At 41.7% G+C, this 69057-nt stretch overlaps 5 protein-coding genes across 6 annotated transcripts in view; 1 reads left to right on the forward strand and 4 right to left on the reverse strand.

The window, feature by feature from the left end:
- Positions 1-11348, reverse strand: part of stum (stum, mechanosensory transduction mediator homolog) — a 12785-nt gene extending 1437 nt beyond the window's left edge. The window contains exons 1-3 of the mRNA XM_084030041.1: positions 10415-11348; positions 2261-2443; positions 513-521 (exon numbers count right to left, since the gene is read on the reverse strand). Of these exons, the coding sequence (XP_083886167.1) occupies positions 513-521; positions 2261-2443; positions 10415-10625 (403 nt within the window). The 5' untranslated portion in view covers positions 10626-11348. The remainder of the gene's footprint in view (positions 1-512; positions 522-2260; positions 2444-10414) is intronic.
- Positions 11349-14855: 3507 nt separating this feature from the next.
- Positions 14856-16686, reverse strand: LOC311026960 (C-C motif chemokine 4-like). The gene is made up of 3 exons (XM_084030689.1): positions 16525-16686; positions 15513-15621; positions 14856-15150 (listed from the first exon to the last, which is right to left on the reverse strand). Exons 1-3 carry the CDS (start codon positions 16613-16615, stop codon positions 15054-15056), a joined length of 297 nt encoding a protein of 98 aa, XP_083886815.1. The 5' UTR covers positions 16616-16686; the 3' UTR covers positions 14856-15053.
- A 6975-nt stretch (positions 16687-23661) lies between these two features.
- Positions 23662-36769, reverse strand: ehd3 (EH-domain containing 3). Its single transcript, XM_084030392.1, has 9 exons — positions 36549-36769; positions 35798-36130; positions 32963-33139; positions 32226-32323; positions 27861-28002; positions 27676-27775; positions 27090-27260; positions 26046-26210; positions 23662-25948 (listed from the first exon to the last, which is right to left on the reverse strand). Exons 2-9 carry the CDS (start codon positions 36022-36024, stop codon positions 25421-25423), a joined length of 1608 nt encoding a protein of 535 aa, XP_083886518.1. The 5' UTR covers positions 36025-36130; positions 36549-36769; the 3' UTR covers positions 23662-25420.
- A 1173-nt stretch (positions 36770-37942) lies between these two features.
- On the reverse strand, positions 37943-43635 carry il20ra (interleukin 20 receptor, alpha). Its single transcript, XM_084031148.1, has 7 exons — positions 43268-43635; positions 42524-42647; positions 41980-42185; positions 41702-41877; positions 41413-41557; positions 40988-41124; positions 37943-40373 (listed from the first exon to the last, which is right to left on the reverse strand). The coding sequence occupies exons 1-7, from the start codon at positions 43314-43316 to the stop codon at positions 39378-39380; spliced, it is 1833 nt and encodes a 610-aa protein (XP_083887274.1). The 5' UTR covers positions 43317-43635; the 3' UTR covers positions 37943-39377.
- A 785-nt stretch (positions 43636-44420) lies between these two features.
- Positions 44421-60703, forward strand: med23 (mediator complex subunit 23). 2 transcript variants are annotated; one of them, XM_084030028.1, is made up of 31 exons: positions 44421-44571; positions 45189-45220; positions 45340-45427; positions 45535-45659; positions 45914-46025; positions 46162-46260; positions 46372-46473; positions 46578-46647; positions 47012-47124; positions 47206-47301; positions 48087-48104; positions 52847-53053; positions 53318-53461; positions 53584-53723; positions 53849-54094; positions 54214-54356; positions 54498-54672; positions 54798-54961; positions 55849-55973; positions 56071-56276; positions 56536-56716; positions 56808-56978; positions 57072-57288; positions 57403-57512; positions 57622-57748; positions 58099-58264; positions 58358-58430; positions 58502-58716; positions 58795-58915; positions 59505-59636; positions 60089-60703. In XM_084030028.1, the coding sequence occupies exons 1-31, from the start codon at positions 44521-44523 to the stop codon at positions 60326-60328; spliced, it is 4209 nt and encodes a 1402-aa protein (XP_083886154.1). In that variant the 5' UTR covers positions 44421-44520; the 3' UTR covers positions 60329-60703. The 2 variants fall into 2 exon arrangements, with proteins under 2 accessions (XP_083886154.1, XP_083886155.1); XM_084030029.1 differs by lacking the exon at positions 48087-48104 and having other exon boundaries at positions 60089-60702.
- The last annotated feature ends 8354 nt before the right edge of the window (positions 60704-69057 follow it).

The raw sequence follows: 69057 nt of genomic DNA on the forward strand, positions 1-69057 counted from the left end.
TTTTAGAGCTCCGGTTAAAAGGATTTTGTATTTATTTTGACCTTATGACAATAATTGCTTTTCTGTTTTTCTGTAATTGGGAGAAATGAAAACAACAACTAAAAGGAGCTTAGATGGATGGATGGATGGATGGATGGATGGATGTTCTTGGACAAGTCCTCCAAGCCAAATCCCTGCAATGAATCTAATGTTAAAGGTACCCTGTTGGGGATTTTGACTCCTATCACCGTGTAGAAATACTTGTCAAATGCTAGTGAGTGGACCTTGAGTTTGGATTTATTTATGGGATTTATATGCTTTTCTTCCACGGCCGTAACTGAACTGAAATGCTTGAGCTCATGAATCCTGTCCAGCCAGATGAAAGATCATGAGAAAGTTCTGAATTCCTGTTTTTAGAAGTATGTCAAAGGGAAAGGCCTGAGGAATGACGTATTCAGAATCTGTTAAATTTAGCAAAAGCTGACTCATCATAACGCCGCAATGTTAGCAAGAAAATAAGTAGAAGCACCTACCGTCGGAGACTTCAGTTCGTGCAGCCGGAGAGTACAACGGGAGAGAAAGAGACAGTTAGTGACGAAAACTGGTATTACATTTCAAGTGTCATCATGCAGAAGTTATTAAGGAAACACCAAACGTTGTAAAAGCCCTCAAGGGGGAAAAGAAAAACCCTTGATTTTTGACCTCACTTTAACTCAGGTACATCACATGATCAAACCAACACAACCCCGGTTTGTTGGATCGATGAGGAGAAACGGTGGAAAAAAAGAAGAAGCAACTGAGGCAGAGAGGGAGATTGGGAGGGAGTGGGAGGAATAATGTGAAAGAGAGAGAGAGAGAGTAAGATCAAATGGGAACAATCATTAGATGGGGAAAGAGGCAGAAGTAAGGCGATCAGTGGGAGGAAGATAATACCATGATCATTAAATAGATGGGAGGAAGGGAAGAAAGAGGGGAGCGGGGCGGAAGAAAAGAGGATAAAGGGAGTGTGTTTGGAAACAGTGCATTGATCACGTGCAACACAGAGATAACGAAACATACCACACTACAAAGACATGCATTGTGGTGATGAATCGTTGAATAATAATTAATGTTAAAAGCAAAACGCATGCAAGACTTCACCCCGACGCTCGGTGCAAACAGGCAAACGGTTTTCATGTTCAATATAAATATTCAATATCCTGTGAGTGTAGATTTTTTAGCAGCAACAGTCGAAAAAACACGTGTGCCCAGAGGCCTGAAAACAGTGGGGAGCAGTGAAGGAAAACACACAAGGCACACTCCCACACACACACACACACACACAGATTCTTGCAGGCATGTATGTACCAGCATGCATTGGGGCGCACAAGCAGGTAGCAATTATTTCACAAATGCTCACTCGTACACACAAAGCAGAGAGTGCCGCGGTATTTCAAAGGCTGCCTCTGTGAATAGTGACTCTGAGTGTGTGCGTGTGTGTGTGTGCACCTGTTCATGCATTGATGCCTGTGGGGAACACGCTACTTTCTGACAGAGAAGGCGGTAAAATTTCATCTCCCATCTCTGTTTTCTGCTTCAACCTCGCTTCTTGGTTTCTTATATTTCATTTTTCTACAAGAAATCTATAAAAATCCTTCAAATAAATGGAGATGCTACGATTATATTTTTCCTGATTTTCCCCACATGAACGCCAAATACAAGTTCATAACTACGAATGTCTTCCAGGAGAGACATAAATAAAATGTGCCCATATTTAAACGTTATTAAATGTGATCATAATACTAAAAACAACTTGGAATGTTACAAAATGAAAAATATTACATTACAAAATATGCAACTGTTTGCTACTTTCTTTATACTATTGCTTCAGAGGAAAACATCGTAATGCTATCAAAATCAAATCAAAATCGCTGGTTTACAATCTGCAATGTAGCAGATTTTGATTTAAATGAAATACATTATTATTCATGAAACTGTCCAGAGTCATATTGGAATTGAAAGCTCCAATAATACTCTCTTTCACACTTCACTTGAAGTGAAATTTGACCCTTAAAAGTTACTAGTTTCCTTAAAAAAACATCTTGGGTGACGTTCTTCTTCTACCAAAGCCAATACCGACGTTCTCAGTAAGAGAAAGTGTGAAAAGCAAGAAGTCATAGAGAGCGATAACCATTTAATTGACCAATTTTCCACATGTGGGCCCCCAAGTACACCCAGGAAGTATTGTTTGTGATAAGAAGGCTGTCAGGCGGAAAGATCAACACAGCTATCCAGTACTGACTTGCCAGGATGACCATGTCCATTCCCCAGAAGATGCTCATGATCCATCCGACCATGATGACGGCTGTCAGGATCTGGATGAGCGCCGCCGCCACGTTGAGCCAGAACACACAACAAACGCCTCGCTGCGAGATCAGCTCGCTGCGAGCTCCGCACAGCACCGTGAACGCCGAGATGAAGGTACCTGTGGGACGGAAGACGGCAAAGATAACTCGTTACAGGAAACCAAAAACTCCACAGGTCATTAAAAAGGTTTGGTTTCTAGCACAACATGATACAAAGACTTGGAGGGAGTTTTCCACTGAAGGTTCATTTTCCCATTGAAGTACACCAAAGAGCAAACTGACTATCTACCTACCTACCTGCCTATCCCTACCTACTTACCTACCTACCTACCTACCTACTTACCTACCTACCTACCTATCCCAACCTATCCCTACCTACCTACCTATCCCTACCTACCTACCTACCTACCTACCTACCTACCTACCTACCTACCTACCTACCTACCTGCCTATCCCTACCTACCTACCTACCTATCCCTACCTATCCCTACCTGCCTACCTACTTACCTGCCTATCCCTACCTATCCCTACCTACCTACCTGCCTATCCCTACCTATCCCTACCTACCTACCTACCTACCTACCTGCCTATCCCTACCTACCTACCTACCTGCCTATCCTTACCTACCTACCTACCTATCCCTACCTACCTACCTACCTGCCTATCCCTACCTATCCCTACCTACCTGCCTATCCCTACCTACCTACCTATCCCTACCTACCTACCTACCTACCTACCTACCTACCTACCTACCTACCTACCTACCTACCTACCTACCTACCTACCTACCTACCTACCTACCTACCTATCCCTATCTACCTACCTACCTGCCTATCCCTCCCTCCCTACCTACCTATCCCTACCTACCTACCTACCTACCTACCTACCTACCTACCTACCTACCTACCCCTACCTACCTACCTATCCCTACCTACCTACCTACCTACCTACCTACCTACCTACCTACCTATCCCTACCTACCTACCTATCCCTACCTACCTACCTACCTACCTATCCCTACCTACCTACCTACCTACCTACCTACCTACCTACCTACCTACCTACCTACCTACCCCTACCTACCTACCTATCCCTACCTACCTACCTACCTACCTACCCCTACCTACCTACCTATCCCTACCTACCTACCTACCTACCTACCTACCTATCCCTACCTACCTATCCCTACCTACCTACCTATCCCTACCTACCTACCTACCTCCGTCTATCTGAGCATGTTCGCCATCTTCCACAGGTTTGATAGTGTTTGCCAATTAGCTAATTAACACAAGGACTGGTCTTTGCTCATAAATCAAGATATTGGATAACAAAAGGATATCTGCACCAACCCATTTGATAGTTGTCAAGATTTTTCATTAAAATGAGAAAGAGAGTAAAACTCTCCTCTATCCAGAAGAAATAAAGCGTTCAGATAGTTGGGTGAAGCTTCTTGACAAAGAGATACCACACCATCCACTTAATTTGTGAGTGTTTCATTATTATTAATTGGTGAGTATCTAGCCTCGGGATAGGTGGATCTATTCTTTGGTAAAGGAACATGAAATAACCCAAGAAGCAGCGTTGCTCACATCCACTGAGCTGAAAACAGGATTACTCTGTGGATAATCCTGGTCTGCATGAATGAAATCCAATATCTCTCTTTATCTTGTTATCTGGAGACCTGGACCTTCCCAGGTCATTGTATTATGTGTGTGTGTGTGTGTGTGTGTCTTGGTGCGCGCAAATCAGATTATTTCATTAGATGTATCCATGACAACATTCCGTTGGGAATAGGACGGATTTTCAAAATATGAGTTTATGGTCTTAAGCTCTACTTTCAAGTCTTCTCCAATACAACATGATGTTCATTTAGTAAATGATGGTCCTGTTTAGACTCAAATAGACAATAAAGCAGGGGATTTTTAGGGGGCGGGGCTACCTTGTAATTGACAGGCCGTAACCACTACGTTGCTGATGTGTTTTGGTTTTAGGACTTTAAATCTTTCAATTAGAACATTTTGGTCGCCTACATGTTGCCATGATCCTGTTTTTTTTTGTTAGTTTGACTTCCTCTTTTATTTTGTAGTCTTTCTGTCTTGTGTGGCGTCGTGCTCTACTTCCTGTTCAGTTTCCCTCCTTTTCTCTGTGTCTCAGCTGCGTCTGATTGGCTCGTCAGCCTGCCCTCGTGTTCCCCCACCTGTCTCTCGTCTCCCTAATCAGCCCTGGTGTATTTAGTTGGTGGGTTTCCTTGTGTTTCTTTTGTTTCGTTGCATTGTTCCCGTCTGTCTCTGTCTGTGTGTTCCCAGTGAGATTTGGGGGATTTTTGCAAGCTTTCATTTAATGAAACCTTAGTTCCTGCAATCTTTTTTTCAAATCTGCTTTTGGGTCCTGAACTCCTTTCCTCCAAATGAGAATGGGGCCCTGAAGGCAGCACCAAATAGCAATTTGCCATCTAATCATTTTTCCATTATGGTTTAGTCTATCAAAGATTGCAGAAAAACAGACGGTACCTCCTTAAATATACATTTCTGGATGGAATAAAAACTGTTTACGTTCATAAATAACAGATGACATTTAAGGGCTGTAGAAGTTTCATTGCCCTCAAATTCCAACAAGGTTTTTTAATATTTATTCCATTTGACTTCATGTTCATGGGGCTCGTATAATTGAGCATGTTTTTAAATCAAACGCTAATTTGTGAGATATGTCAGTTCACAGAATTCAGACGGTGTAAACAGCCTTGATAGGATTCATCATTACAGCAGTAATTGCTGATAAAAATGTCAATAAACCGGCTGGTTCAGATTCGTTGAAAGGAAAAAATACTTTTATTCTGTCTTTTAGATAATTGGTATGGTTAGTATTAAACATAATTTGCAAAACTGTCTGAATGTGAAGGTATTTTCTTAATGAGGAGTCATTAAGTTCAAGAAATGTTTTCATTTATTCAAAATAAATCATGAATTATTCACAGAATGAGGTGATGTTTGGAACTTCTTGCAAATACTGAGCTGAATGCAACACAGGAAATGCCATGTGGGTGTTTTTGTACATCATGGCCCTTTCTGCTTGTCACATTGGAGGAATTCAAATAACAGCAAGCCAATGGGGGAGGAAGGTAGAACGGCCGGCTGCCAGCTGAGCCTCGTTTCTCGGGGAGGGAGGGAAAGGCCAACATCGTCTCGTGTCCAAGTTTCTTTGACCTTTGCCCCTCTCGGCCTGTTGGCATCTCTTTTTAGATATCTCTTCTGATTAACTATGACTTAACAGGCACCAATAAAACAAAGTATGTCATAATAACTCTTTCTAGACAAACACACAAACCAATTTGTCTCTCTGGAAAATCTAAATGTACACCATTTCACATGCTCTCCACTGCCTTATTTGGAATGGTTTCCAACAAGTCACTCTGGGACAAGAACAGTCCCAGAATAGACAGCATCCCAGCAAAAAAAAACAAGCAAAAAATACTTTTACACAAGGAAATAAGAGATGTATTGGATTGGTTTGCTCATTTCAAAAGCATCTCACAGAAAGAGCAACAACTAAATTGAGAAACGAAATGGTCTGATCAGACGGAAACATTTTCGGGGTCGCGGAGGCCACGCCCACCAGCAGATGCTCTGGCTCCATGGTGGAGCGGCCCACCTCCACACATGAGACGTGATCGACAGCAAGCTGGTGGCTGACTGGTTACACATCACCTCCGTCTTTGGCATGTAACACGGGATTTATGAGGGTCTGGTGTGTTGCTTTGAAAAACAAATCAACCAAAACCCCTTTCAGCTCCATCCAGGGAAACGTCACCTGCTTGTTCCACTTACTGGCATCCAAGCATCACATTTCCCGGCTCATTATCCGACAAATGTGTCACAGAAGTTAATGAAACAAAAATAATGAATCATAATAAAAATCATTTGAAGGAAACGTTCCCTTAATGAAAGATTAATTCCTCACCGCAGGCAATGAAATCAAAGCGGTGGAGAGAAAAAAAATTCTCACTGTTCAGTACAGCGCCTTTCAAACGATGCCAAAATTAATCTGAGCAAAGCAAACCATCAAGGAAATAGCTTGCTGTGTCCAGACTCTTTTTTTTAAAAATCTAACTGTGCTCCACAATCATCTACTGCAATAATAACGCTTCGTTAAATATTTAATATTCTCAGTTTGTGAAAATCTACTCTTATAATTCGCCGTGTCTGACATTTTCTTAGATCCCCTGTATGTTGTGTGTGTGTGTTTGTGTGTGTGTGTGTGTATGTGTGTGTGTGTGTGTGTGTGTGTTTGTGTGTGTGTGTGTGTGTGTGTGACACTAGATACTACCCAGACTAATGACTATAATTACACAGAGAACTCTACAAAGCACCCACTGGTAGTGTGGGAGGTTAATGATGGAGTGTAAGAAACATATAGATAGAGAGACATGGGGGGAGAGAGAGAGAGAGAGAGAGAAATCAAATGAAGTGTTGAGCAAGTTATTTGAAGAATCCGTTGGATGTTTGACCAGAAGAATCACATGATGATAAAATAGTAATTTCATCGTGTTGTTCCTTCAAAATTCATTCAAGCCGTTACTCGTGTACAGGGATAATGATTTGGTTCTTCCTCTACAACCACGCATCTATGTCTGTAAAGAGTAACTGCACACTTAAACGTATTATTTTATTAACACGATCGATGGAACACATCATCTGACCAAATTTATAAAAATCTGCAAATCAGCCGTGAGCCTTAAAAGCCAATTCTGAGTCGAACGCTTGGGACTAATCGATATTATGGAATAAAAGGTTTCTTTGTTAATAACTAAGCAGCTGACTGGTTAACTATATATTTTTTAATGTTTATTTATTTATTTTTATTATTCATTCATCAGTGACCAAACAAGAATTTACAAAACAAGATGTTTTCACAAAAAAAGCAAAAGTAAATAATTTATTATTTAATCCTTTTCATATTTGTTGTCATTCCACCATGTTTTCATGCTACGCTGGTTACATAAAATGAGAAGCATGTTACATTGTTACATTTGTCAACGTCGCTTTGAGGGTTTTTATCATACGGAAGTGGGCGTGGCTTAGCCTTTTAGCTGCTTTTATTTCGTTGGATTTTTCAAAACGATGCAGAGTGGACATCTAGGCTGAAGTTACACTTCACCAAAAGTTACCATGACTCCATGTATCCACTCTCCACCACCGAGGCGAGTGAAATATGAGCATCCCTAATCTACATTCCTGTTTATTTTCAACCTTCATCTACAAAAACAACATCAGTCGTGTGGGAGATGTTGCCGAACAGCTCATGAGAGACATCAAAACATCCTGGCATCGTGTGGGAATGGTGGTTTTTATCAGCAGCAATTAGATGGACGGTACGATGTCTTTTATAAGCTTTACAGCCGTAGTTACACCCGATGCTAAGTGTTGATCAGATGGAGAGAAATAATTTCCCCAAACTCCAAACCAGTAAAATGAACCCTATTAAGAATTTATAGTGAAGATCATAAAACACAGAGCTGTGAGCTGTTGCTTCCTCCACAATAAGTCATTATTTACATGCCGACAGCTCTTTAATCAGTTTTCCTCTGGTACTCAGGAGGTTTTCACTCAGCCTTCAGTGTTTGAGGTAAACTACTCGACGTCAGGCAGGATATCGTCAGGTTGAATCCTCCAACTCGCTGTAGAGCTCTCAATGTCGGATATAGATCCTTTAGATTCAGTTTATGATGTAGAAATACACAATAAGTACTTTTAGTGGTGTAATCTGACATATGGAACATTCGTGTCTGTGCCTCGATAAAAAGCCAATGACATTTTTTCATTGGATTTTGGATTATTGCCAATAATAAACTTGCGTTTATGATGCTGCTCAACCGCTTTTATGATTGTTTAAACGTGGTTGCATTATGGGGCGAGTTTAACAAGGACAACGAGGCTGTAAAGGTGGAAAATAATGCTGACTCATTCCTTCAGCAATCTATTAAAACAGTATGATTGTGGATGTTCACAATCATACGCAATCATAGAGTTTACTTTTGGTTTTTACTCCTTCTTGATGTACCTGAGTGACTTTGGGAGTATTTAGTCTCTTATATTAGTGAGTCTGAACTGTTATATTTTAAATACACGTATTGTATATGCCATCTAATTAAAAATACAAATGACCCTGGATTGACCGTATCGATGTGTTGTGGTGTAAAGAGTCCAACATTATGTCATTTTAGACGACAACACTGAACACACGAAGCTGCTGTTTTCAGTCAATTAGACCCAAACGGCATTGACACACACCATTCACCCAATACTCTCGCATTGTGTCCCTTTCTATCGCCGTTGCCACGGCAACTAACTGCCGCTATTCAACAAAATGTCAAGGCATTCAGGCCAAGCCTACACACAAACACACACACACACACACACACACACACACACACACACACACACACACACACACACACACACACACACACGTCGAGATGAAGTGTCACCTTGATGCTTCGGACAATTCTGCCAAAACAGAAAGAGAGAGAAAAAAAAAACATTTTCAACGTTTGCTGCTGAAAGGTTGGTTTGTCATCTATATTGCTGAATGTGTGTAAAGGTGAGAGGAAAAAGGATGAATGAATAGAAGAAAAGATTGTGATTTTGATGTTGAGAGCCTCTCCAGCAGGGAAAGATAGCAGAGAAGGAGGACTCGTATCTCTCTTCTCATAATAAACCAATAGATCAGAAGGGACACATCTCAGGTTATTTCATGATTGGTTTGGAGACGTCTCCGTTTGTTTGTCTCTCTCCGTTGAGTTGTGTTCCTCTGTCTTTTCTTCTTCACATCATGTGATTTTTTACTTCATGAATTGAAGCGTATTGAAATGAAATTCTTCCCAGAGTGCTGCTGCTGCTTTTGAACTCAATCACAGAATCTAGATCAGTGAATGGATGTGTGTGTGTGCGTCTGCATACAGAGATCTTTAATAGGGTATAGATCTTGGAGGATTATACTGCAAGCATCCTTACAGATGGATCTGTTGTAGAAGATCTGCATCAATATATAGTGAAGGAATGAAACAGACAAATCTTGAGATTATGTATCAAAAAACTGGTCACATTATTAAAATACACTTCCAATGTAATCCAAAACAACAGCTCAGTCATTCTAATTCAGAAGGTTGGGATTTTTTCATGTGACTTCTATATTGATTTACCATAAATGTATGTCTATTCTATGTTTAATATATTGTTGGTGATTAAATGAAGCAGTTTCCTCACTGCGGAGTGGATTATCTGCTATTATCCTCTAGGAGGCAACACAGTTCATCATCGCGGGCCGATAAAGAGCTTATTTTGCTTCGTTTGAAAACGATGACCTTGCTACCAGAGAAGATCTGTTCAACGCAGGTCGGGTTACAAGCAGAATCTTGGGCATCATTTTGCAGCCGAAATAAGTGGGAAAAAAATGATACGTCTACTTTTCCTGTATCTTGAACTCAGCTACTAAATTTAGAATTAGTGTCAATATTTCTGCCCTTGATAACGACGCTCTGAGCCACGCTGGTGTCTCTTACCTGCTGCGATGATGACACCCGTGTGGTTTTTATACCCACAGTCATGTGATCACACCTGCAGACTGAGCTTGTCATCTTGCACATCCTTTTTTTCCCCCAACATATGCAGAGGAAAATACACTCAGGCAGATAGAGATGTGGCTTCAGGCTTCGTATCTTGACCTATAAAAAGTAACGCTCTGGAATGTGTTTGTATTTGTGAAGTAGTCCCTGAACCCATCCAAGTATTTTCTCGTGAAGACGGGTATTTTATTTTGAAAAGGCTGACAAGCGTAAATTGACACGTGTTGCTGGACATTCGGAGGGAAAAAATGGGGACGAATTTTTCCTCAGACGTCACATAAACAATCATGTATCACGTTGAGACGCCTGACTAACAAACTACATGTTGGCATCGCCTGCAAACTTTCCACTCAACCTCTACGGCCACGTTGCATCAACCTCTGATTGCCTTCATGTTTGATTAATTACGAGTATTCTGTCATTTTCAATACTTACAATAGAAAAGAGGGATTTGTGATTCATGACTTACCGAGTCCGGGTATGAAGGTGTTCAGAAACAGACAGATGACAGCCAAAGGGAAGGGCATTGTGGGTATCGCAGCCCGCAGAGGTCCCTTCTTCTCCCTGACCTCCACCACCACTCCTCCACCTGCCGTAGGGGCCCCTGCGATGGCTTTGGCCCCGAGATGGTCCACGTTTTTAACACGCCCCTGCTCTTTTACTCCTTCTTTCTGTGCCATCGTTGTTTTTTTTTTTCCTGTTTCTGTGTCTGAAAACGAAAAATAGCTGGTGATAAGCAAACCAGCGAGATGATTTTTTTAAATATTTTTTCCCTCTGGACTAAAAAAATAGAAGCCAAAGATAATCAATGTTGATCGATCGTCTCTTTTGAGATTTGGGATCAAATATTCAGCAGTACGTCTCAACAGTTGGCTCCCAAATCACCAGCTATACATTTTCAATATTTATTCAAATAAATGACAACTTAAAGTACCGTAAATCTATAGTAGATTGGTTAGAAAATCATTATTTGTCCATAGAATAATCAGAAATGTTGAACTCTATCAAAACTATCATTAAAAAGTCCATTTAAAAACCTTCAGACTGATTCAGCTTTTGAAGTCGCTCCTAGAAACAGTCAGAAGTAAAGGGAGACTTTTTTTATTGGAGAAAATCTCTTCAAGACTGTTGACTCAGCCTCATTTAAATCCCCTTTAAGTCCTTAAAGGTGAGCGTCACAGATCAGTGATATCTGCCATTTGTTTCCACGTCCAGCACCAAGAAATGTTGAATCAGTTAAATCAGCTCCTCCTTCAAAAATGTTGAGGAAAAAGAAATCCAACGAAGACGTGCAGCTCTTTTTCAAAAAGGAAATTCGTCTGAGGTCACTTTCTTTTTCTTTCAGTCAAATCGGGCTAAACCCAAACAAGACAAAGAGAAAGTGCACACAGCCCCCTTTTTCTACTACATCTGTGTCTCCCTCTCTTCTTCTTCTACTCTCTCTCTCTCTCTCTCTCTCTCTCTCTCTGCTCCCCATCCTCTCCCTCCATTTAAAGGAACAGTGCACCCATCTAACGTTACCGTTCAATGAGATCACATTCAACAAGGCGTCATTCCCTGCATCCAAATTGAGTCATTAAAGGCATAAATTCAACTCCTAAAATACCCTAAAATAGCTTGATACAAGCTCGGATTGTTGAATTTATTAAATGCATTCATAAATTCACAACATTTAGCAAATGTTTAATAGGTAATGTTATAACAAACCTGATTGTTGCCCATCCCTGTGAACATATCACCAGATTTAAAGCTGTGAACTCAGATATCGAAGAAAGAAAGCCGCAGTGAAAGAAAAGAAAGAAAGATATGATACGAGACCATATAAAGACACGAATCAGGACAAGAGAGAAGAAAAGGGAAGACAAAGTGGACGTTGGTTTAGAATTGATACCTCACTTATTATTCATGCAACCAAATCCCCGAGAGACCAGGCATACATATCTGTCCCCTCCACCCTCCCTCCTTCCTCACTTTTTTTTTAATGAATCCCCTCTTCCTCACTTCCTCTCCACTTTGTCGACATGAGCCCTATCACAAGTGGCAAAACACAAAGAGAATCAGTTCAACGCTGAAATGACTCTCAATCTGTGTGTGTCTCCATCTTCTTCTTCCCTCTCCCTCTCTCCCATCTCTATTCGGTCTCCTAGCAACCCAGGAAGCTGTAGGTAATTATACAGAAGATATTGATCTCGAGGTTTTTTTTTTGTCGCCTCTCTGTCCCCCCTCCCCTCCCTTCATTTCTCACCCTGCCGTCTCTCTTCGTCCCTCTCTCTATTAATTTCTGTTCCAATCCCACTTTTAATGTCCTTTTTAATCTTCTTGGAAACACAAAAGATAGCTACTGGAGGAGGTTTTACTTCTTCTTGTCATGCAAAGCAGCGTTATCATGTGTCTGACAGCGAAGGACTCGGAGAAATCTGGACCGCCAAAGTCAATCATCGTTGGATTGTTCGGCCAAAAGCGTGCAGCTTCGTGTGCTGATGCTTATTTCCATGACAACGTGATGAGAAAAGTTACGCGGCGGCTGTCTTAAAGTCACGTTTTGGTTTTTAGAGTTGCACCATGGTGACAGGAATTCATCTCTCTGGTTTGTTAGATTTACAGTCTGGTTTGTGTCCGTGTATCCGTGTGTGTGTGTGTGTGTGTGTGTGTGTGTGTGTGTGTGTGCGTGTGTGTTTGTGTGTGTGTGTGTGTGTGTGTGTGTTTGTGCGAGTGACAGGTGTTGTAACACTCACTTTGTATTGCTAAAAATATTCTTGCACATTCAACCTCTGTGACTCTCTCCGTCTGTCACACACACACGCACACACACACACAGACACACACACACACACACACACACACACACACACACACACACACACACACACACACACACACACACACACTCGTTCTCACAGGACTGAATTCATGTTGATCCCATCTGTCAGGAAAAGCTGACATCACAAACCAATTATTTCTATATGCACAGTTTGTGTGTTTGTTTGTCTTCATGTCTTTGTGTGTGTGTGTGTGTGTGTGTGTGTGTGTGTGTGTGTGTGTGTGTGTGTGTGTGTGTGTGTGTTCCTGATGACATCCCCTGGATCATCACCACAATGACTCCACTGTTCACACGCTCTCTCTTCTCTCGCCTTTCTCCCGCAGACATCAGCTGACTTTTATTTTTCTCTCCGTAACGCCAAAGAAATGTTTCACAGCTGATCGTCCTTTTTTCAAATCATCACAAACATGATATGATTTGATTTATCATGAAGCAGCAGGAATGATGTGAGTGAAAGTTGATATGTTATGGCTTCAGTGATGATAATGTGTTCATGTATTACTCATATAATCACAATAACTTACATAATAAATGTCAACATATTTTATGTTTTGAAATAAATACATATTGTGAGACAATTTGTTGTATTAAGTGCCCCTTATATCTCTTGGGCTTTTATTGTGAAAGGTCAGAACAAAAAGAGCCTTTTTCCAAACTAATTAATTAATACAAAGTATTTATTTTATAGTTATGTGCTGTTTTACTCGCATTAAATATATCCATTATGGTAAATCATGCTTATACTGAAGTCATATTGATTGACGGACACAAACACACATTTCTGTAAAGGAAGTAATATGACTGCTGGAAAGTAACAAAGAGAAAGTGAAGTAAAGCTGCAGCTTCTTGTGTCCTGGTTCCTCCCTCTGCAGGTAGGTCACGCTGACAGACGAGCTAATATGCTAATGTACGAGGACAGCGCCGTCCTTTTCCTCCCGTGACTATTTCATTTTCACCAACACCAGCAGCGAATCCAAAGCTGTTAAGTGAGATATGGTGGCCCTTTATCTAATAACATGATTGTTGATCATCTTCACAATTTCAAACCAGAAGCACTCGAGCTGCCAGTTCTCCCGCCTGATAATTTCCCCCCTATATTAATATGCAAATCTATGCAGCAAAGGTCCTCCAGAGATCTAATCAGACCATCTCCTCTAATGGGTCACCCGTGGTGTGAGTGTGAAGCCTTTTGATAAGAGCTTTCAATGAGATCATGAGATCATGTGTGTACACACACACACACATATATGAAGTAGCACTCGGGGTGGCGGGGCAGAAAAAAATGGAAATCTGGGTTTGAAACTATTTAAAGGAAAGCTGGGTGATGATGTCACTGCATTGACGTCATCGGAGGCGTCGTTCTGGGTCAGTTTGTCTCAAAATCTAGAGGAAGTCTAGCAAAATAAGAGCCCTGGGAGTTAAAACGCCCACAGTCTGGTCTGTAAGGTTCGTGATATCTATTCATTTTAACACCCCAGACAGAAACGGCCTAAAAAAAAAAAGGCTTAAAGTTGTCATATTTGACTTCAGCCGAGGAAAAGTAGAGTTGAGATTCTCACTGAGTCCTCAAGAGACCAATTTAAATGGAGATGAAACAGCAGGTCACACAGAGCAATATGACACCTGGTTTTGGAAGCTAATATGAAACTTTTACATGTGGGAAAGAGAGAAGAGCGACACCTGTTGGCCAAACACGTGCATCACACATTAAAAAGCAAATCGGTTTAAAGAAGATCTAAAGCAGAGGTCTTCAGCTTCATAGTGACCCAGTAGAGGGACCCCCTATTACATATCATATACAACTGTGTTGTTTATTAAACCGGCTCAATAATAATGTGTCGTGCATCCTAGTGCCGTGTATAAAAGCACTTTGTAATGATGGATGTATACAATGATAAGCCATTAAAATAATAATAATTGTTGACAGATTCATATATTTATATATAAAAAAATGTATTCTATATTGGCATTTCACAATTCCACAACCCCCCTGTTGAAGATCTCCGATCTAAAGAGTCAAATGTGATTGTTTGCCATTATCTCTGTAAAACATTATTATGAGGGGAATAAAAACAAAGAGAAAAATGAATCTAGTAATATATCTTTTTTTAATAATTCTACGTCAGAAAGCATGTTTTCAATATTGCAACACAACAGACAAAAAAACAGGTGATAAAAAAATATGTTTTTGCATTTATATTTGAGCTAAGGGAGAAAACTATGGGGATATATATCAGCGCTACACCAGCAGTTGCTCTCGGAGCGAGATGTTAAACGACACGGTGGATCAGTGACTTCGGATCTGGTCTTTGGCCTTGATGAGGTTCTTGACCCACTGCTGAGAAGGGTCGGCACAGATTACCTTCCCACTCCTCATCGTGAACCTAAAACAAGAGACACAGATTGTTGTTGAACAAGTGTAACCATGTGTTGTTTATACCTTAATCTCTATATTAGACGTACCTTACATTTCGGCACGTCTGTAGGTGAAACTTCCTGTGTTTTCTCTGCACTGTGGGTTTTTTCTTTTCGTATATTTAAAGGTACACTATGCAGCAATTCTCACTTCCTGTTGGTTTTGAGTTATGATGTATCGCATCCATTTGTATACACAGAGCTACTTTATGTAGAATTAATACAAGCACTCCTTTTTATTTAGTCTAAGAGACATCTTGTGAATACTGTGCTGTATCTACAAAAATAAGGTTTAAAGGTGAAGTGTAATAACAGGACATAAGACACTCACGTGACACCTTCCATTGAACACCGCTGGTCTGTGTGCTTGTAGCTCACCACGTTGTCTCTACGCAGCCTGTTGGAGAAGTTGAAACAGCACTCGTCCGGGCCGAAGCTGCCTGAGAGACAGAAACCCAGATGTCATGATTAGAAGTGGCATTCAACACGAAACCATCACCTCAACGTAAAAACTGTTGGTTTTTTTGCACATTTTATTTTTAGAGGAAAATGCAGCTACAATGTGAAGAAAGCTCCACTCTGATATATGAGAAATAATTTAAATGCTCTCAAAATCAATACAGAAATCCACTGCAAAATGGTTTATTTAAAAAAAAAATCATAGGCTGTTAATATAGTTTCATTCACGAGACGCTTTTAGACCTTTCTCCTCCAAACACTTGAAATGCCTTTAATATTTTTAGATATGGTCCAGTGACCTAAAAGTGCGTTTAGAGGACGAACGGGATTTTTTCATATTTTTTGTAATGATTGAAAAAGTAATAATCTATCAAAATCCATGTTGTTGCTAATCAATGACATATCCCAGACTGATAATCCCTGCACAAAAAACCCACATGGCATTCACCCAAAACATTTTTTAAATTTATTATGTAAAAAAAAAGTGCCGTTATGTATATTAACTGGCATTTATAGGGTTAAAATTATTAAAATGAATTCACATTTGATATACATGATGAGAACAGGAGTTAATGACCAAATATATATATATATATATATATCTTTTATTCATGTTTCATATTTTTAGATATGGTCCAGTGACCTAAAGGGGCATTAAGAAGAAGAAATGTTATTTTATTTTTTAAAGGAGGCCTGAGGGTTTCTGACTTTTTTTAATTTTAGTTTTAATCTCTTTTATTCTTTAATTATTGAACTGTATCATTGATTATTTTGACCTGATACCAGATAACACTTACACTAATTGGTCCCCGAGTGTGATATTAAGAAATGATCTCGCTGACCTGAGCATAAAAAATATTAATGTGTAATAATGTGGAGATTACCTTGATTAGCCAGGACGGCGAGCGATGAGAAAAGCAGCGTGCAGATCACCAGAGTGATGGGGTTCTTCATCATCATCATCATCATCATCATTCTGTTCTGGTTGTCTTGAAGGTGTTTGTCGTCTTACTGTCCGCTTCACTCGTAGACCCTCACTTTTATTGAGTGTGTGTGTGTATGTGTGTGGTGTGGGGGGGATGTGTATGTGTGTGTGTGTGTGTGTGTGTGTGTGTGTGTGTTCCATGACATCCAAAATAAAGACCATAAGCTGAAACTATATAGCAAGTAGACTGTGGTCATGTGGTCGACACTTCTCAGAAAAAAAGGGGGGGCTGAAGACGTGGGTGTCGGAGCATATTCTATGAAATCAAAAACATGACCTCAGTCATTTTCTGTGTGTGTGTGTGTGTGTGTGTGTGTGTGTGTTTGTGCAGATGCACCGTGGTTTGACGCTCTTTCCATGTCGCTGGTTCTTGTGGGTTTTTTAAAATGCTATGGTTTAACATGATACATTGAATATTATCTGTAATTTAAGCAACATAACAATAAATACATCTTTTTTATGATATAAATATATCACTCTTCTCAAAATGTACAGTATCCTATAAAGCAGGTTAAGTCAATTCAATTCAACAACAAAACATATTTCTACTTTTTTTTAATGAAGATGTTTGTTTTCTATAATCTTTTTCACAGCACGTTTGTGGAAGGGGAGTAAAATCAGCATCTTTGGGACAAAAATTACATTTTTGTACATTTTGTGTAGTCTAACAGGCATTTTAATAAGATTTAAAGGTCTATATTGATATTGTTAAAACAGATACTAATATTAGTATATTTTGGGGGTCTAAAATAGCTTAGATGCATGTCATATATTGTATGAAAACATATTCTTGGAGGTTTTTGACAGGAAATGAAGGGACGGGGGTGGGGAGGTTCCCTAGCTGGACTTGAACATATGCCGCTCTGGTTCATGGTCACTAACACCAGCGTACATGTAAGCCACAAGGGTTCACCTTTTCCCCAGTTAACTTCTAATAGAAATGATCATTTCAACCACATACAATAACATATTACCACATAGTAGGTCGACGTCAAGCACATTTTCACACGAGAAAAAGATCTTCATGAAAATTGGTCTTCCTATCAAATCATCCCGAACCAATCACATCGCTCCATTTTAATTCTCAGCTCGTAATGTAAAGTGATTACGTGTCCATGTTGTGTACAGATGTGGTTTTTGTTGCATGTCACGTATAAAGTTACTTCTGCGGGAGACGTTTTTCTTCCTCTTGGTTACGAGTCATTGGTTACGGATACATACACACATCTATAAGACAGACAAACACGCTGCACACACTGCTGCAGAAATCCACCCCCTGCTACTCAAACTGAAACCTGTGGTCTGTAACAGAGGAAGGGGTCTAATGCAGCGAGAATGCACCCACATGGATGCGTAGACACAGTCAAATATGACCTTCAGCAAGCCAATTTCACTTATTAATACCTTATATCAGAACAGACAGGGTGTGAACATGGTGTATTACATGCATCTGCTGATAACATTGATAATTTCAAACTTGAACATGAATAAATAAACAGCCTAAGATCACCTCATGTCTTAAATCCAACACCACCAAATATTCTCAAAGGGGGCGTTTGATCATATTTCATATATACAGTATATAACAGCTCTGGAAGGAAAGGAAATATTCTCATAAAGTGTGAAATGGAAAAACCCGCCCGACAAATTGAGGTGGTGAAGAGGGCGTTATTTACCGCCATGACAGATCATTGGCAAATTAGCATATCTTCCTCTTGCCTTTTTTTATGATTTTTGTTTTCTGGTGACCTCAGCAAAATCCAAATCAGAGAACATAATTCAGAAGAAGATTTGTATCAACATTCAAATCACTTTTTCGGAGTCCCAATATTTACTGATTGGTTCAAAAGGACATTTTAGGTGAAGAGGGCTCTTAAAGGAAAACACCACCGCATTTCCATACTGAACTATGTTCTGCTCTGATGTTAGACGAGGTGATACATACCTCCCTCTCCTCTGTGCGTGCACTCAATGGCTCTTGCGCGCGCTCCGCGCAGCGCTAATTTGCTAGCATGTAGCTTGTCCTTAGGATCCAAAGGGGGGTGAAGTTAGAAGCGACCAAGCACTTCCACGTTGTCCCTATTTAAATACGGTTACGTGAGTAGTTACACGACCCAAGTTTGGTTACACAAAATGAAACATGCCAATTTTTCTAAGCGGATAACAAGGATAACTATATAGTATGGCGGAATAACAACTGGAAGCACTTCGACGTCGGCGCAGTAATATCATCACTCCGCTCCCCCTCTTACTTCCGTCAATAGAACCTACGTGACCTGCACGCCGTCGCCTGCACTACCTGTAGTAGTTTGTGCACAGTTGAGGAAGCATCAGGTTGTAGTAAGATAGTTTGTGAACAATCAAACATCATGGTTATAACGTGCATCGTACAGGGTTGTGAAAACAAGCAGAAGGTATATAGTCCCGTCATGTTTTGAGTGATGATATTACTGCGCCGACGTCGAAGTGCTTCCAGTTGTTATTCCGCCATACTATATAGTTATCCTTGTTATCCGCTTAGAAAAATTGGCATGTTTCATTTTGTGTAACCAAACTTGGGTCGTGTAACTACTCACGTAACCGTATTTAAATAGGGACAACGTGGAAGTGCTTGGTCGCTTCTAACTTCACCCCCCTTTGGATCCTAAGGAATATACTGGGACAAGCTACATGCTAGCAAATTAGCGCTGCGCGGAGTGCGCGCAAGAGCCATTGAGTGCACGCACAGAGGAGAGGGAGGTATGTATCACCTCGTCTAAGATCAGAGCAGAACATAGTTCAGTATGGCAATGCGGTGGTGTTTTCCTTTAACTACTGTAAAGTTTTGAAGAGGTTAGTTTTTGTTTCAACAGGAGTACTCTGACTTTGAGCTGCGATAAAATACATTCTTAATACAAAGAAATTCAACTTTAAGCATAAATGAAGGCGTAAAAATTGCATGTAATAGAAGAAATGAAAATGTGTCACAATATAACAACTGAAATAAATAAGATAAGACAACAAAAAGCATCACTAACAGAGGCAACATAGAAAATACAATAATAATAGACTATGTACACAGTATAAAACAAATTAACAGCTAAAAAAGACGCTAAAGTCAGTAGAATACAAATGGTGATTAAAAAAAATGTGTGGCGTTTGATTTATACTACATTTTCCCTCATCCAGCCTAAAAACAACTACCTAAACTCTGAAGCATGACGTTTTACATGAACTGGCCACTGGGTGGCAGCAGAGACAAGTGGAGAGTGAGAGTGAATGGAAGGTGATTTTTTTCTTTTTTTATCCTGTCACATGTTTTGTTTGGTGTATCTTTAGGTTTAACACCAGGAAAGCAAATTAAATCAGGCAGATCTGAAATGATAACTGAGGAATGATGCAGTCAGATAGTTTGTCTTTTTATGGATTTGGAATAGGAAGATCATTTATTTCTTTATCTCAGGAATGAAAAGAAGCAACTGAGTGCTTCTTTTTAAATTGAACTATCAAAAATACTTTTATTACCAGTGTGTTTATATGTCAGCGTGAGGTTTTTCTGAAAGTACATCTTGTCCGTCTGTTAAACAGGAAAAAGTTTACAATAACAACAACAACCACCGTCGCCTCTCTGCACATCCTCTCCTCATCCTAGCTCTTCACCAGTTCAGATAACAGACCCTCATTCATCAAGTGATACCCTGTTCCCATGGCAACCCTGCCTGCCACACACAAAAAAATCCTCTGCCCTTACACAAACCGACAACACAGCAAAATCAGAGAATTAAAGTCGAGTTGATGAAATCAAAAAGGATCTTTTATCTCTTTTAACGAACCACGGCTGGGTAGATACTATGCAAAGGCTGAGTACTTTTCCAGTACTTGCCAATAAGGGGTACTGATATGTGTACTTAATGACACATTACAGTTCTAACAATACAAAAGAAAGGCCTCCAGATTTGTAGAAAATATGAATTGAGATAAAATACCAAATTTGTCCTTCCAAATAAAATCTAGAAAAATTAAAAAAAATCAATTAAGTGGCCCTTTACATTACAGATGAATATTGATTTTTTTAAGATGCACTCAATGTACCTTGAACGCACCATTCTCATCACAATCAATAAGGATAATAGTGACGATTGGTGTGTTTCCTTCTCTCCCTAAAAACAAAAACACAATGTTCCTTGATAACGTATCGGAGAATTCCTCATTCGGACAACACTTACATAACGATGATAACAACTCCTCTTCCTGCATGTCACACACACACACAAACACACACACACACACACACACACACACACACACACACACACACACACACATATATAGACGCATATGTACAAGAAAATCTAACAAATTACGAAAGAGAGGAAAAGAGAAGAAACAGTGTTACCACTCACACTAAATATACTCTCGGTCAAAAGGTGATATATTTCTGAAATAGTTGAAGGTTTCCAAACAATGACGCTTGTTATGTTAAAGGTCAAAGGTCAGACTTGCTATAGGGCAAGCAAAAGCCACAAGAGATTCTTCGAAAAATGAGCAACATTCAAGATGGACATGCGTTGTAGCATCCAAACAAATGAATGAATATGTGTGTGTGTGTGTGTGTGTGTGTGTGTGTGTGTGTGTGTGTGTGTGTGTGTGTGTGTGTGTGTGTGTTAACAGGATGACCCCCATGACCTCTGTTTTACCCAGGAAGAGGCTCAAGGAGTGGACGTTTTACACACTCGATGTTCCCCTCAGGATACAAACACGTCAGACAGCTGACCCGACACGTTCAAGCAGCATGGGAAATGTCACTCATTGTCTTCATTTGTGTCAACGTTAATTATTTATTATTACCAGATAGATTCACGCTCATAACGACAAATCTCTCACCTTCGACCTAATTGTCTTTTTAATTTAACATCCCGATCTGACACTGATTTACTCTTAAATGAACCCTGAGTGAATGAAGCGTGTTTGTTTTGTTATCGCGCCTTGCTCTCACACTTTCTGTCACCGTGGCGACGGGGGGCAATTAGCAGTGGAGTGTCACCAGTCGGCCCGACCTCGTGGCCGCTCCACCCTCGATGGACGCACACATGTCGAGGCGGTGACGAGCCGGAGTCACAAGTGGACGTGTCAGTGACCTGCTGTTATCGGGAAAGGCTTCAGCCCCCGACCGAGGGGGCTCAGGGTGGGAAGCTGGTGAGGGATCAGCCTCATCTCAGTGTCCACACTCATGGATGTTCACGGCTCGAGCACTTTATGTGCATTTCTGCAGACTTTGCCTGAGGGAATTACCCACAAATAAAAGCGTTATAATCAATAATTGAGTAATTATGTTCATGTATGTCTCATTGCTTTTTGTAAAATGTTGTCATTTAAAAAACAGAAGCCTATAGAATTATATTAGAGGCCTGTGATTGCATATATAATTCATAAATCAATATATTGTGAAGGTTATTTATTAATATCGTTCTCTTCTCTCCTCCAAAAAAAGCTCAAATAAATGGACTTGAGGAAAGAAAAAACTCAACTTTTCTAAATCAAGGTTGCAGGATGATGTTATCTTGCGTTAACAATAGCTAGACAGCGATATGTGTGTGTGTGTGTGTGTGTGTGTGTGTGTGTGTGTGTGTGTGGGTGTGTTTCAGAGTATCATCCCCACCCAGCGTTCCCAGATACCAGTTCCCTCATGTGTCTGGGTGTAAACGTTTAATCCTGATGTATAGCTTCCTCGTGCGTGCCTCTCCAGCAGACAAACACACACATCCATCACACACACACACACACACACACACACACACACACACACACACACACACACACACACACACACACACACACACACGCCTTTCCTCCTGAACAGATAAGATTTTGACCAAAAATACACTTTTCCAGCCGTCTCCTCTCTCCATCTGTTTTTTTTTTAATTTCTCCACAATTTACAGGAAAGACTCCTGTTTGTTTTTTTTCCATCGCTTCATTTTATTTTTTCCTAATTCTGGTTTTATGATCTAGGGGCCGTCCCTGAACACTCACCACCACGATGCCCACACGCACAAGGCTGACGAAGGCTGCCAACATCCGGCGTCGTCCTTCACTGTTTGTGGCGTTAAAACCTGCAAACTACGACTGAACCAAACATCTAAGTGTGATCGGCTCACAACAAAAACGTCAACTTTAGTATATGATGGAGGATGTGTATGTTGGTGTGTGTGTGTGTGTGTGTGTGTCAAGGGTCAAGGCAGGACAGACAGGAAACGGCTGACAAGAACAGAACTTCCTGCGTGAGAAGAGAGAGTGCTGCATCTTCCCTGCATGTGCGTGTATCTGTATATTTTTAAGGGGTCTCACAGTCCGAGGGGATGCTTTGACTTCCTGCCACACACACACACACACACACACACACACACACACACACACACACACACACACATATGCACAAACGTCCCAAGATAATACTATGTCTAATATTTCATGTTATGTTTCCTGTATTTTTTTTTATTTTTAAGTCATGTTATGGTCAATGTCAGTGACTCCTGATAATAATGTGGAAATCTGCCCTCATGTAAATACAGAACAGGACATTTAAAAGGAGCATTGCACATTTTCAATACCGCAATTATGCAGAAATATCTCTTCTAACAGATTGAAAACCTCCATCGTTAGTTCAGAGTTAAGAAAAAATATGTGATTCTGCACCAGACAGTTTATTTGTTGCTTGTTGATCAAATGCAATAATAAAATACCATTCTTCACTATATATTTGGGACCTATTTGCTCCCATTATTACTGATAGCAGTATAATTGTAATGTGAATCTCATGACTTATAAGAGACTTATTTCTGACTTCCTTTATCCTCATTTAATTAAAATAATTCACCACAATATGAGAGGAAAATACAAACTCTTAAAACATAATTCTGGAGATCCACTTACTTTGCAGAATGGTTGTTATTGTAGTTTAATCAAAGATGTATGTATTTAAATATACTTTGTTCCATCTTAAACAAGCACTAACCACTCTGACTGCTCCTAACTAACAAAACAAGGCAAAATAAAGTTGGGTAAATGTATTTTTATTACACTTTTGGACTGTGTCGACAGAAAAGCAGTGAAGTACAGATTTAGCAAAGCAAGAACATCTTGAACCAAAAAAAAAAAATACCAGTGTTTCCACTTAGTGTATTTACCAGTACACAAGACTTTGTGTTGCAATCTGTCAGGGTTTGAAAACAAGGAATCTCAAGGACTTTGTTTTGCAGAGAATCCACATTGAACAAGTATCCTTTTTTTTCATAATTACTGTTTGAGATGCATAACGAGCCCGAGATGATGTGGATGATTTCCCAATCTGTCTTCATGGAATGCAAACAGTCCTTTTATGTACAGTAGATTCACAGTAACAGAGACACACATGGATTTCAGTTCTGTAGCTCAAACTGGGTGAAAGTGAACATTTCTTATCATAATATGGGAACCCTAAATGTAGTCGGTTCTGACATGAACATGAAGTATATATACATACATACTGGCATATCACTACAGTAAATCCATTCACATTTATTACATGTGTACAATTTAAAAACACACCAAATCGGAAAGCCAAATTTTATCATTCAAAAACATTTGAAAAAATACGTGGATTAGTGTTTTATTCTCATCATCAGCAACACAAAAAGCAGCAACCAGCTGTGCATTCACTCTCTGGACTGCCAGGTTAGATTAGATTAGATCAACTTCCACGATGTGAACAATAACGACCCACTGGAATACTCCCGACTCAGCAGCCTTCTGAGACGCTTTAAGACTTAATACACACACGTTACGAAGAATAACACTGAGACGTTTGTGGTCGCTTGCATACATACAGGACGTGCCCACAAATAACAGTGAACGTCTGCACATTCAACATTCAAAATCATGACATTTATCCCCAGAATGTCCGCACACGCCAAACACCACCCATTTACGTATAGGTCCATTTTCATAGTCACAGTATTTAACATGTTTATGGATATTTAGAACTATGTATAAATCAGAAAAGAGACAAACTGAAGCCAATTTCTTGTTTTTTTTTCTCCTTCATTGCGGGAGGTTAATCCCGGTGCTACAGTAAAGGATGCCAAGGACACCAAATTTTAAATATGAATAACATGATGTAGGCCATTTTCTTTTTTTAAAATCTCAAGCGACTCGTCAGGAAATTCTTGTTAGTTGTTAATTTGTCGTCGTGAAACAAAAGCCACTTCCGGGAGAACGAAAATAACGCAGGATACAAGAGCTGTAAAATATTTAAGTGTGGAATATTGCAGTGAAACAAGATAATAATACAATAATATTTAGTATTTTTTTCATATCCCGCCCTTTCTTCTCCCAGAAAAACAACAAATATCTTTCTATTTGTCTTCACATTGTCACGTCTCTCCCATTGTATTCCAGTAGTTTGGCTCACCTTACATTTTTTTCTGTATTCCAGTGTTTCTTCGTCTAATTACCATATCATGTGCTACCTAACAGCTCCCATATCTGACCCTTTAATACAAAAAAAAGGGGGAGGATTCATATACAAATCCTGTTTTTCTGCCCTGGTGAAAGCCATGTCAGCACTGCAGAAATGTATCATTTAAATCCACATGCTAACAGTGGATTTATTAGAATGAACTATTCTGTTGTATTTGCCTCTTAAAGCTGAAAGATGTGGGGAAGACAGCAACGAAGCAGGATTAGGAGATGGGAATGGGGTCTAAGTATTTTCTTCCCTATTTAATTTGGGGGTGGGTCTACTTCCAGGGTTTTGGGGGGCAGGAGATGATGCGATCTTACTCTGTGATTTTCCTCTTGGAAGGAGGCACCAGGTGCGCCGGCAGGTCCGGCGGCAGTTCGTGTCCCTCCAGTTTCACCTTTATCAGGTGATTGGCCAACGCAAACTCCTCATCGTCGAGCATCCCGTCCTTATCGATGTCTGCCAGCTTCCAGATCTTTCCCAGCACCGTGTTGGGCAGTTTTGATTTCACCATCTCCCTCTTGGCGTTGGCTCCCGTCACTTTCCCGTTGACCGGCGACAACGTGTAGAAAATCTCATCGTAGGCCGGTTTGTCTCGGGTGACGACCCAGTCCGCTTCGTCGATGCCCTCGCCGGCTCCCTCGCCGTACCCGTGGCCGAACGGGCCGTCCAAGGTGCCGTCGAACGCGCCGCCCTTCACCACCGGGTTGGGACGCTGGGTTTCCTCCTGGCGGACCAGCACCATCAAGCCAGCGATGTCGTGAGCCAGCATGTCGTCCACGGCCTCCAGGAGTTTCAGTTTCAGCGGCTGGAATTTGTTGAGATCCTGAGATTGGAGTTGGTCCTGGACGGAGAATACAGAAAAACAATCACAAGGTTGAGCTCTCACCTTTCTAATCCTCTAATCATCAATCTACATGCCTTCACTCTCTCCGATTTACCTGCATCTTCTTCAGATTGGGAAAATCTCCCGGTGATATCTGATGCTCTCGTTCGATGCGTTTGTAAATATCTCCGAGACTTCCGATCAGCTCTTTCTTCTTGTTCTCCTTTCCGAACACAGTGGGCATCTCTTTCTTCAGTGCGCTGATGATGTAGGCATGGACCTGCGTCGTGAGAGTGAAAGCACATTTCAACTCTTTAAAGTTGTGGTATTTAAAGTTAGAATCCTTTAAAAGGGAAATTTGACACCTTTTTATGTGTCCGATCAGAGTTGATGGCAAATAAATCCACATTCCTTAGTGTGTGCTATATTGCCTGGAGAAATCTGAGTGAAATCTGTTGTAAAGGTGATGTCATGAATCTAATATCATTTGTTCGGGAAGGAGCTTTTTATTAAACGGCTCACGTGTCAACATCATAAGCCTCAGCCTGTTGCAACCCTGGAGTCTGGGGACACTTGGCACTCCTTTAACCAGCGTAGCATTTCAGTAAATCTCTCAGATTACCTTCACTGGCATTTATTTTTAATATTCCAAACAAACCATAGCAACAATAATGGGAAAACCATGTTTGTTATGTTGCTCTGGTGATACGTGTGTGTGCATTTCCCTGAATCCACCTCATGTCCTTGAAGCGCATCACAAAAAAACGCACGCTGTGTGTGTGTGTGTGTGTTTGAGGGTGTGCACGTGTACATCCTCTGGGTTTCTTCGAACTACAACGGGCAGCGGACTGTCGCCTCTCAGACTTGACTTCCTGTCCAGGGAGGAAACAGGAAACAATTCACCCGGAGGAGAATAGCCACATTTGTCTGGCTCTATTGGTTGTGTGGCAGAGACCAGCTTTTTCTGTCAAGGTTAACAGCTGGCCAGGGCGGGTCGAGCGAGCGAGTGATTGGAAGGAAACACACACACAGACACACACACACACCTGTGCGTAAGACATAGCCAAAATAAATAGCATCCCCCAGACAAAGAATCACCTCTTACGACTGTTTTCTACAGCTGTAAGCACATTCTCCATCAGTGAGCGGCGAGCCTCACCTTGGCTAGTCTCGCCCTCTTGATCAGATCGTTGAGTTTTCGAAGCGCTGCGTTTCTCGGTAGAGACTGAATGTCCTTAAATAAGTCCTGCTCCTCTGCTTCAAACAGCTTCCTGTTGTCTGGAATCAGCAGCGGATGGGACCAAAATGACCCGATGTAGACGCGGATCACCTGCCAAGTGGGGCAGACGGACAGAAAATCAGACAGAAAAGGGTATAATACAGCTAAATAGGATATTATTCATATTTATTGGATTGGATATTTAAGGCAACAAGCAAGAGAGCCCATGGATTGGTTTGTGAGCAAATAACCAATAATAAGTATCGCCACATGCAGAAGTTATTGTCTTCTTTGTCTTTTCACATTTATCTCTGCAGTACACTTTTAAGCCACATGAGGGAGCTTGAATAGATATGGCCTATTGTGACTGTTTCTTTTTTTTAAAAGAAAAAAAGTTTGGATGAAGACAAATCATGCATTTCCCATTGTTGACGGTCACACAAAATGCCAAAATGTTGGATTGTCTGGTGACAAACACCCAACAGGATGGTGGAAAGCTTGAAACCCAAACTCCTGTTTACTATACCTCGGGGGTGTTCACTATTTTCCCCAGCGACCACATCAGGGCACCGTACACTCTCATCAACTGCTGGGTTTCTATCTGGTCAGCCTTGTTCAGCACAACCCTGATAAAAACAAGAGGGAATTTGATAGAAATTTCGGACGAAAGGTCTAAAAGGTCTTATCAGGTCTCAAGCAACCCTGCAGTACCTTATCTTGTCTTCGTGGTTCTTCAGGGCTTTTATCACATCTGAGAACTCATCGGAGATGTCCAGTTTGTGGGCGTCAAACAGCAATATGATCCTGTCCACTCGCTCGGCGAACCACTCCAAGACAGCCGCAAAGTCATAGCCTGAGAGGATCCGAAACAAAAAAGGGAACGTTTAGATGTCACATGAGGGGATGGGAGGGTTTTAAAACTGTTAATATTAATTCTGTGTCCCCTTTTGCTTCTTGTTCCTTTGCTCCCATCCCACACCGGTGTCAAAGTTAGCATGAAAGATCGCGTTTTTAAGGTATTGATCAACACTTTGTACAATCTGTGACTTGTGCCACGAACCACAGCTGGGATGTTGCAATATTCCTGAGAAGACATTATTACAATGGCTTCAGGTCATAGAGGAGGCGCTGTGAAGGACGCCCATATTACAACATGCTGAGAGAAAAGAATGTCTGTTTACAGATGGAGGCGGCCCCGCCAGGGTTCAACCAAGTGGCCTTTTAAAACGAAATAATGAGCCAAAAACAAAGATGTTTTATTGTCTTATTTGGCTGATTTTTTCAGTGCAAAATGCAATCACGGTGGTAATGAATGCATAATGAATGGATGAGATCGTGCCTCCGTAATGCATGAATAAATGAATAAACGATTTCGTCGGCGGGAGTTTGACTTTCTATCCGACTCAAGGACAAAAAACGGATTCTTACCTGGAGAAATTCCACAGCGTGTGAGAGGAGAACAAAGAACAAAAGGACAGAAGGAAAAGATTAGTGAGCTAAAGTTTCCAAATGACACTGAAGTACGCAAGAGGCTGCAACATTGTTCTGCGATAGCAACAAGGAGGTTGTGAGTTGATAGCGGGAAAGAAGCTTTATGTTAATACGGTGAATGTCAAACGGATTTACTGAAGAGAAGTTGTGAAAACTAAATCTACCAGCTTTTGCAGATATTATCGCTTTGAATGCATTCACTTTATACTCATATCTGCTGTTATTGCTACTGCGGCTGCACTGCTGCTCCTCCCAGAAGAGGAATAGTTAATACTCAAGGTGAATACTTTCCAGTACTGACATGAAGCCTTGAAGGCCTCCTTTTACCGACGGTAATTAAAAACGGTCATCTTTCAGTGTTGTCCAATAATTCCTCACTGGGGTGTGAGCAAAAGTTTGGCAGATGTAGCAATGAGTATGGAGAACATGGACATGGTTTGAACTTTCTGTCCTGAAAGCTGTGGAGGGTTAAGAAAGAGAGATATATATCTTGATATTTTGATTATTTTACTGGAATATTCTTCACAATAAGCACTTTTCACATGACGTGGGGAAAAACAACACTAAAGCCTAAAGCTCCACGGACGATTTCAGAACATTAACATAGAGAATTATGGTATAGTAAATACATTTAAAGGGACCACATATAAAACAATTAGGGTTCATCTGTAAAATCTATTAGTTCTTGAGTTAGATGTTGGCCATAAATACATTCAAACCCCCCCAAAAACAACTATGATTTCATCCTGTGAGGATAATCACTATAAACCTCACAGCATATGGAGAATAGTTGTGAAAACACCTCCCGAGGCGAACACATGCTCTCGTTAAATCGGAACATATGACACATCTGACTAAGATATCTAATTGGCGAGCAAACAAAAACTAAACTCAGGGACGGATATGTATATTTTCCCCCCCCGAAACCATGTGACAAAGACTCTGGTAAAGAACACGTAACAGTATCCATAAAGTTTTCAAAATATCGCTGTGATTAGCCTGGTTGAAGGCCGGGTTTATTATCTACAATACCTCCGTAAGGACATCTATGTAGGCAGCTATAGCCTGACTCCTCATCTGGACACATAGACACAGACGTTGGGGGTGAAACCATAACAGCATGGAGAAGAATGACACACACAGACACACACAAAGATGAAACACATACATGACATGGAATGAATGAACAAGTGGATGGAAAATGTAAAAGGATCCCACACACACACAAACAAAAGCTCCACCATACACACTAACAGAGAAAACACAGCTGTGCTGACTCAGCAGAAGTTTAACCTGTATTTCTTATTATTTTTTATATATATATATATATATATCCAACAGCCGGGTCACACCTCACTGTGCTGTTTATTTGATTTGACAACACGTTGACGTGGGACTCTCCGACCGTCCAAATGGACGAGGAGAGGAGCTTCGATCAAACTTCCAACTGTAAATAAAAGCCCAGACTCTGTCGGTGCTGACGGAGCGTTCACTGTTGATTCTCAAACAGAATAAATCTGCAGACAGAAATGTTCTCCTGACAAACATTCATTCCTGACCCAACCCTGCTATGAAGTCATGGGCTGAACTCAGTGACTGCAATATGTTTCTTGTTCTTATTTCACCCTTTGGAGCTTCGTATGTATTTTTGTTTGTACATATTTGATCGTGTCAGCACTATGAATGTCATGATACGCTCCATGCACAACCTTATTGGAGCACCAGAGGAAATGCTGGTTCCCATGGGGATGGGAATGCAAAAAGCATGACATTATCATAACACTCTACTGGTGCCTTTGGCCTTTACACCTGAGCTGTTTCGGCTGCAGGTGACTTCCACACACAAAATGAATACAAGCGAAGAGAAAATAACGTTTTTGTTGCAGCTAAAATCGGCTCCATCTGCAGTCAAGACCTGTCGTGACCGAGTACTAATCTCTTGATACCTGGGATTTGAGTCTCTGGCCGATATGAGAACCGATCTGACACCAGTGATTTATTAATAAGCCGAAAGTCTCACTCTCATTCTATTGTGTGTAAGACAACATCAGACTTGACTTAAACAACTTTGTTAATCAAAATGTAACAAATAACGACGTAACAAATCATGCAGACGCAACAAATTGGTCAAAACGTCCAGTATATATGCATAAACTACAAAAAAATGTAGTCCATTGTCACAATACCCAATCCAGCTCTTAGTCAGTACCGGGACGAAATTGGTATTTATATCAGTGCATCCCTAGAAACATACAACACTGCTTTCTCTGTGAAACCGTCAGCAGTCGATGGTTACTGTGTGGTGACAGCCGATAGAGAGCAAAATGAACAGTCGAGTACAAACAAGGGGAGAAAATGGGCGATTCCAAGTGTAAGACGGGTGAATGTGGGACCGACTAAATTATAGCTGTCTTTCATTATCCCAGCCCTTTTGTTCTGGTGTTGTATGTTAGCAGTTGGTATGGTGATGCCATCATTTCACTGTGGGAATGCCAGCCATGCCGGACACATAATCAAACTGTAAGAAAGCCAGGGAGGAAAATCCTTGTAAGCTTTCACACACCTAAACGTTAAAGTCTCTGCCTTCAGTTGAACACCACGGCTAGTTCACTACTATCAAAGTGTACACAAGGAGTATAATTAACCATATATATATATATATATATATATATATATATATATATAGCTGGGTTATTTAATCTCTCAATTTTGTTTGTCTCGTTACAAAAAATATTCCCCTATGAGCTGACCTGGGTGTCAAGAGATAAGCACGCATATTGAGATGAATGGGTTTGAGGGTAATTAAGAGAAAAATAGTCATCTTCGTATTTAACGGCCATGTGATTTTGCCATCTTCGTTTAGATGAGGGTACTAGCCCGGAACATTTGCTGCGAGTCGTAGAAAACATCTGTATTTCCCTGTCTTGGTCTGATAAATGCACAGCTGCAACACAGTCGGAGGCATTCGTCTGGTTTCTCTTTGGCCGTCATTTTGTAAAATGAATACGGCATCTGTTTGTCTTTGCAAACTGAAGGAAATGAATCAATTGGATTAAGTGCTGCCATAAAATGAATCCCTCTCAATCATCACTTATGACTCACTAGAAGTGTGTGGTGGTGTCTGTAGCTGCCATCTGCGTGGACTTTCTTCTTATTTTGCTGTGTCGGGGAGGTTTTATGGGCTCCTGGGCCTCATATGGAGGTTCACAAATGTAACATATCATACCTTTTAACGCGATTGATGCATTACAGATGACATTTATAGCTGCTCCAAATAACAAGTTAAAGGATTCGGTGTCTTGATCGCAATAAAATTCACCAAGGAATGTGAACGGGAGCACACATTCAAAGCTCATCATTTTTTTGACGCAGCTTCCTGTTCTTTTGAAATGAATGAAGCATAATCCTCCCGATAGCTAAACGCTAAAATAAACACACGCATCCAAAGGAAATGCTGACGCGGTAGTTCAGAGTTCAGCGGGGGGGCTGCAGCATAATGGGTCCAGGGGAACACACACACACACGCACACGCACAGACACACACACGCACACACAACCAGAGGAAGATAAGAGAGTGTGTCTTACCTCGACTGATTCTCTGTTTCTCTCCTGACAGAATCCCTGGTGTGTCAATCACACTGATGCTTTCCAGCACGGGGTTAGGCAGCTGGGCGCACACAAACCTAAAACACACACACACACACACACACACATGCACACACACACACACACACACACACACACACACACACACACACACACACACACACACACACACACACACACACACACACACACACACACACACACACACACACACGAGGAGAGGAGGGTTAAAAGAAACCAGACAGAAGTGTAAAACGTTTTAGCAACAAACATGGTCCTGCACCAGAGCTCTACCTCCCTCTCTCCCCTCTATCTCCCCGTCTCCAGCTGCATAAATACTAACGTCTTGGCGCTCGTCCTCACTCTGAACCCCCCTAATCCCCACTGACAGTCAGCGTTTCTGCTGTCTACTTTCAGCAGTGGTGGGCCCTCACAGCGAGGGCATCGCTGCAAGACTCTTTGGCACCTCTCCTTTTTCCAGAAGGATGACTCTGCACCGTCTCTCTCTCTCTCTCTCTCACAGCCAGCCATTAGAAAAGAAAAGCCTGACCAGTGAGCAGAGGGAAATTCAATCACACAGGAATGTAGAGCTGTGGTGTGGATTCTCACTCTCACTCTCCCTTTTTATTCTCCGCTCTGTTCCCCCCCCCCCCCCCCCCTGACAGCGTCTGCCATCAACGCATGCCATCCTGCACTTTGTGCAAAGTGCGTTTTACCTGTTGAGGAACGCGTTCCCAAACGCGTTCAGCTTCCTGAAGGGCTTCTTGGGGTCAACCACCAACGCGTTGCCGGGGACGACCCCCTCTGTGTCCCCGTGCATCACCGCGATGAAGGAATCCGTGGTGGGTTCGGGGCCGATCCGCATGCCGGGAAAATCCTGCTCCAACAGGTAGCTGTGAGGGGGATAGCATGACATAGCATCACACAAAACAAGAGGGCAAGAGACAAGATGTTTTTTTTTGATAAGTGGATGTTCCAGAAGATTCTACCTGAGGGAATAAGTGTATAGGGGACATTTTGCCGCTAGTTACTGTAAGACACTAATATGACTTTATTATACATTAGCATCCACTTTTTCTTTAGTAGTTAAATGGAGGAAAATGATGCTACTGTACATGCATGAAAAAGCGTATTAAGTTCTCCAACTGTTACAAGGCGTAATTCTCCGCTCCCACATCTGCTTGTGATTGGCTTCAGTCACATCATGATGATGAGTTGACTGAATACCTACGACCGACCTGTGAGGCAGCAGGCCAGATCCGTGCTCCATCTAATTTGAAAGATGTGCCGCAGTGTCTGGATGACGTGAAGAAACTCAGAAATCAACTTTAAAAAACAGGTCTGCCTTGAATTAGAAGCTGATAAAAGATCAGGGGGGGATGTTACGTCATCGTGGGCTGGAGGGCTGCTGGAGCCACTGAACCCAGCAGGCGTGACGTTTGACTTGTTGTCATGGAGGTATTTGGCCAAAAAGAAAGTGGAGTTACACGATCAAAACATTCGCAGGAGAGACACGGAGGTGACTGCAGGAATCGCAGCCACAGCTGTAAAATCTTGGACCTTTATCTTACAACAGATGGCAAAACTAGATTTCGGAGTCGCTAAATGAGACTGAATCTGTAAAAGGAATTCGGTTGAGCGCTACCAGCGCTGACAAGACGTAAATGTCCCAGCTTGCCTTGTTTTCCTTTACCGAGGATGAAAAACAGCTGAATGAGGTCAAAAAGGTCACGTGGGGCAACATTTTTCAGCAGCCTTATCAGAAATTACACCAAAGAACTCAAATTTGTCAACGCGTTTCTGCTGCAAATTGGGGTTTTCAACTTAAACAAAACAGACGCAAACTCTTGACTTCATCTGGAACCGTTGCTGCGGCAACACAGCTGACTTGCATCTCATATGTTTAAGGCGTGAAAAGGTTGCTTCCCACCCCCCCCCCCTCCGCCCCATCTGTTTATCCACATGTTACGGATGAAGATTAGCGTGTTTCACAATCCCAACAATGTGAAGGCGACCCATAAAAAGAGAGATTCAGGCGATTTACAGCTAAAAGAGGTCATAAATTTAAAAAGTGTGAGTGTGGGATGCTTTTTTTTAAACTGCGACCAGATGTAAGGATGGTTGACTTATACACACACCTTGTCAGAGGAGTCAGCGGTGCCTGGTAGAGCCATCCCTCTGCACACGTCTGTGTAGTGTGTAGTGCAACATCAGACACACACACACACGTCAGCTCACACATCATACCCTTTACTATCTCACACTCGGTGCAGTGTGAGGAAACTGACAATTCCCAGGCCCAGGCTCCGGCACCCCACGACCTCGGAGTTACACTTTATTAGGTGTGAAGCATTAACGCACCTTCAAAAATCGCCTGTAAAGGAAAACTTCTGGGGATAATTTGCTCTTTGGGGGAAAAAAATCAATAAGATTCAGCCCTAAAATGAAGACCGGCTCAGATTACTGCCATAAAAGACGGATTATATTACCCCTCCACCAGCATCTCTTGCCTCTCCATCCATTTTTCCCCCTCTTTCTTTGAGCTGCCAGACACTCATGCACATTTTATGACTTCTTTTTTTCTTTTTTTTAAATCAAGCTAAATATGATGTCCTCGTGACATTTCAAAAAGTCCTTCATCCAGGAGACGCTGCGATATGAAATGAAGGCGATGCCGGGGCCGAGGTGTTACTCAGCAGTTTGTGAATTCTGCGTCTTGCCGTTACAATGCCGGCGGTTTTGCGAGGGACCGGAGGGTGTAAATAAAAAATACGGTATCAGCAAAACACAGGAGAGGAAGGAGAGGGAGAGAGAGTAGGGATGTCTGCACCATTCTGCCTTATAGCAGGAAGTCACTAACAGCATCCTCTCTGGCTTTCAAAGGGCTTACCCCACGCTAATTACCCACGATGCTCTGCAAATGTGTGTGTGTGTGTGTGTCAGAGGGGCATGTCGTTAGTAGCAGTCCTGCAGTTCAAAGAGGCCCAACGCCCAGCTGCTAATATCTCCCGCTGTCACACAGATACACATAGCAGAGATACTCAGAGGTCATATAGGCATGTAGAGTTGTCCAGAATCACTTTAAATTAAGCTATCACTGATGAGCATATGAGAGGTTTCCGCCCGTGTTTGTCTTTGTAATAAAGCACACGTGAAGTCAGTTATAAGCAAGAAAAAAAACAGCTAAAAATTGCGTTAAGTTGACGAGGCTGAGTCTAATCGGCCCCAGATGATGTTTTTATGATCTGGAGTCACCGAGAAACAAACACACCTCATCAGAGAGGGCCGCGGTGCCGGGCGGTGCTGCCTCCATATGCATAGAGTTGGCAGGGCCTGTTATGTTGGCTGTCATTGTAAACATTTTATGGTTTCAATAAAGCTTGTGGCTTGTTTGTCTGTTTATTTGTTTTAATGCGTACACTATTCTTCCTCAGCTTCATGTGAAAAGTCAGTTAGGGTGTGTCAACCTCTCCCTCTCTATCTTTCTGGTGGCTTTGCATGTTTGTGTGCGATTCCCCTTTTCATATGTGTGTGTGTGTGTGTTTCCTCACCGTATGAAACTGGTCTTGCCGGTGGAGTACTGTCCCACCAGTAGGACCATGGGCTTGTTGTCAAAGTCGGCATCCTCCAGAGCCGGGGAGTGGAACTCGTGGAACTTGTAGCCCTCCTCCAGTGGAAGAAGTTTGGTTTTGTAGAGCTTCTTGAGTCCCTCGCTGACCGTCTGAAAGACTTCTGGATCCTTCTTCCTCCTGTCGTCGCTTCCTAGCCAGCTGAACATGGTCGCTTACTGCTGGAAGGCCAGTAAAGGCCTCGGATGGGTGGAACCGGTCAAAGACGCCGTTTGTCAGGTTGCTTGAAAAAATGAAACTAAGATCTAAACCCACCTAAAAAAACAACAACAAAAAACTTTTAAATCTTTAAATCCAAACAAAAAATATGGGAATAGACACTTTTAAAATAATCTATACATGTATTGTATTTTTAAAAATAATAATAAAAAAATAAAATGTCAGTTATCTCAAATTAAAAACACATAGAGATGCAATAGCAGTCACTAGAATGGGTGGTGACTTGTTGTTATTGATTATATTGAGGCTTGCTCTAATGTTACGTTCAACCCATTTTTCTGTGTCAACAACACATTTTTTTTTTAAATCAGAATTTAAGTCCATCGGTACTCCCCAAGTCCAGGCCACTTGGTCCAAAAACACTGCATTCAATGAATTTGTTTTTGAATACCGATCTATTTTATATACTATATACGACATACATCATAATTACGCATGCACAACATCACTTTACCGCTATTCAATGCCGTCCCAACAGCTAGCAGAGGAATCCCAACAATGATGCACCGAGCTGCTGTCAGGGGGCAAAGCCGCCGCTATTCGACTCTTTCTGGCCACAAAACAAAGCCCGGACCTCGTCGGGACCAGCGGTTACTATATTAAAACATAAAAAATAAAAAACACTACACACGAGCGGCCGGCTTTCTGTCACGTCGCTGGCGCTGAATGTAGCGGCGACTGACGACCTGCAGCTCAATTTAAATGTCGAGTCGAAGGAAACCCGAGCCCGGCGGAAGTGCCCAACGGCTGGCAGTCCGACCCACCGCGGTCCCGCCCTGTGATGCGCGAGGGAGCTCCGCGAGCTGAGGCCGGGCGGGACGACGCCATGATGGATGAGGAGGAGAGATGGAGGAGCTGCCGTTTAACCGCAGCGCGCCACCTACAGGTAACTGTAAGCACATACTCATATTTTATATTTTATATATATATAATATATATATTATATTTATATATTTTTGCAAATATAACCATATTTTATTGTATTTTTATTATATTTTTAATTTTGTAATTTGTATTATTATTTAATATATGTTATTTTCCTTTTTTTTTTTTTTTTTTTTTTTTTACAATTATTTGCTATTTTACTTCTTTTTTGTTAATGCATGACTTTTAATTGAATAATCCTTTAACAGAATATTTATACACTGCTATTTTTAGCCTACTTCTTCCACCATTGTTAGTCAGTGATGAAAAGTATAGCTCATATTTATACAAGTACTTGTAGTACTTGTGCCTATTTTCATTTTATGCAACTGTTTATTACTAAGTCGCTCATTTTCAAAAGCATTCAAATGTACACACAAACATAACTTGTATGTAAATACCACTAAAAACGATGTAATATGTGTAGTATTAACTGCACCTCAATCTGCTATAACAGTATAATGTTACTTACATTAATGCTTTATTATTAGCAATCCATTATAACAATCATAACACCAAAGTCATTCTTTTATGCATAAAAAGTACTTTTGATACTGTATACTACTTTTGATACTTTAAGTATAAAGTTCTTTCTTTCTTACTCTAAGATGCATTATACTGTATATGGTTGGAGATCACATTTCTAAATAAGAAAACGTTTTTGTCACACATTAAAATTAATTTAAATTGATTTCATGTTGAAATGAACACATGAAAAGTGTATGCTTGTTGTCTACAATTTGACCAGTAGATGTCTCTGTTCACTCTCTCATTGCACCTTGTAGAGCCAGGTGTCAGAATGAAAGTTAAAGATTAACCATGCTGTTTCCAGTGTGACCATTTTGAAATTGTAGATTGTTCCAGAGAATATAGAAAATAAGAGTAAAAATTGGCCTTTACTATTAAAAACATAGCAGAACAGAATTAGTTAACAAGGTTATTTTATTATCATTTATTTGATTATACAGCAATTCTGTCTTGCACCACAAAAAACTATGAAAACATATGAATATCTTCTTTGAGTAAACCAATTAAACAACATGCACAGTATCAAATGTAGCATCACAGTGCAGATAACCTGAGTTGTGTAATCTAAATGTAGCTGTTGAGCTTTCTAATTTCCCCTCACTGTACATGCAGAGATTATACAGTCATTAATTGCCATAAAATTCCCCAAACAAGACAATGAGAAAAATTACTGCTGAGTGAAGAATGATCAAATCACAGCTTCATATAAGATTGTGAGTTATAACTTCATGTGGGCTGAACGGCAGACAAAAAATAATAAGAATAAAGAGGAACAACATTGACAAAAGAGTGTAATGCTTTCCTCCATTATTCCATAATGACACATCATTTATGTGTCGTTCTTCCGACTAACGAACAGTGGGTGAAAGTATTTACTGTGGTTTTAATCATTTGCATATTTTAATGGTGTGTTGATGGAATGCAGAAGTGCAGGCAACATGCATTGCTTGTCGATGAGGCAGCTCAAAACAAAAGAACATGTAGTGTACAACATTTGTTTTTTAAAAAAAGTAGAAGACAAAGTGATAATGCTGTAATATCTCAACCAGATAATACTTTGTTTTAAGAACAAAGAAGAAAATGATGTAAAATAATGTTGCCTTTTATAAAGAAGATAATATTGCCTCATACTGTCGGTCCGGCAGCTTCATTATATAAAAAGTCTTCACAGTGAGTAGAAAACTGACAGAGTAAAGTGCTATGGTTATGACAATATCATTGATAAACATATTTTTTTTACATTTCCTTAATATAACATATTCAGCAATGGTATTAGCGGGGACGCTGCAACCACTGAATGACAAAATCATGAAATAATTATATTATAACACCGGGATTAAAACAGGAACAGACGTAAAACCCCCAAAACTCCCCACAACTTCTACTGCGTCAAGTAAACACGGACACTCATGCAAACTGTTTCAGCGTCAAAACATGCTGCAGACGTAAACGAGTAAAGTTTCTTCGTCGGGTTACGATTTGGTATTTATGAAAACTCACTCGAAGAAGAACTTTGATAGTGATTACCGCTCAAAAGTAAAAGTAATAATATCCTTCAGAGGTGATCGCAGTGTCATTCCTTCATAAGTGTTCATATTGATTAGTGTGATGTTAATTAATTAATACATTTATGACAATAATAATAAAAATACACCAACATTCACAGGTACAAAAATAACCGACAGTACTAAGTGCTCCTACTCTGATGTCATCACCTGTATTCTCAATAAAACTGATATGTCATGCTATTGAATTTAAATGTAAGTGCAGAAGAGACATATTTACCCTAATGTAAGAATGGGGTAAATATATATATATTAATGAATATCATCTACTGGTCCATCGAGATTACCAAATTCCATCTGGTCAAAAAATCCTCCGCCTCCCAGCCCGTCCCCCCGCCTCTCCCCATCGCCCTCTGACCTTCTGCCTTTTCCTCGGACCCTTGTCTTACAAACACGTTTTCCAACCTCAACCCCTCCTCGTCCTCCTCTCCTCCCATCCCGTTCTCCCGCTCTCTCTCCTCCCCCTGCATCCACCCCTCCCACCCTCCATCCTTTTTGAACTCTAGCGCCATCTGTGGCAACACCAGTTTCCTGGTCTCGGGATCCCAATCAACACAGTTAGTTCTCTTCTCCTCTTCGTCTTCCTCTGCTTCCTGCCTCACAACGCCATAATCGCCCGGTAGGAATCCTGTTGGGTCGGACGTGTCTGTGGAGTTCTGAGAGGCATAAGCAGAGAGAAGGGGCACCTCCTCGTTTTCACTCCTTTCCTCCACTCCTCCATCTGTTCTTACTCCCACCTTTCCATCCACCTCTTCCACCTCCTTCTTGGTTTGATTTAAAGGAATAGGCAAGAGGCCTTGAACCTCTCCATCCTCCTCCTCTCCGTTCACCTCCCCCAGGAGAGAGATTAATGGCGTTTGTGTCGGCTGTGACCATGCATGCGCTCGCAGCAGTGTGTCCATCTCTGTCGGAGTGTGTGTTTGTGTGTGTGCAAAGGCGTGGCCGTCCTCAGCTCGCCCCTTTCTCGTCTCGTAAGTGTGTCTTGCCTCCGATTTCCCACCTTCTCTTCTGATGTCGTCCCCCGCGGCAATAAACCCGTAGTCGACCGACAAATCATCCCAGGGTTCCTCGGGCTCCGGCAGCGGTCCGGGACTCTGGGAGGCGTATCCCGGCGGGGGTTGTGCGACGTGCCGCGGCCGCTTGGGGCACGCAGGGTCCGATGTGCTGCTCCGTGGCTGCAGGTCTTTGATGATGGTGATGAGGAGGAGTTTGGGGTTCTCGGGGGGGAACGTCAGGACAGGCGGATGGAAAGCCGGCGGGTGCTGGATGTTGAAAGAGAAGGTTTAGAGGCATTAAAATATTTTGAAACAAATCAATAATTCATTACTGACATTGTGAGATGCCGTGCAATAAAAGTGATGTCTTTAAAATGTGACTTTCTCCAAGCTGATATTTTCTTGACTTGAAAAAGTTTCTCCAGAGCCGCAGAATAAAGTGTTTAGCTGCTTGTCGTGACAAAGAGACTGGTCTTTTAGCCTTTAACACAAGTTTTCATCACAATTAAGTCCCTTGTCAGAGCTTCTAAAGCCTTCGAGGTTGGCAGATTTTCACCATTCTTTTCGATTAAGACACTTTGCAGCTACACTGGACTGAAGCATGTTGCCAAAAGCTGCAGATTGATTGATGGAAGGGTGTCGTGATATTATTGGCTAGTATAGTTTGGGATTTATCTAACGTAAGCACGTCATATTCGGTTTTACAAGAACAAAAGATGATTGGATTTGACATAAAAATACAAAGAAATAGCATATTTTTGAATATAACAGGTAAACAACGAAATAATCAGCTTGACTTTGAGGACAGCGATTTGAAAAAAAAAAAAGAGTTTAATTGCCAATGTGTGTGAAAAGTGCGTGCATTTGTGTGTTTGCATCACCAGGATATACGGGCTCTTCTGTCCTTTCCCCGTCAGGTAGCGATAGAGAAGGTAGCCAACCGCCACCAGCATGCACATGCACACAGATGCAACAACAATACCCACAACCAACCTCTGGATCTGTCCGATAACAGGGTCTGGAGGGGGAAACGAACCAGGAACATGTCACACAAACACATACATACATGTGCGTAAAGGTACAAACACTACGTGAGCGCCAAGGATTGTCAAAATTCTCCTTTCATTTCATGTACAAACTCAATCACAAACAAGGCATCTCAGGAACAAACAATTTATAATTTGCTTCCGAACCACGTTTAGTCACATTCCTTTCTACCTGTCAAACAGGGAGCAACATATTTGTCACACACACACACACACACACACACACACACTCATGTACGCTTACATAACCAGTCATGTACCTTGAGGCGTGGTTAGGCAGAGCCATGCGGAGGCCTGGCAGTGGGTGGGCATCGAGAAGAATCTTGTATTGGCTGAGAAGCAGTACTCTGTATTGTAATCCATCAGGCGATATTTGTACGAACTGGAGAACACTGGGAAATGGTGCTACAAGTACACACACACACACACACACACACACACACACACACACACACACACACACACACACACACACACACACACAGATTAGTCAGGCCAAACATTCAGGTGTGCTTGGTTTAACAGCCTGCATGTGTATATTTTACTCACTATTAGGCTGTAACGAGTATTGTCAATGGAGAGGTTGTAAGTCATCTGGGGGTATAGTGTTGCCATGGAAACTGCCGGGGTGTGGTTGTTAGGCTGATATCGCATCGGCCCCTTCAGAGTGATGATGGCGTTGTTGTCCTCTATTTCCACAGAAACCAATGGAGGGCCAAAACTCGCTGTACAGACACAGACCATAATATTTAGTAGATTTAGATTTCAAGTCCAAATGTCAACAAGCTTTTTTTCACATTTTTGGACGGAATGTCACTTTGACTTACTGTCCGTCTTTGGATCGAATCTCCTCCATGTCAAGGCCCATTTGGAGGACGCTCTCCGGCTCACGGCACGGACCCGGGCATGGTATCCCTGCTCCAGGTCCCACGTTTCCTCGCTCAGGTCGCACCGGCTCCGCGCGATTTCTGTACACCGCAGCACCGCCCTCCAGCGCACCCGTCTCCCCTTGCCCTCAACTCTGTCCCCGTAGCTGGGAGAGAAGAGATCAGAGAATGACTGTCCTGCACAATATAATGGAGGGAGTGAGCTCAAAACACAATCCTTGCCTGAGCAAGAAACTTTACCTACCGTACCTATTTGTCAGATCTAGTTACGTTTTCTTTAGTTTCTTTTCTCTGCTTCTTTTTGTCTGTAAATTCCTTTGAGACCTTCTGAAGAATGGCCCACATTAAATACATTAACTTCCCCTTTAACCAGGACAAGTCCAACATGACTTTGATCTCTGGGCCACGTTACAGTTGAATAAACTAAATGTTATTATGATTATTATTGTTAATTATTTTAAACTCTAATCTAATCTTTACTCACATGGCGTACTGCACTGTGAAGTGTGTGCCATCTGGTGTGCCGCTTCCTGGAAACCACTGCAGCTCATTCCTCAGGTTGACCGAAGAGAAGGTCACATTTATGGGGCTGGGCAGAGACGAGGAGGCTGAAGGGGGTGACGATGAGAGTGTTAAGAGATTTCATATGAACTGTTTCTTCATCAGAATTTCTAGTTTTGAGTTACGTAATGAAATGTTACATCTGGAAAAGCTGTGTTGTTCTGCGGTTGCTGGTTTATATCCCGTCATGTGCTGCTCATAAAACACAATCAAATACATCCTCACTGATTAGAATTGAACTAATTTGATTCCTGAATATACACATCATAAACTACATGCATTACTAACATGCACACTTCCATATGAGAGGCCTGTGACCCGTTCTACCATGAACCATTACACGGACAAGCCACGTGTCCATAGCAACAGTGGCTATTTTGCTGTTTATTGTTTACTTAGAATGAATAAATTAGCTATTTTATTGTGTATGCATGTGCTTAGAAGAAACGATACATGGATTTGTTTGCTTATAATATTTTCATAGTGGTTCCAATGCAAGTTATGATGATTGGTTGTATTAATTTGGGTAAAACATTTTTTTTTTTTTAATCACAAAACTACTTGGACAAAAAGGAGATTTGTGAAAAAGTGATTTACTGAATACATGCCAAATACAAGCCTAAAAAGTAGCCCAACAACAGTGTAATAATGAATTATTAAGTCCTACCTGCACAGTGCAGAGCTCCCAGGTTCAGAAGAATTAACACAGTCCACATCTCTGGATGGAGAGTTCATGTTTTTTTCTTCTTCTATAATTCCGACAATCTCCAATCTCAGGTGCTCAGCCGCTCCACCGGCCTGTGAGCCCCCGGAGGCTCCCTCACCTGCTCCGACACAACACCTGTCAGGTGTCCGATGTTTCCCCACGCGATTCAATTTAATCGGCAAAAAAAAAAAAAAAACACACGGTCAAGAAGGAAGTTAGTAAAAGCGGATTACGCGGAAATGGTTCGATATCGGTTTCCCACCGTCCTATTAAACCCAAAGTACAGCTAAACAACAACCCCCTTGCGACTTGTTTCCGTGTATGAGGAAGGAATGTGACCTCACTTGTTTGTGCGCAATACACTTTCCTGAGTGTGTGTGTGTGTGTGTGTGTGTGTGTGTGTGTGTGTGTGTGTGTGTGTGTGTGTGTGTGTGTGTGTGTGTGTGCGTGTGCGTGTGGTGTGTGTGTGTCTGTGTAGTTTTATATCTGCTGTAAAAGTAAATCTAGGTCAGTCATTAATCCTACATTAATCAACATGTGTTAATGTCACTTAGTGTGCATAAATCGCTAGTCTATTTCATATGAAATAGAATAGATATTTTACATAGCGTTGAGTAGTTTGATTGATTTATTTTATCAAATGTTTTACATTTTATCAAATGTTTTGTATATATTATTTTTTATTTCCGTCCATCTTACCTTGTGTGCTTTTGGGAGAAGCCTCAGTATAAACGTCTTTGCTCCTGCACAATATTTTGTTTACTTTAAATGAATGTGTTATCCGAGTAGATAAACGTGTATCTGTGTATATGTGAACGTTTTCGTGTGTATGTTGTATATTTTCTAATAGTTGTATTTAAATTAGTAAATTATTACATTAAATAAGAGTAATTGACCAGTTGACACTAAATGTTGACGTGCCGATTGTGGTATTTGTGAAAACCGTCAATTATGTAATAATTCATATTATAATAAGTTTTAATTCGAGCGGAATATGCGACACATCGCGATGAAGAAACGAAGCGGAACTGTGGAGCTCGTGGGTCTGACGAGTCTCCGGATTGTTTTCGAGGTTGCGCGTCTCGCGGCGCTTTCACTCCACTGCCTGTTAGCATTTAGCTTCTTCGTAGCATTGTTCGCGCAGTCAGAAAGCAGCAAGCTAACCCGCTTAACGTGTATGATGGTTCGCTAAAAAAACACCTCTTGATGCAAACATGGCCCTTTCAATGGAAACGCAGCTCCAGAGCATCTTTGAGGATGTTGTGGTAATTTATATCTTTTATTAACCGGCTTTAAAGCTAATATTAGTTAGCATATCAGACAACGTTAGCCTTTTCCTTTATATCTGCTCACTAATGAACCTGGTGTGTAAATGAATAATACTAAAACATGGCTAACGTTGGGTTGCTTCGAAATACAGTTATTTCTAAAGCATAAATATATGAACTAACGGCTAAAAGTGGGACGTTTTCAACGCTAACGCAGTGTTAACATTTCAAAACAAACTGTTTTTTTTTACTTTAAGCATGTACTTAACGTCATATTGTCCATATTCACTTTTAGTAGTAGACCTCAAAGCACTGGATAACGTCGTTTGAAATGTTTTTAATTTTCAAGCCAACTGCGAAATGTTTTGTGCTATTATTAATAATGTTGATTCAAAACAACAAGTCTTTCTTGAGCACTAAAGATAAATAAATAAAGTAGAAATTCCCCTACAGCTGTGTTTAAAAACATAAACTTACATCATAGACACATACATTTGAGCCAGCAGATAATTGCTAATATGTAATATGTGGAAAGCTTGTTAGATGGAACTACAGAGAATATGTCAACATTTTATTATTTTTTTGTATTTTCAAATTTTTGCATTTTTCCTCAGAAAACTGAGATGATAGAAGAGGCCTTTGCTGGGTAAGATGGCTCCAATCACACACTTGCACATCCTGTTGTTTTGTTATTATGCTTACAGTTGTACAGTAGAAGGTTGATTTGTTACACACAACAGAAATATCAGCTGTGTTGTGTTTTAGGATGTTTATGGACACTCCAGAGGACGAGAGGACTAAACTGATCAGTTGCCTGGGAGCCTTCAGACAATACTGGGGGACACTACCACAGGTTGTCCAAACACACAGAGACAGACACATTGCTTGTACATGAGATGATGGAATGATTGGCTGGATGTTTTTTTTTTTTTCTTCATTTCCCTCCATGTCTTTCTTCAGGAGTCTCATGAACAGTGTGTGCAGTGGATAGTGCGGTTCATTCATAGCCAGCACAGTCCCAAGAGGATCTCTTTCCTCCATGACTGTCTAGCAATGGCTGTGGAGACCAATCTGTTACCGCCCAGGTACACACACACACACACACACACACACACACACACACACACACACACACACACACACACACACACAAACACTTAGAAAGATGTACAGGATGCATGCATTTGGAACAGGTTAATCTCATGGTTTATGATGATACCACAATTGAAAGTATTACTATTCTTTTATATAATTCACAAAGTCTCAAAATGTATCTGCAGTTAATGTGTCGGTTATGTGTCTTGATTGCCATCTAAAGAACTTTGTTTTCTCTCCGAAGGATGGTTTGTGTAGCTTTGATAAGCTCAGACAGTTTGGAATGGGAGAGGACTCAATTGTGGGCGTTAACGTTCAAACTGATTCGCAAGATCATTGGAGGGATGGACTACAAGGTCTCAACACACACACACACACGAGCACAAATGAGAATACTCATCAACAAGTTCAACTATAAGAAACTCTTAAAAATCACTGAGATTTGCCTCATCCTCGCCTTCACGACTGGACATATTTTCATGTTTGTTTCAGGGTGTTCGAGATCTGATGAAAAATATACTGGATAAAATTCAAACCATTCCAACCACCGTTAGCTCAGCTATAGTCCAACAGCTTCTGGCCGCCAGAGAGGTAATTTCTTTTCTCCCACTTATTAAATATAATCACTTGTGATTTCTTGTTTGAATAATTATCTGCATCCCAAAACAATCACTTCAATTTCTTACTCTCTGTGTATTCCAGGTGGTGGAGTATATCCTAGACAGAAAAGCCTGCCTCCTCCCAGCCTACTTTGCCATTGCAGAAATCAGAAAACTGTATCCAGAAGGGCAGCTATCACACTGGGTCAGTGCAGCTTTCTTGTGTGTGCAACTATGCCACGTGTATCTAATTATCATTGTGCAACCATTGTTTTTATTTTCTCTCTTTCTTTTTGTCTTTCTTTATAGCTTCTCGGCAGTTTGATATCAGACTTTGTGGACAGTTTTAGACCCACGGCCAGAATCAACTCCATCTGTGGTAAGGGACGCATAAACACACCCACGTCAGAAACTTACACAATATTGATCAAGAAGATATATTTTATTCTCCTCGGAGGTTCTTATATTTGGCAAAATCTACCTCATGTTTAGCCAAAGCTTCAGCGAAGTCCATTTTATTTGAAACTATTTATATTAACTCAAGGTGAAAACAGGAAATTTGATTTAAAGGGGCAAAAGCTGAATATGCACAACTGTTATGACACACAAAGAGTTTTAGGGAGTTTCTCTTCATCACTCTGTAACAAACACAACACATGCATGCCACAGATTTAGGATTTATAGTTGTTAACTGTATGCACAGTGTGCCTGTTCAGTCATTCCCAGTGTGGATGTGTTGACAGGTCGGTGCAGCTTGTTACCTGTAGTGAATAACAGCGGGGCCATCTGTAACTCCTGGAAATTAGACCCCACCACTCTCCGCTTCCCCCTGAGAGGCATGCTGCCATTTGACAAGGTATCGCTTTAATGAACACATGCATTAACACACAAACATGTACACAAAAGCAGTATTATATTGTATGTTTTATGTATGCAGGACCTTTTTGAGCCACAGACGGGCTTGCTGCGCTATGTGTTAGAACAGCCATATTCGAGAGAAATGGTGTGCAACATGTTAGGACTCAACAAGCAGGTATGACAACCTTTGCTCTGTTACTTTCTATACCAGGTTCTCCACCTGCCCTCACTTTTCCTGTCCTTCGGACTCTCTTTATTGACTCTCCCCCTTTTCTTTTTTTTATTTCTGCCATCCCACTCTCCCTTACCTGCTCCTGAAGTTCCTTTTCACTTCTCTTTTGCCCCTATTCTTGCCTCCTCTCTGCTGCCCCTCGTCTTTTTTTCTCTTTGACTTATTCCCCAAGCTCATCCTATTTTACGCTATCCATTTGTTTTGCACTGAGTTCTTCATAGTCCTTTCTTTTCCTCTCTTTTTAATTAGTCCCCCCCACACTTTTTTCTCGTTTGACACCCCTCTCCTCCCTTGTTGCCCTGGTAACACAGCTATATAAGACCATGTGTAAAGCAAGCCAATGCAGTAAGCTTGACCCATAATGCACTGGTGTTAGTTTTCCCTGTTGGGTTCATGCAGTTTCAACTCAGCCACAGGCACAGTTTGATGATCGACACAGTGCAACAATCTACACTGAAGAGCTCTGATTTTGATTCTCCCTCATATTTATGAATATGAACAAATAACCCAGAATGCAGTTAATCTGTTTTGATTGGCTGAGTTGATGCTAACTGTGCTGAACAGACAGCGAATAACCTAGCTCCTTAGTCACCACTTTCTCTCTCTTTCTGTCTCCCCCTTTTCCCCTCCTCTGTTTCTTTCTCCCTCTTTGTTTCTCTCTCTTTTCTCTCTCTTTTTGTCCTCTGGTTGTGTGTTGTGTTTGTCTGTCTCTGCCATGCGCTCTCTAGACTCTGAACATTGCACAGGTATGTCGTTGTTCCTCTTCCTGGTCACCTGACCTACCAACTAACCAGCCCATTCGACGCTTAGCTTTTCCTCAGGCACGCTGATGTCGTAGAAATGGGAAACTGGACAAAAAAAAAAAGAGAACTTGTGATGGAGTGAAGAGAAATGCTACAGAGCTTGAGATGGTCACAGCAGGGCTTCATAGAGATGTACTCAGCAGAGAGAGACGGATGGGACGAATAAATACTGGGCAGATACACAGACAGATAAGCAGACACATAAAGTATGACACGCAGCAGCAGGTTGATCGATATTTATGGATTATTAACCATGGATGGCTTGTTCAATTAATAGCTTTGTGTGAAAAGGAGCTTTCAGTAACACTAATTTGCTTAATGCTAACTTATATCTCTTAACAAGTACCCAATACAATAAAATGTATTGATTGAAGCCACTGATGGACAATATTTTCTGTTAATTTTCAGTATCTGTATATTAGACGATATTCTGGGTAAAATAAGTAATCCTTCCCATAATAGTATTCTTGTCTTATTCTAATAATGCAGGTTTTTATAAAGGCAAAATATGCCATAACTAACTGGTCACCACAGATGCTCATAGAGAATGAATAGTGAGTCATTTTAATTACTTAAATGTATACTTTGTAGTGTTTTTGCAACCTTAGAATTGCTTGTTATTGTTAAATATTCTCTCATCTATCTTCTAGTATTTTTCTATATCTCACCCCCATTATTTTTAGGTATATTTACCAGGGCTGTCAAATGATTAAAATTAGATTAATCACAGGGTAAAACATTTCCAAATTCTCTGTCTATTGTTAGCAACACAATAAAAAAATAAATAAAATAAAAAGGAAGTATAATTCTCATTTTCAACATAAATAAATATGAAATATCTGAAAAGGAGGAAAAATAGTTCCTCCTCCTCCATTACTCAACCAGCTTTACTTCTCAGATCAACTCTTGTGACTGGAAGCCTTTATTCCTTTTTTAATGTCCCACAAATCATAGCGTTGTGATGATAAACAGTCGGAATCGTTCGTCCCCAGGATGACAAAGTTATTCACAAAAGAGGATCAGCAACACACGGTGGATTTTACCGCTCATTTCAATTAAAGGAAGGACGGAAATTCCCCAAATGAATGGCCTAATATTTACCTTGGTGCAGTCAATTCCCCTTTATTGATCGTTTAATATTTAATTCACAGCCTTGGATTTAATCTTTACTGAGCTGTTCCAGTCTTGACAGTTATAGATTCTCTGGACTGTAGTTTTTGGCGTCAGAATACAGGCATGTCTGTGTTTCCAGCTAACACGCTGACATTAAGTATTTTAAGAGTCAAACCCTGCTGTTGACATTTCAAGTCCTGCTACACTGCATGTATGAATGTAGTCTGTCCCTTGCCTGTTGTTAGCGAGGTCCTCTCGTCTCTGACCTTATGCTGCTTTCTGTTGTGCTGACCTGGGCAAAAATACTCTGTTTAGACTAACTAGTGGCCTTGACTTATACAGCACTATAGTTTATTATGATTTCCTGTTAAAGTACACTGCAATAGCCAGGTAGGCCAGCTCTAGTTCTACCTCATTATCAATGTAGGCGTAGTCATTGTGATTTTCTCATTGTCACGTCTTCTACTTCCAGCCTAAACTAACTTTTGATGCTGCGGTTTATTGATGAGAAACCTTATTCCTATGCTAATAGTGCCATCCGGTCAATTAATTGGTTAAGTGAAAATGCTAACGGCTTCTTAAAGAAGTGGCTTTTAATTTGTAGTGTTCATGCTCTGCTGACTTCACTTTTCGTTCCTTTGCATTTTCCAAATTAGAGATGGAGCGATACGTTCTTTTAAATTAAAAACTTTCTCTTGGATCGCAGAGTGCAAATTTAAATTGCATTTGTTCAGGCAGCTTAAAAAAAGAAGACATGGCAAATGTGGATTAAAGAGCCGAACGCTCCTTATGCTCATTATTAGTTTGTAGTTTTGCCCAGGTCAGCTGATTGGCTGCCTGAGTGGATGAGTGAACTCTGACGTGTGTTGTGTGATGTTCATTGGTTGACGCGTGGTTGATTTCTTGTTTTTTTTTGCAAGCTTTTACATTTGATTAATGGGACTGAGCTGCAGTGCATTAGTAACTACAAGCAACGTTCATATGCCGATCATTAAATGATCAAAATAATTGAAGAGGGCTTACATTAAATGGTTGAAATGACACGATTACTTGTTGAAATTACTCCAGTTTATTATATTTGGATATTTCCTTCAAACATTATGTTGTTCTCAACTCTGCAGATAATTGGATCACAAAAGTATTTATATTAGCACTAATTGAAAGTGGCATTTCAAGCCACAGTGGTCTTCCTTTAGCAAACGATGCCACGTCAAAACACCGAGTCTGAAATGATCCGTCATTGGCAGATAAGTGGCAAACATGTATTTGCTCTGGATACACATCAGTTTGCCATTAGTTGGGTTGGTTTGTCTGTAGAGAAGGTGGATTATCGATCAGCCACACTGGTATTGTTTTACTGTTGCTAGGACACCGGCTTTGGGATGTAACTAGGTAAACCTTTTGGCTGATTTCTTCACACAGTAGACAGAAGATTTGCCCGTGGATCCTTCTCTCTTCTCTCTCTTTTTCTTTGTTTTCCTCTTGCCCTCTCTCTTCCCGTGTGAACGTGTGTGTGTGTGTGTGTGTGTGTGTGTTTGGTGGCAGAGGAAGAGAAGTGATGATCAGCCTCACGGTTCCTCTTCTTTCCCGCCAATCGCAGCACCTCCCCACCTTCCCAAACCCGTTAGCCTGCATGAAGGAATGCGTTGCACTGCTTGGTTTGCCGTTTGGTGCCGTGCTGTGCTGTTCTGTGTCATATTGCACTGCTGTGCCGTTGGTTCCTTGCTATGTTGCGTCCCAGCTGTGTGATAAGGGCTGTGTTAAGATAGCCACTGCAGAGATCCACGCTCCTTTCGGTCGGTCTGGTGGGTGAAGTTAAGTTTCCCACTGTGGGTTAATAGGAAAATCACACTATTAGTAGTTTTCAATATTTACAAATCTTTTACGATTCAAATATTGAGTTCTTTGGATAATTCTTAAATGGATTATTGGTTTAATGGTTCGCCACATGGAGCATCAAATATCATCCTTGGTGGAGTCCACTGCCATCTATATGGCCTGAGGTCCGGGTTTATTATGTGAGGCAGAAACTGCAGTTATAAATTCACGAATTGGGGCTTTAAATGTTTTGTTTTTGTGTCTAAGTGACATACGATGATAACCATTATTGAAGCTGGTCCCGTATTGATCGAGAACACTGCAGAGGGCAGCCACTAAACAGGCTGATTACAGCCGCTCGGGGCAGTTCCTCTCTAAGCGGAGAAATGAAGCCGAGGTGGAAATGCCTAAAACCAGCAGGAATCAACATGTTTACAGCCGGGTCCAAAATAAGGTCTCTTTATAGCTTATATCCAGATTTTATAGAGTCTATCTTCCTCAAGATGAATATACGTCCACTAAATGTGCTCGTTATTGCCCCTGACATTTTTTATTATAAGTGGCACCTTCTGTTCACCCAACGCAACAAACTAATTTCCATCATTGTCATAGGAATTACTCCGAGCAATTACATTGCAGCCCATTGAGCAGCTGCTGCGTTCTCGCTCAATACCGGACCAATTTAAAAAATCGTTGTCACTTCGACACAAAAACACGGGTAAACAGGGTCCAGGTTGGAAAATTCCGGTTACCCTTTAAGTCCTTGTTAACTTACCTTCCTGTCACTATACACCTCCTCGTCTCCCCTCTCTCCCACACCATTTTTCCTGACTTTCTCTTGATTCCCTTCCCTCCTTCTCTCTCTTCTCCCCTCTTTCATCAAAACCCCCCTTCCATATGGAAGTCAACAGTGTTGGTTCAACCCAATCAGGACCCCAGTGAGGTCACATATTATGCACTTCCATATGGAAATATTTTGTTCCTACATAAATAATTTTTTTAGAAGAAAAAAAAACGGGTAATACTTGCACAAGACTTCTGCTGAGCCCAACTTTACAACATGTTTGCATGTTTGTTATGTATTTTTATTTAATTTCCTTTATTTTTTTATGGGCAATGCAGATTAGTCGACATGTAAGTGCTGCCATTTGGCTAATTATCAACTGCAGGATGTTTTAGAACGATTTACCTTCTCATGATGTCCATGTTTGTGTTAACTTGTATGGATTAGCTTGTGATTTCGGTGCTAATTGTGTTGAGTCTCAATTATCATAACTACCTTCAAGCACATTCACTTCTTTTGTGATTGACAAAAATCATACTTGGTGCAAATTATGACTTGGCAAATGATTGGAGCTATGTGGACACTTTAGTTAACTACCTGTTCTTACATAATAATATCATAATTACCAGAAAATGTGGGGCCACAGAAAGATTTACCCAGCTGACAGAGGCAGGAAGGAGATGCCAAACTGCATGCAAGGGATGGGACATGTTTTTATAAGTCATTGTCTAACAGTTGTTGGAGAATCTATTAAGATGAAAATGTGTATGTGAAGTAATTAAACCATTTTCTCTCCCACATTCTCTCTCCCTCCCTCCCTCTGTCTGCCTTTCTTCTCCCTTCCTTTTTCCCATGTTTCCCTCACCCCTTTTCCCCTTGGACGTCTTCCCCTCCCTTTCTCTGTTTAACTTCCTCTCTCTCATGCCCACTATTTTCTTTACCCTTTAACGCTCCCGTCCTCCCCTGTCAGCAAAAGCAGCGTTGCCCGGTGCTGGAGGAGCAGCTGGTGGACCTCGTGGTATACGCCATGGAGCGCTCCGAGACCGAGGAACACTTCGACGCCGACATCGGAGGAACGAGCCAGCTGCTGTGGCAGCACCTCTCCTCCCAGCTCATCTTCTTTGTGTTATTTCAGTTTGCAAGCTTCCCTCACATGGTGCTGTCGTTGCATCAAAAGGTAAGAGGAGGGAGATAACACAGGGGGAAAGACGAGTTAGCTATCCTAATAATGGGTAATTTGATTTTGGCTTGATTTGATGTGGGTTCTTGCCAAATATCATTCATAAATCACTTGCATGTATTTATAAAATAGTACAAGAAGATCTCTGCATTCTAGACAAATACAAAAGTATTTATAAGTGAGTGTTTAAAGGATAAAATGGGTATCAATGGATGCACGGATGTGACCCTTGTTGCTGAGTGTGTCTTTCTCTCTTTACAGCTTGCAGGAAGGGGTCTCATTAAAGGGCGAGACCACCTGATGTGGGTCTTGCTGCAGTTCATATCAGGAAGCATTCAGAAGAACGACTTGGCCGACTTCCTGCCAGTCATGAAGCTCTTTGACCTGCTTTACCCGGAAAAGGAGGTACCCATCCAATACGTGATTACATATTATTACTAGTGCCCCATTTGTGTTTGGTATTGGTTTAATAAATAACTTCATAGTCGGTACGGTCAGAGTTATCCATGTTTCCTCTTCCATTCCAGTGCATTCCAGTCCCAGACATTGGCAAGCCCCAGTCAACCCATTCCTTTGCCATGACCTGCATCTGGATCCACCTGAACCGCAAAGCTCAGAGCGACAGCCTACAGATACCCATCCCACACTCTCTGAAACTACACCATGAGTATGTATCTTCAAAATACTGGAGTCTGAACTATGTACTTTACATCAGTAGATACCTGAATGAACACCAAAAACACTGTAACCAGTTAATAAAGTATTTCTGCTTCCCTCCCGTCTGTCTGTTAGGTTTCTCCAGCAGTCGCTGCGTAACAAGACTCTGGGTATGGCCGACTACAAGATCGCCCTGCTGTGTAACGCCTACAGCACCAACTCGGAGTGCTTCACTCTGCCCATGGGGGTCCTGGTCGAGACCATCTATGGAAATGGATCCATGAGGATCAACCTACCCGGCACCAGCTGTACGGCGTCTGGGTCCGTCACCCCGCTGCCCATGAACCTGCTGGATTCTCTCACCGTGCACGCAAAGATGAGGTAAAGCAAACGATGTATAACCATGATTCTAAGAAGAAGAGACAGATTATTTTACAGAGAGCTACATAGATAATTTATTAAAATGCATTGAGCTGTTTTGTTCCTCTGTGTGCCTCCAGTCTGATCCACAGTATTGCCACCCGGGTAATCAAGTTGGCCCACGCCAAATCTAGCCTCGCCTTGGCCCCCGCACTGGTGGAAACATACAGCAGACTGCTGGTCTACATGGAGATCGAGTCGCTGGGCATCAAAGGATTCATCAGTGAGTTACAGAAACGCGTCGATCCACCGCCGCGTTGAAGCGTAGGAGGGTCATAACTCTTCTTTCCTCCTCTGGTTTATATTCACTCATCACTCTTTGGGCCAACACGTTGAATAACATGACGCTCTTTTGTCTGCTCAGGCCAGCTGCTGCCGAACGTGTTCAAGTGTCACGCGTGGGGAATCCTGCACACGCTGCTGGAGATGTTCAGCTACAGGATGCACCACATTCAGCCACACTACCGAGTCCAGCTGCTGAGTCATCTGCACAGTTTGGCTGCTGTGCCTCAGACCAACCAGAACCAGCTGCATCTATGGTAATATTTTAACATAATTACTGTAAGTAAGTTAACAACCATGGCATGGGGTATGAAACTAATCATCAGGGTCATGATGGTCCCTCTCATCATCTATCTCGCTGTCTTTGTGTCTCTGTCTCCAGTGTTGAGAGCACAGCTCTGCGGTTAATCACAGCCTTGGGGAGTTCAGAGGTGCAGCCCCAATTCACTCGCTTCCTCAACGATCCAAAGACGGTTCTGTCGGCTGAGTCTGAAGAGCTCAACCGAGCCTTGATCCTCACTCTGGCCAGAGCCACGCATGTCACAGGTAGCACTCGCTCTGCGTTGACTTTCTTAGATCTTTCTTTTCTTGAGGCCTTTGTTCCCCTCAGGCTTTTTTCCTTTTGCTCTTTTCTTTCATGTAATCCTGAAGTCTGGTTGAGCCGAAGTAGCCATAAAAGACACACAGATGGAAAAAAAAGTGCTAATCGTTGATGCTACTGGCTTTCATCGCCCGTTTTAATGAGTTTTTCGTCTTGAGCTTGAGGGATGCATATCAGTAAATAAATGAAAAGGTGACAATGAAAGATCAATAGGATCTGTCAACTTGGGATGTTGCTAGCTTCCTCAGACACTTACTGTACTATTAAAGAATAATTCTGATGACATCTTGTCTGTTAATTATCGTGTCTGGAGTCGTGTGGTGACATGTGTGGTTTTTGTCACATTCACTTCTGAAAAAGCCTCTTGAAACTAATTCATAAATAGCTAAAAGTGGGACATTTCTGCATCCTTCAGCAAGGCTCACTTTTACACTGTCGTCAGCAAACTGGTGTGCTGGTTGTCAAAGTCACTCTGATGGTAATTGGTGTGCATAAATGTATGAGAGAGGACGCATCCTGGGAGGGAGCCAGTTGATGTTATAGTCGGTCCAGACGGATGTTAATTTGCAGTTAAGTCCTTGTTAGTGAGGAAGTCCACAAAGTTGGAGTCCAAACCAAAGCACAAAGCTTCCCTCGACATAAAGTGCTTGTAGGGTCAAGGAGATGTTCAGTCCTGCCCAGTAGTTCATGATACAATGTAAAGGAAAGGGAGTTTAAGTGACTAGAGTTGAGTAGATTATTTGCTGAACTCATGGACTTCAAACCATTATTTCTGCTAGTTAACTATAGCTTCTAACTGTAGTCTGTTTCCCTGTTTGGTGTCTGTCTGTAGATTTTTTCACAGGGTCCGACTCCATCCATGGCACATGGTGTAAAGACATCCTCCAGACCATCATGAACTTCACGCCTCATAACTGGGCCTCACACACTCTCTCCTGCTTCCCCGCTCCGCTACAGGTGCGTTATGCATTTAATACGCTGACGAATTCAATTTGATTTCACCTCCAATCAGATGCATTAATCCTCTCTCTCTCTCTCTCTCTCTTCCTTTCAGGCGTTCTTCAAACAGAACAATGTCCCTCAGGAGTCTCGATTCAACCTGAAGAAGAACGTGGAGGAGGAGTACAGGAAGTGGAAGTCCATGGCCAACGAGAATGACATCATCACCCACTTCTCCATGCAGGGCTCGCCCCCGCTGTTCCTCTGCCTGCTGTGGAAGATGCTGCTGGAGACGGACCACATTAACCAGATAGGCTACAGGTTTCATGTCATGATCTTACACACATTATGCATACATAGATTATTTATTTATTCATCATCAGCAAATGTAATTAGTGCCTTTTTGAAGAAGCATGTAATTACGATGCATCTCATCAGATGTTCTGGTATTTTGCACACTAATTTGCTCGAGGGGCGACGTTCCCAAATCACTAAACCACATCTGTAGCTAATTGATCCAGAGAGAATATGCAGCGTTGATGTGAGATGATGATTGTGTGTGTGTGTCCCCCCCCTCCAGGGTCTTGGACCGCATCGGCGCTCGTGCACTGGTGGCTCACGTGCGAACGTTTGCCGACTTCCTCGTCTATGAGTTCTCAACATCAGCCGGCGGCCAGCAGCTCAACAAGTGCATCGAAATCCTCAACGACATGGTCTGGAAGTACAACATAGTCACGCTGGACAGACTCATTCTGTGTCTGGTGAGGAGAAAACTTGCATACAGATGGAATGTATTCACACGCTGTATGACTGTTTGTCTGTGGCTTAACCTCTCTTCCCCTCTGCGTCCAGGCGATGCGAAGCCACGAGGGCAACGAGGCCCAGGTGTGCTACTTCATCATCCAGCTGCTGCTGCTGAAGCCCAACGACTTCAGGAACCGAGTCAATGACTTCGTCAAGGAGAACGCTCCCGAGCACTGGCTGCAGAGTGACTGGCACAACAAGCATATGAGTTACCACAAGGTAACATTTATTTGAGGACATTAAATCCTCACCATAGAAGATCTGATTTCACCTCGGCGTAAAAGAATCTGAAGTCAACCATGTTTCTTACAGAAATACCCAGAGAAGCTGTACTTTGAGGGTCTGGCGGACCAAGTCAACCCTCCCATGCAGCTCCAGCCCCAGTACCTGCCCATCTACTTCGGCAACGTGTGCCTGCGCTTCCTGCCCGTCTTCGACATCGTCATCCACCGCTTCCTGGAGCTCCTTCCCGTCTCCAAGTCTCTGGAAACGCTGCTGGACCATCTGGGAGGGCTGTACAAGTTCCACGGTGAGTGAGAGCATGTGGTTGAAGCAGGTGATCAACCACAGCAGACGAATAGCTATTTAGTGTGAATGTGATGTGAATTAAATGTTCCCGTTTGTGCATGTGCTGTGTGTGCAGACCGCCCGGTCACCTACCTGTACAACACACTTCACTACTACGAGCGGCACCTGAGAGACAGAACCAACCTGAAGAGAAAGCTGGTGCACGCCATCATGTCGTCACTGAAGGTAGGCCAAGCAAGAAAGACACCCAAGACAATACTAATAATGTATGATTTTTGAAAACCGTACATGTGTGTGTGTAATTACAAATGAATCATGTGTGTTTTTTTTGTAGGACAACCGTACCCCAGGCTGGTGCCTCAGTGAAACCTATCTGAAGTTCGGCATGAACGCCAGAGAGGACAACGTGTGGATCCCCGATGACACCTACTACTGCAAGCTGATTGGACGCCTGGTGGACAATATCCTTCATTAACCCCCCCGTGTTCCCTAACCGACCCTGATGCTAGCTAATAAAAAGTCATGAGCCTCTGGGGGTACCTGAATAACACAGTTACCTTCCTGCCAATACTCCCAGTATCCCTTAATGCCTCTTGGCTTTAAAGACAAATAGTACTTTCACGACTTAATTGAATCTCAGGTCATTTTATCGGAGCTACTGAAGCTGCAAACCAGATGGAAGTGGTCTCTCGTGGACTGGAAGACGGAGTATAGGCATGTTATTAAAACGGGGACACGTAGCACATTCTTGTCCCGGTGTGTTGTTTCCTCTCCCAGTCGTTTTTTAAGCCTCCCTAACTCTCCGTCTCACCCATGGCTGGTAAGTCACCCGGCCCCTTCCCCAACTGCGACTGGAGGTTCAACGAGTTCCCCAACCCCGCGGCCCACGCTCTGCACGTCACCTGCGTGGAGCTGATGGCTTTGGCCGTGCCGGGGAAAGACGTGGGCAACGCCCTGCTCAACGTTGTGTTGAAAAGGTACCAAAAAAAACATCGGGGCTTTTTGTGATGATGGGTATTATAGTGTAATTGTGATATAAGTGTCTGACGTGGTGTTTTCTTTCCTTTCAGCCAACCTCTGGTTCCCAGAGAGAACATCACAGCGTGGATGAATGCCATTGGACTTGTCATAACCGCACTTCCTGTAAGAAACGCTAAAGATTATCACCCTCCGTATTTGGGGATTATTTAATCATCACCTCAATCCTCTTCCAGGAGCCGTACTGGATCGTTCTCCACGACCGCATCGTGTCTGTGATCGGCTCTCCGGCGCTGACATCAGAGACCGAATGGGCCGGTTATCCCTTTGCCTTGCTGGACTTCACCGCCTGCCACCAGAGCTACAGCGAAATGAACTGCAGCTACGTGCTAGCGTTGGCGCACGCTGTGTGGCATCACTCGTCCATTGGACAGCTGTCTCTGATCCCCAAGTAAGGAGGGCTTCCTCAGCCTCCGTCTTCATGCTTTTTAGCCCACATGTCATTGATGGTCATCGTCTGTGTTTGCAGGTTCCTGTCGGAGACGCTGAAGCCCGTCGTCCTGACCGAGTTCCAGTTGCTGTACGTGTATCACCTGGTGGGGCCGTTCCTGCAGCGCTTCCAGCTGGAGAGGACACGATGCATGTTGGAGGTACACACAATAACGACCGCTTTATTGATTCAGTTTTATTGATTATGATTTTATTGATCGTTTTACTAACGCGGTGCAATGGGGGCTGAATGCTTGTTTGCAAACTTCGCACTCAACACACCTCAGTACTTTAGTGTTAAACATTATTTTGCTATCTGTGAGGATTCTCAGCCAGAAGAAGAGTTTTAATGTGAAGTGGACTGCAGACAGCATGCTGGGCTCATTCTGCAGAGCCTTTAAGCCCCGCCCCCCACTGCTAGACAGACTTCTGTGTGTTCGTTTGTTAGAAGTTCATTAACATTCAACGTGTCTCCTTTCCAAATTGCCCCAAATTCAACACCGCACCCTGGTTTTTATCTGATCTTATGGTTTTTATTGCCTTTTATATGCTCTTAATTTATTGTATTTTAACTCTAACTTTCTTTATTTTACTGTTTTGTATCCGTTGTGCAGCACTTTGGGAAGCTTGTTTGTTTTTAATGTGCTATACAAATAAAGTGGATTGGAATGGATCGACACAGACAGAGATTCCTTGCTTTATAATAGGCGTTCACTCTTTTGAAACACCTTTTGGTTTTGTGTGTTTCAGATTGGTGTGGCCTTCTACGAGATGCTCCAGGCGGTGGACCAACACTGCCAACATCTCAGCTACATGGACCCCATCTGTGACTTCCTCTATCACATTAAATACATGTATACTGGAGACAGCGTGAAGGAGCAGGTGAGTGTGTCCGTTATTCAAATGGAATTTGAACCATAAAGCTGACTTTATATGTTTTTTTACAACAAAAAAAAAGGATGAAAAACTAAACGTGGAGACACACACGCTTTAATAAGATGACATCTGTGAACCCACAGCTCCTCAGGAGACGGGTCGGGTTTTAATTTTCCATTTTTAACTCGAATCCGTCGTCACCTGTAGAGCAAGAGAATTCCCCGTCGGTGTCCAGAAGCGACACGAGTTAATTAGAGGAGATTAAACTTGCTCGAGGCTCCGACCAGTGTACTTAAATTGTCTTTTGAAGTAATTTAAAAAGACAAAGCTGCCGTCGAACACAGAGCTATTATGTGCGTATGTAATGTGTAATTGATTGGAAACAATCGCTGTTACATACATTTAATGTGATACACCTTAATCGTCTACATCTGTTCTTCCTGTTATCGATCTTCTAGGTGGAGAAAATAATCATGACTTTGCGTCCGGCCATGAAGCTGCGACTGCGCTTCATCACACACAGCAGCTTCGCAGAGACTTCATCATCAGCTGCCGCTGCCGCTGCTGCTGCCGCCGCCGCCGCCTCTTCCTCCGCCTCCTCCTCCTCCTCAGCCCCTCAGCCCCCCACCTCCTCACACTCTGCCTCGTCTGCCGTCCCCTCCCCCTCCTCCACACAGCACGCACACACCCCTATGTAGGAAAACACAGACTTTCACAGACACCACGACAGAACTAAACATTTTGTTTTGGGAGTTTTTACTTCTCTGTGAGTTGGATTTTACTCAAAGTAGGGATTAAAAATGTTTATTGTAGTTTTATAAACAAGAAACCTGAGGGTTGATTGTATTCCCCGAGCCTGAATCTCTCATCTCCAAAATCTCAGCTTGACACGAAGTCTGGGAAGTGAAGAATCTCACCTGGTCCTCCAGGTATCCGTCAACAAACTGGACAATAATCTGCAGCTCTCTGTGTGTCTGCTGCATCACAAGGTCACATTTCTTGTTCATATCTTGGCATCTTTTTCTATTTTTCGGTTTTAGTCAATTTATATATTGTACATTATTATTTGATTAAAAAACAGATTTTGGTAAAACGGGTTCAGCTTTTTATTGATGCTTCTTTCTGCAATTCCAAGTGATTTCCATGCTATAGTTATTCTATGTTAGCATTTTTCATATTCCACTTTGCCCTGGAGGTTAGCCAGCCTGTTCGGCTAACCCTCATCTCACACACAGGTCATGCCCTAGACGACCCAACGTCTGACAACAGGGAGCTAAGCTACTGTGTTACAATAAAGATTATTAATAGCAATACAATAGAACAACCTAGTTGGACTAACACTGGTATTTATGGTTGCCTTCAGTCTTATCTTTTAATAACCGGAGCACTAATAGAGCGAGGCATAGCGGCAGCTTTCGATTTGTTCTCCGTCTCTCTGCCGGAGGGATCTCTCTAAATCAGCTGAACGGATATCCATTAAATTTGGTGGAAAATGCAGCTTTTAGCCAAGAACAGTTACGACCTTGGCGGCAAGTTGGATGTGGGATTTTTGCCAATTCACAATTGTCAGTGAAGCTAATGGTGAGAGAAAGACTTGATTCCAAATCCTGGGGGTATACTTGTTGGGTCAGTAAAGCACGTCATAATTAAGGAAGCGCCTTTGGGTGCTGGAGGGCGGCTGGAGAATTGATGCATTGATGATGCTCTTCAGTTTCATTCTGCCAAATATAGTCCGTATTAAAAACTGGTTTACTTTCCAAACCTGTTGGAATGATGTCATCATTAGCATAATTATGTTTAGCATTTTACATGTTTACGGTTTTCACCATCTTTAACGAGTTAGTTCACACTTTAGCACAGAAATGAATCCCCATGAGCCTCCACTGCATGTAGATCATCAGATTTTAACCTCATGAGATAAATCCTTCAAGCCACGCAGCGGCTTCACAGATAATTACAGACTGTTAGGGGCAGTGTGTAAAATTATGGGGAATTTATTGAGGAAAATAATGTTTTCATTGGTGTATTAATCACTTGAAACTAAGAATCTGAACATGTTTCGTGTTTTAAAAAAAAATATTTTTGATTATATCTAAAAATAGAAGGTGTTGTCTGTAACGTATCAATCGACAGATTAAAGTTGCAGAAATTTTGCGTAGCAATATTCCATTATCTGCTGCTTTTTGGTCCAAGCTGATGCAATCTCATACTGACTGCATCCACTGGGTGGCGTTTTATACTATGTCCTAAAAACATAGTCTGTCATTCAAATGTGACTTTTTTTGTTTGTTTTTTACATTTTTCAGAAAAAGTCATAGTATAATATGTTGATACATTTCATGAAAAAGTAATGAAAAAAGTCAAAGTACAGAATGTTGAAAAATCTCATGAAAAAAGTCAAACGTGGAAAAATGTAATGAAAAAAGTCATGGTGCAGTATTTTGAAAAATCTCATGAAAAAAGTACAGAATGTCGAAAAAAGTCATGGAAAAAGTCAAAGTACATTATGTTGAAAAATTTCAATGTTGAAAAAAGTGATAAAATGTTACCATGAAAATTTTACATTTAAAAAAATAATAATGTCATAGTATGTCATTAAGATGCAAAAACAAGTACTTCAATTTGTAAAAAAAAAAAAAAAAGTCATAGTATGTAGTGAAATTTTAAAAGGCATAGTGGTATGTTGTTAAAAAAAAAAAATTCTGTTCAAATACATAGAAGATATCACCATGGAGACAGATAATCAATCATTCCTGCCTCCACTACCAATTACATTACATCTTCACCGGGTCGACCGTAACCGAATTACGCAATAATGCAAGATGTTGCTTAAGTACATTAGAGACCCTGAACATCTCTCATGATTGCCATCGTGATGACAAGAGCAAATCGAGCTCGTCCTCTTTTTTCTCTTTTGGCTTTAGAGGAGAGCAGCTTCACGTCAAGAGATATTGATCACAGTTTCTCAGGACATTAAGCGAGTAATATCATTATTCCTCATCATTAAAGGTTCATGTATACTAGGTCATCTGTGACTTAATCACATTACAACTAATGCCATGTATTCTGGGCGTTTAATCCCATTCTCTTTCTGTGTGTGTGTGTGTGTGTGTGTGTGTGTGACTCAGTGCATGATCTCTCGTTAAGGCCGGGCTGAGATGTAGGTCATCTCATGTGCTGCTGGGCCTGTGGCTCACCCATTAAACTCTGGCCCTAAATGTGATGTGGCAACACGTACGCCTGTGGGATACGGATGTTGGAGGAGTATTTATACCACAGCATGGTCCATATGTGTGTTTCTGTTTCAGCTCTGCGTGGGAAGCCCGGGCTTATATATATATATAAATATATAAATCTATATATATAAATACAGCATGGCGGCACAAGGATCAGGAGCTGCTGATGGATGAATGTGTCATCTTGTATCAAACATGGATATTTCACTCTTAGTTAGAATTTAAAAAATCTTAGCATATCCTGCTATTACAGCATCTATATACACAAAACATAATTCTACATCCATAGGAGCGAGCGTGAACCTCGACCTCCATCTCCGTCACCAGACAAGGATCTCACACAAACAACACCTGATTGGAATTCATCATGATTTACTACATATTTCGGTTATTTATTTATTTTACGATCTTTTATCATCATACAAAGTTCACTGCATCATAATTATCTATAAATATAATTGGCCATCTACGTAGGTTATCGCCTTCTTGACTTGCAGAATGCAGGAAGCTCTGAGCTTAACACACAACACACAACACACTATGCACAGACACAGAGCACTCCCCTTTCCTCATCTACGGTTGCCAAGGCGACCAGGTACATCTGGAGGGGGGCTGTGGGTGTGTGCGTGTGTGTGTGTGTGTGTGTGTGTGTGTGTGTGTGTGTGAGCGTGATGATCTCCTAACCCCGTCATTGTGAGTCTCGTCTGACGATCTTATTCCTTTGACAAGCGGTGGCGAGACGGAGGAGGAGGAGGAGGATGAGGAGGAGGAGGAGGAGGAGGATGAGAGGAGGACAGGTGGGAGAAAAGCGGAAAGGAGTGAGGAGCAAAGTGACAGGAGAAAGGTCTTCCTGGTGCACAATTAAAATAACACAACACACCTGTTCCATGAGGGAGACGCTCTCCAATCAGCCGAAATCAGGCTGAGATGGGATTCAGCATAGAAATCAGCAGACAGGAGTGTGTGTGTGTGTGTGTGTGTGTGTGTGTGTGTGTGTGTGTGTGTGTGTGTGTGTGTGTGTGTGTGTGTGTGTGTGTGTGTGTGTGTGTGCATATAGAAGGAGGGTAATGATGCCTGAGATGAAGCAGTCACCAACATAATGGCCATTAACCTCAAATTAATTAGGATTGCTGTTTTCTCTGCGGAGGACCGAGACGGATGCAGGAGGAGGAAGAGAGCAGCATCAAGAGAATAATCTGAATAAACGTATGAATAGTTAAACGCTTTGCATCAGGCTACCTGCACAGATCTGTATATCACAAAGCCCCAGTGGAAGATGAGATATTCAGAAGAATAATAACTAACCCTAAGCCTCCTCCAGTGCTGCACAAAACATATTAAAATGTTAAATCAAGGAATGAATATGACTGAATATAATTGCAGAACTTAATGAAAGGAAGTTTGATTTTTTTTAGCCCATAAAGTTAGTTTCAAATCCCATATCAGATTAAATATTCATGATTAAATATGCAGCAAATTATGAATTCTAAATTGTTATTCTACATATAATCTATACAAGTTTAAAAGTCAAAATCTCCCATAACTCTCATCACATTTTGATTGTTGCTAAATCCTGATTGGTGCATAGAGATTTTAAATGCAAAACAACACTTTGTAATATTTGACATGTTGGTCTTCATTTAAATAAACCTCAAGCTGCACTTTTACAGATTCCAAGTTTTTTTAGCCGACTGTGCAAACACTACATGCTTCAAATCTATCATTTCCATGCAAATGCACTTTACAGCTGTATTCTGGCGGAGACGGTTGACTGTGCACTTACAGATTGCTGATTGCCAGCAGCAGTGTGTCTGCAGCTGATTACAGCTGCCATTTCCCAAAAACCTTATATATTCATAACAGGCAGGATGACTGTGTGTTAAAGGAGAAGTGATGCTGCTGAAGATGAGTTTCCCAATAAAGAACCTGAAGGCTGAGTGCTCAGGTTGAGAATAGACATTCAAGAGCAATAGGACAGATTTATCATTGTGCTGGGCTGGCACACACACACACACATACCCACACACACACACACACACACACACACAGAAAGTGAATTTTCCATGTTTCTCATTTAAAGCTTTTTATATATCTGCCACTCCAGTAAGTGCTCATGACTAATTTCTGTGACTGTAAACCATTTACAGTCCCACGTGCTTAGCATTGTGTGTGTGTGTGTGTGTGTGTGTGTGTGTGTGTGTGTGTGTGGCCAGATGGTAATGTGACAATGAAGGGAGAGGAAAACAACAGCCTTTTTTTTCTCTCGATCTTCTACTGTTGCTGGGTTCATTTTTAGGTTGAAAGCTGCTCAAGGACACATTAAAAAAGGAGAAATGAGCCTTCAATTCTGCCTGAGTGAGTATAAAACAGAATGTAGAGTGTTGAAAATAACAAAGACAGACATGCAGATACAAGAAATCAAAAGGTCCGGTAGACGGTGGATGGATACAGCCGGCTTGTCTGGTTGGAGAGTCTGGGAGTCACTTGAGAAGTTTCTTCTCCAGTCAAACAGCCAGACAGCAGCTGATGCTTTATGTGCGTGCTCTCTGCGTGGGTGGGAATATTAGCGTACATTTGCAAGTGTGTGTCTTTCAGCAGCCTTTTTTATTAGAAATCACTTTTTTTCCTCTGATTAAGGCAAAGCAGAGTGGGGAAGGATTATTATTATTATTTCAGATGCAAATCTTTCAGGCCGCAGCTTAAAGTGGAGGAAATGGGAAAAAGTCAAACAGCTTTTAAAGATTCATTTTCACACAAAAAACAATCAGACTTTCAGCTTTTAATGGGATAAAACAACAGATTTTCTTGTATTTTTTTGCTCCTCAAGCACACTGTCTCTTACACACACACACACACACACACACACACACACACACACACACACACACACACGGTATTCACAGAGTCATTTGCTGGTGACATTTCCCTGCAGTGTAAATTGTAGCGTTTATTGACATCGCCTCAACATAAATCTCTGTTTGAAGCTGACAGATATAAAACCTTTGAAAGAGGACAAGACACGAAAATGAGCAATCAATAAATCCTCTGCTTACTTATTGTGTGTCACCTTCTTCCTGTTTCTAATCACACACACACACACACACACACACACACACACACACACACAAACACACACACACACACACAATCAAAGTGCAACATTTATGGCCGGTTCAGAACATATGAGCAGTTTTTACAACCATCAATTTTCCACAGCAAAGTGCAGGTTTATGATTCGCTTCTACCTTCCAGTCGACGCCACGGAAATTGCGTCAACTAAGCAATCCATCACAGTGAACCCGCATCCTTCTCCAATGGTTTATCAGTGTATCATTACTGGGACTCACTGCCGTGGCTGCAGGGATGAGTTCAGAATAAAAAGAGCTTCCCATGAGCCGAACAGACTCCCGTATTAATAAGTTGCCTCAATAAAATAAATGCAATTATGAGCTCAGGTTGATGGATTGTATTCTATTCATTTTAATAAAACTGGGCTGCAATGTTTGATTCTTACTGGAAGGTCTCCCAGAACTCTAATTCATTGCTGTTGAAAAGTATTAAAAATGTGTAAGTAAAACAGAAAACAATGACATGAAGTTAACAGGAACTAATTGATTGATGAACGATTAGAATAAAGCCCCTGTGAGACCTGACAGCGGCTGACTGGATGGAGTGTTTTATAAACAGGTCTTATTATGCTGAAAATGACACATGCATTTGACCGCGGAGGGAGAAGCAAACACTCCTTGAGCTGCAGACACAAAAATATTTATTCACCCGTAGAAAATAAATCACAGCTCTTGGCAGAGTCGAAACCTCCTCCTCCGGTGTTGTACAGCCGTCACGGGGTGCATCCCAACAAGCTCAGACGAAAAGAACAAGGAGTGACCTCTCTCACCCTGCGTTTCCTTTACTCACACAACCCGCTTAGAAAAGTTTCCCACTGCTGGATCGAATTCAATTCATTAAAACGAGCGCCGCGTTGAAGCATTTAGAGCCCGCTGATGTGCTTCTTTCCGCTTCACTCACTGTGTGAAACAGGCCGCTGATAATGTGTTTGTTTTGGTCCAAATGAGTCGATTATGATGCATGCTGGGAGAGAATGACTCAAACTCCTGGGTGGGGAACGTGAACGGGCACTCCAAAGTCCGATAGGCGGCGCCGCCGCCGCACCTCCGCTGTGATCAGTGAGGCCAAACGAGACAATCAAGCGGCGTCAGGGAACAGACAGCCCGGCCTCCGCCAGCTTTTACCCACGCCGACATACTCTGATACATTATGCAAAGCATGACTCGCAAAACAAACGGGAATCAGAGCCAGCTGACAGCAGGTGTTCATCGCAGCTAATTAGCAGAAAATGGCTTTTATAGGTAATTTGGAAAAAGTGCTATTACAGGTTGTCAAGCCCGGTGGTGTGTGTGTGAGGTGACGGAGGAGTTCATCAAAACGGCAGGTTGTGTGAGGTGCCGTATTACAAGGATGTGTGAAATGATCATGTTGAATGTCAAGGTATTCTGCTGGAGCCAGCAACTCGTTAGCATTAGCATAAAGAACGAAAACTCCAGCTCTGCCTTAAAGGTTGAGGAGGTGATTCTGTTCGGAAACACTTTCGGTTACATTACTTGGAATCCTCGTAACATAGCAATGAATAAATTTAATGTTCTGACATCAAAAAAAATCTGTGACCGTGGCAGGACTGTAAATGACCGACTCTGATTTTAAGGCAACAAAATCTGCAGCACAAGTGAATGATGTCATAACAAGTTCATCCGTAGAGATTTGGGGTGGATTTAAAATGTAAACTGTCTCCTCTCTATCTAATCTAAGTTAATAATCTAACTAGTAAACTAAACATACATGTAGTGTTGGTAATAGTACAATATTTGCCTCTGAAATGCAGAGATGTTGAATAATAAATTGGCAAGGGAGGCTAAACTTCAAAACTGTACTTTTTCCCCCTGTTGGTAAGACAAATATGGTTATAATGATACGTTATATATCTATGGGGAGTTGACACTCTACTTCAGAGCTGTAATTTGTGTTTTCTTTGGTGAGCATCATTAATAGAGTGTGTATCTGTATGTGGGTGACTGGAAGAAGGGGCTTGTTCATATTCCAGTCATGTTTGAGTCACCTTGCAGGCTCTTCGACACAATGAATGGCTCCCCCTCCCTCCGCCCGCCCTTCAATGCCTCAAAATGATTATGGTGATGATTGCCAGCGTGTTGTCCACGCCTTCGCTGGGACGGTTTTTGTGTGTTTTATTATTATTATTATTATTTCAGTTTGTGTCGGGCAGATTTGACACTTTGAAAAAAGTGAGATCCATGAGGTGATATGTATAGTAAGCTGGTCAGACACGCACACACACACTCTCACACACACACACACACACACACACACACACACACACACACACACACACACACACACACACACACACACACACACACACACACACACACACACACACAAAGGCAGATGGTGCCAGATGGAACGGAGACTAAAATAGAAAGGGAAAAAGAGGGTAAAATAAAGGATATTTTGTCCAGAGAACAACCAAACCCCCGTGGGCTTCAGAACAAACACAATACAACTCAACACTACACAACACAACACGACACTACACAACACAACACAACACAACACAACACTACACAACACAACACAACACAACACAATACAACACAACACATCAGAGGCTCGCTGGCCAAGTTTTGTTCCCGTCTTGTTTTCTTAAAAATGGACTTTTAGCCACAATGTGATCAGAGTGTCTTTTCTCGGTGGTTGTTATTTTTATTTAAGCTGAGTCATCATCAGAGTCTGCTCACTAAAACACCAACCAGAGAAACTGGGATGAAAAAAGAAAGCTATAAAATACAGATCGTCCTAATATGGCTCACATCCCCCAGAAAACACTGAGATCCTACACTTCCCACAATGCAACTCAATATCTTCCTGCTTGGTAAACTTAGATAACCATGTCCAAAATCTTAGCATGAAAGTACGACATAATATATCTGGTGTAATATTACAGGACGCTACGTCGGCATACATATCCCACAATGCAATGCAGCAGTGACGACAACGTTCATGAGACGATGGTGGACAGCTTTTAACGCATCAATGTAAGAACTGGATTCCACACTGCTATGTTAACGTGACGTTGGGCACCGGTTACCATGGCGACG

Source organism: Eutrigla gurnardus, assembly GCF_963514095.1.
Source record: "Eutrigla gurnardus genome assembly, chromosome: 16".
Classification (NCBI taxonomy): domain Eukaryota; kingdom Metazoa; phylum Chordata; class Actinopteri; order Perciformes; family Triglidae; genus Eutrigla; species Eutrigla gurnardus.

What these genes read in the sequence shown, in the direction of transcription:
- LOC311026960 (XM_084030689.1), bottom strand. Translation starts at nt 16,615, where the DNA reads ATGATGATGATGATGATGATGATGAAGAACCCCATCACTCTGGTGATC. An exon ending in CGCCGTCCTGGCTAATCAAG is followed by an intron (nt 15,622 to 16,524) that starts GTAATCTCCACA and finishes TCTGTCTCTCAG; the next exon opens with GCAGCTTCGGCCCGGACGAG. An exon ending in TGTTCAATGGAAGGTGTCAC is followed by an intron (nt 15,151 to 15,512) that starts GTGAGTGTCTTA and finishes CTCTTGTTTTAG; the next exon opens with GTTCACGATGAGGAGTGGGA.
- ehd3 (XM_084030392.1), bottom strand. Translation starts at nt 36,024, where the DNA reads ATGTTCAGCTGGCTAGGAAGCGACGACAGGAGGAAGAAGGATCCAGAA. An exon ending in GGCAAGACCAGTTTCATACG is followed by an intron (nt 33,140 to 35,797) that starts GTGAGGAAACAC and finishes TCCCCCTCACAG; the next exon opens with CTACCTGTTGGAGCAGGATT. An exon ending in AACCACGAAGACAAGATAAG is followed by an intron (nt 27,776 to 27,860) that starts GTACTGCAGGGT and finishes TGTTTTTATCAG; the next exon opens with GGTTGTGCTGAACAAGGCTG.
- il20ra (XM_084031148.1), bottom strand. Translation starts at nt 43,316, where the DNA reads ATGTGGACTGTGTTAATTCTTCTGAACCTGGGAGCTCTGCACTGTGCA. An exon ending in TTCACAGTGCAGTACGCCAT is followed by an intron (nt 42,186 to 42,523) that starts GTGAGTAAAGAT and finishes CTTCTCTCCCAG; the next exon opens with CTACGGGGACAGAGTTGAGG. An exon ending in CTGCCTAACCACGCCTCAAG is followed by an intron (nt 41,125 to 41,412) that starts GTACATGACTGG and finishes TTCCCCCTCCAG; the next exon opens with ACCCTGTTATCGGACAGATC.
- med23 (XM_084030028.1), top strand. Translation starts at nt 44,521, where the DNA reads ATGGCCCTTTCAATGGAAACGCAGCTCCAGAGCATCTTTGAGGATGTT. An exon ending in ACCAATCTGTTACCGCCCAG is followed by an intron (nt 45,660 to 45,913) that starts GTACACACACAC and finishes TTCTCTCCGAAG; the next exon opens with GATGGTTTGTGTAGCTTTGA. An exon ending in ATTAACCAGATAGGCTACAG is followed by an intron (nt 56,277 to 56,535) that starts GTTTCATGTCAT and finishes CCCCCCCTCCAG; the next exon opens with GGTCTTGGACCGCATCGGCG.